At 40.5% G+C, this 64,384-nt stretch overlaps 1 protein-coding gene and 4 non-coding genes across 10 annotated transcripts; 4 read left to right on the top strand and 1 right to left on the bottom strand.

Annotated features, from left to right (window-relative positions):
* Window positions 1-4,203: 4,203 nt before the first annotated feature.
* On the bottom strand, window positions 4,204-36,715 carry nsd1b (nuclear receptor binding SET domain protein 1b). 6 transcript variants are annotated; one of them, XM_044221665.1, is made up of 25 exons: window positions 36,575-36,715; window positions 36,390-36,479; window positions 33,623-34,554; window positions 29,995-30,136; window positions 28,844-29,016; window positions 25,462-28,576; window positions 23,335-23,447; window positions 22,919-23,174; window positions 21,778-21,878; window positions 20,096-20,138; window positions 19,485-19,744; window positions 18,768-18,905; window positions 15,874-15,997; window positions 14,544-14,744; window positions 14,270-14,449; window positions 12,944-13,100; window positions 11,763-11,968; window positions 11,471-11,583; window positions 10,777-10,923; window positions 9,473-9,595; window positions 9,211-9,327; window positions 8,240-8,381; window positions 7,831-7,937; window positions 7,402-7,603; window positions 4,204-6,884 (listed from the first exon to the last, which is right to left on the bottom strand). In XM_044221665.1, the coding sequence occupies exons 3-25, from the start codon at window positions 34,535-34,537 to the stop codon at window positions 6,196-6,198; spliced, it is 7,764 nt and encodes a 2,587-aa protein (XP_044077600.1). In that variant the 5' UTR covers window positions 34,538-34,554; window positions 36,390-36,479; window positions 36,575-36,715; the 3' UTR covers window positions 4,204-6,195. The 6 variants fall into 6 exon arrangements, with proteins under 6 accessions (XP_044077600.1, XP_044077602.1, XP_044077598.1 ...); XM_044221667.1 differs by lacking the exon at window positions 36,390-36,479 and having other exon boundaries at window positions 36,575-36,695; XM_044221663.1 differs by lacking the exons at window positions 36,390-36,479; window positions 36,575-36,715 and adding an exon at window positions 35,577-36,365.
* A 4,591-nt stretch (window positions 36,716-41,306) lies between these two features.
* On the top strand, window positions 41,307-41,379 carry trnav-uac. The gene has a single exon. It is a non-coding gene; the product is annotated as a tRNA-Val (tRNA).
* Window positions 41,380-42,320: 941 nt separating this feature from the next.
* trnav-uac lies at window positions 42,321-42,393 on the top strand. The gene has a single exon. It is a non-coding gene; the product is annotated as a tRNA-Val (tRNA).
* A 1,452-nt stretch (window positions 42,394-43,845) lies between these two features.
* trnav-uac lies at window positions 43,846-43,918 on the top strand. Its single transcript has one exon. It is a non-coding gene; the product is annotated as a tRNA-Val (tRNA).
* Window positions 43,919-44,282: 364 nt separating this feature from the next.
* trnav-uac lies at window positions 44,283-44,355 on the top strand. Its single transcript has one exon. It is a non-coding gene; the product is annotated as a tRNA-Val (tRNA).
* Window positions 44,356-64,384: the final 20,029 nt, after the last annotated feature.

Raw genomic sequence — 64,384 nt, 5'->3', positions numbered from 1 at the left:
AAATAAATAGACACAATAACAGTTTCCTCCATGTTGCTGCTTTGATGTGTTGATGCTCCATGTGTTGATATTTTGATGCACAATATTTTTTATTGAGGGCTGTTTAAGACAGACCAATGTAAAGTACAAATATGTTCTGTAAAATTAAAAGCTTGTTAAAATGTTTCAAAGCCCTTAAATTTTTATAGTGATTGATGCACAGTTGGGTTTTTTTGCCTCTATGTATAATGTCTGAGCTTTTTATGCATTTGAGTGAAAAAAAGGCAAAATAATCACAATATACAGTACTGTGCAAACGTTTTAGGCAGGTGTGAAAAAATGCTGTAAACTAAGAATGCTTATATAACTAATAGTTTTAAAAAAATCAATTTACAAAATGTGAAGTGAGCGCACAAAAGGAAAATCTAAATCAAATCAATATTTGGTGTTACTACCCTTTGCCTTCAACACAGCATCGATTCTTATCGATACACTCGCACAAAGTCAGGGGTTTTGTAGGTAGTCAGGTGTATGATCAACCAGTTATACCAAACAGGTGCTAATGATCATCAGTTTCACATGTAGGTTGAAACACAGTCAGTAACTGAAACAGAAACAGCTGTGTAGGAGGCTTAAATCTGTGTGAGGAACAGCCAAACTCTGCTACCAAGGTGAGGTTGTGGAAGACGGTTTCATGGCACAGGTCATACACCGTGGCAAGACTGAGCACAGCAACAAGACACAAGGTAGTTATACTGCATCAGCAAGGTTTCAAAGCAGACTGGGGTGTCAAGATGTGCTGTTCAAGGTCTTATAAAGAAGCACAAAGAAACAGGAAACGTTGAGGATTGTAGACGCAGTCGTCGGCCAAGGAAACTTAGTGTAGCAGATGAAAAACGCATCAAACTTATTTCCCTTCGAAATCGCAAGATGTCAAGCAGTGCCATCAGCTCAGAACTGGCAGAAACCAGTGGGACCCAAATACACCCATCTACTGTCCGGAGAAGTCTGACCAGAAGTGGTCTTCATGGAAGAGTTGCAGCCAAAAAGCCATACCTCCGATATGGAAACGAGGCCAAGGGACTCAACTATGCACGAAAACATAGGAACTGGGGTGCAGAAAAATGGCAGCAGGCGCTCTGGACTGATGAGTCAAATTTGAAATATTTGGATTTAGCAGAAGGCAATTTGTTTGCCGAAGGGCTGGAGAGCAGTACAATAATGTGTCTGCAGGCAACAGTGAAGCATGGTGGAGGTTCCTTGCAAGTTTGGGGCTGCATTTCTGCAAATGGAGTTGGCGATCTGGTCAGGATTAATGGTGTCCTCAATGCTGAGAAATACAGGCAGATACTTATTCATCATGCAATACCATCAGGGATAACGACCCCAAACATACAGCCAATGTCATTAAGAACAAGGAGTCCTGGAAGTGATGGTATGGTCCCCACAGAGCCCTGATCTCAACATCATCGAGTCTGTCTGGGATCACATGAAGAGACAGAAGGATTTGCAGAAGCCTACATCCACAGAAGATCTGTGGTTAGTTTTTGAAGATGTTTGGAACAACCCACCTGCTGAGTTCCTTCAAAAAGTGTGTGCAAGTGTACCCAGAAGAATTGATGCTGTTTTTTGAAAACAAAGGGTGGTCACACCAAATATTGATTTGATTTAGATTTCTCTTCTGTTCATTCACTGCATTTTGTTAGTTGATGAAAATAAACTATTAACTTCCATTTTTGAAAGCACTCTTAGTTTACAGCATTTTTCCACCCCTGCCTAAAACTTTTGTACAGTAGTGTATGTAAAATCATGAAGTGTATTGTAAATCATCACAAATCTTAGCATTAATGCATCTATAGAACTGAATTTGTGGCATGCTGAAAACCTTGTTTTTGCATTTTGGTATTTCCAGCTTTTTCTTATTCCACTTGCAGATATTTTTGCTGGTTTCAAATGTCTCATCTCCAAAGTGTCATCTCATGCCGTGAAAGAAAACAAAATAAAATCCCTCAAAAAGGGACATTACCATAAGCCTTGAAACCAGCAAAACTGTCACTGGACCGAAACAAATAGACTTCACACTCAAGAGTGAACACAAGAGGAAAAAGTCACCTGTGTTTCACAGTTGAATCCTCCATACTGTGGTTTAGCCCATCACCTGTACTTTATATTGCAAACCATGTTCAAAATAACACCTGTTTTTCGGGCTTCCTTCCAGGTTGTGAGCATTTTCAAAACTGTCCTTGGTGGTGCTTTTCAGGGACACTCTGACATGTTAGAATTGATTATCATTTGCCAAAAGCACTGATGAGCTATGCCACTGGAAAATAAAGAAACAAAGTGATATTACAGGGTATCTGCAGGTCTTAAAGTCTTTAAAATGCCCAGAATTCAGATTACTCAAAACAAGGCCTTAGAAGGTATTAAAAAGTCTTATATTTTTTTTTGCATGTGTTTGCGGGCTGTCAGGAGACGTTAAACACGTATAAACTCAAAGTGGGATTGTTTCGACAGTGGATGATGCACACAGGAGGCTCCTTTTTTTGTTTTTGAGTTTCAGTCAGCATCATCAGACCTGTAACAAGCTCTGTCACTACTGCTAGCTACAGCAGCTAGGAAGCTCATCGTCTCATAATGGGCAAGTGTCAATCTTAGCAAAATCCTTAATTAATCCATTTACGTTCTTTTTTTAAAAAAATGTGTTAATCTTTCAGGGTTACGGTCAATTTAATTGATTAATTATATTACTAGAATGTATTGTTATATACAGCTGGGAAGTACTGACAAATTTCGTGGATGAGATCGAAGCAGCTGTTGCAAGTTGTCAATTTACAGAAATAACTCCTAAATAAACATTTCTTAATTAGTGTGAAAAACATTAAGATTAAGGTCATACCTGCTGCCCCCCGCCACCTTCACTCCCTCTAAACGGGTTTTCCCGCCCTCTCTACTGCGCAACAAGCGGCAAATGGAGCGCAGCCATCAGTTCATCAAGATGGTGGCTCCGCCCACCTTCAACCTGAGCAGAGGCTTAATTTTTCCAGGTGTGTGCAGGGCCTTTAAGAACTTGCCTCATCTACAGAAAGACAGTTTAGGCAAAGTACAGCTACAACACTATTATAGATTTACTATTCTCATATGACAAAGTTTGTTTTGTTTGTTGTCAGTTTAAGATTTGTGATTTCAAGACAAACCTTTGGGCTTTCGTAACTTGTGATGGGCACTTGGCGTTCACTTTGATATGTAGAATAAATAATTTATCCAAAAAGCAACTGATAGGTAACAGAAGAAGATAATCAGGAGTTGCAGCACTGGCCATTAAAACCACAGCCTCTCATGGTGCTTACTGAGTGCTCATCCACATGCATTAGTGTCTACTTTTCTTCACAGTGATTTAAGGCTCCTGCCTTAAACCACCGTGAAGATCATTTTTCTAGATATTTAGCTTTCTCACAAGGCCTAAATTCCCTTTGTATCAGATTTCTCTCAGTGTGGATGGTGTGTTTTCCTCACGTCATTCTGCTGTTTGTACAAAACGTGTATAGAAGATAGCAGACATTGGAGAGGTCAGTAACTCAGAGACAGGCTGTTCCATGCTGCGTTTTGACCCACATAACTGGGGCTACAGTGTTGGCTAATAAAATGCTGTCCTGACTTTTGTAGCATGTTGTAAATGATTAAAGAAACAACATAGTTTCAACAATTTATCCAGCATTTGGCTTTCTGAAAAGCTAAAACTTTCTGGGTTTTTCTGTCCATATTCTGAACTAAAAGGGCATTTACTACTGTGGACATTAAAATGTGAGCACCACGTCATTTTAACCAAGATAAACCAAAAATTATTTTGTCAGCATTCAGCAACAACTTATCCAGTGAGGCTAATTAGCATTTGGCATTCTGACAAAGGCTTGTGGGAGCTGCTGTTTTCTTTCTTTCTTTTTTTCCATTTTTAATACATTTTAAAGCACTTGGGTGGTTAAATAACTGCATTTGTGCTCACTAGATCTTCCTAGAATGTTAACTCATGTGATTTCATTTAATTAAATGAATTTAAAGCCACGTATGAGTAGGATTTGAAAATGTCTAAAATAATTTAAAGATGCTATAATCAAAAAAAGATTATAGACATAGTGGCTTTAATTTTTAGCAACTCACAGATCTACATTTTCTATGTAGCTTCATGTTGGTACTATAAATGAAAAAAGAACGATGCCAGTACAAAGCTTATTTCATAACTTCTTTTTCCTATATATTTATATAGCAGTTGTTGTAACAGGTCAATGGTTGAGATCTAACAGGTCATAATTACACTGGAATGAAACATTGCTTGTTGGGCAACTGTAAAAAGGCATTAGTAGGGACACTTGGCTCTCACAGGCGCCAAACCATTCCTTAAAAATATCTCCAAAGAAATACACTCTAAGGCATTGGCAGATAACACACAGACAATATTAAGCTTGAAGACAGAGCGAAACACATGTGGCAAGAACACATACTGAAGTGCAAGCATCATGGCAGGAGTCCGCCGATTCAAGCGTCTCGCATCGAAGACTTTTGTTTCCCCTCGACGGAGAGTCAAGATGAGGAGGGAACGAGGGGCTAGCACCCCCGACTCTCCCTCGTCATAATTTGTGCGTCACAGAACAGTATATAAATAATGACTACAGAGCACAGCATAAACACTAGAGCAAACTTGGTGCTATCTCTGCATTCAGACCACCAGCGACCACGAGGGCAAGACTTTTGTGTTGCCCAGTGTTAGATGACGTCTGTGAAACCTGCAGTCCAACCTGTCTCCTTATGGAGCTGCTAAATAACCTACGAGATAGCTTTAGTGTCCCATGATGGTATAAACACTTTTCTCTGTGGCTTTCCCACCCTGACATGCGGGATATTCTCATTCAAACACAGAATCCTTGTCAGTCGCTGATCCTTTTTTTTTTTTTTTTTGGCATGAAATGGTCAAATTTAGAGAAAATTTCTTCCTGATACTGGCTGCTTCGGTCCCAAACTATCAGTATCTACTTTAAAAAATTTCATTACATCAGACTGCGATATTTCAACAGTCGTGACCAACAACCACAAAGCGACAGTTTTCTCAAGTCCCTTGTCGTGTGAACTCATGGTAACATGGTAAGGCTACGCCAGGCAGCCAATCATCTGGCACTATCACATTTTCGTAGATGGTCTGATCTTGAAGCACTCAACTGTTGAAGCACCATCTAATGATCTAATGAGGCGTCAAGAAGAACCGGAGAGTAAATGGAAGCAACGACTCCTGTGTCCAGTAAAATCCTAATTATACGTCGTTGAACTGATTTTCAAAAAACGTAACCAAAGTCCACTGACCACAAGGACAAATTCCTTCATTAGGGGCTGGTTGTGTTTCATTTGGAACATTGATCATGTTGTGATCGCTAGAGGGGACAGAGAACTGAAACTGGCTTATTTACGGATAAATTCATGTTTTTTCTGGTAGTTGTGTAACCACAGCCACGCCCAAACTGCAGCGATGAAAACGTGGCCACCGTTTGTCCAAGTCAAAGTCATTTACGGGGGCTGAAGACCCGGCTGAAGTCTTTTCTAGCATGAAACACCCACACATTGGCTCTGTAATGCTGCAGATACAATAACTGTCTCCAACTTACGTGAAGCTTCTGCAGGTCAGCTTGTTGACATATATGACACCTGGAATACTACTGAAAGAAATACCAAAACAAACCAGCAGGTGAAACCGGTCAAAATGTGAGAAAACAAGTATATCGGAGTGAAATATGTTTACAAATCTGAAGATCTACGTAGCAGTTCCAGATGATTTTCTTTGTCTAGATCTGCCATATCAAGGTGCAGTCAGCGCCAGTGTGTGCAAAGTCACTGTGTCGTGAGCCGTTTTCTACAGCAAGTGTGTACCGAAGTCCGGGAAACGGCGTGATAACTAGGACAAAACTAAATAAATAATATCTATGTATATGCGATTCTATACAGTATTTATGATGTTTATTTTTATATTCATGAACTTCACAATTTATTTATGTGTTGATTTAGTTTTGTCCTAAAAAATTCCTCCATACGTCCAGCTGCTCACTGGATACAAACAGTGACAGACTGGGCTAGTTGTGTAAATGTGATTGGTTAATCTTCATTTACTTCCCCACTGTAGTGACTGTGAGGGCTTGTTGCCTGATTGTGCCACTGTAAATAATAATCCACTGTGCGTCACTCCTCCTCTTCCTCCTCCTCCTCGTCCTCGTCCTCCTCGTCCTCCTCCAAGTATTCCAGCCCCACCTCCTCCATCACCGCCTCTCCATCCTCTTCGTGAGGATCTGATTTCTGTCTCCCCACGTCACCCTCTTCCACTGACTCCTCCTCCACTTCCGCCAGCAGCTCCTCCTCCTCCTCCTCTAAGACATCCCTCTCCTCCTCATACGAAGAGATGGGCGAGTAGTGCGGGAGGTCAAACACGTGCGGGCTGCTGGGAGCATCAGAGCTGCTGGGGGGAGGTGAGGTGGCAGGCGCGGCGACAGGAATAGTGATGGGTACCGGGATGGAAAAGGCAGGAAGTGACTCGGATGCACACATGCCAGCGCCGGTGCTGATGTCCTGGACCCTCCTGCTGGTCCGGTTCTGACTGGTGGTAGTGTTAGAAGCAGCAGAGGGGATGACGGCCATGCCCAGCCCAGAGGTCAGGGCTCTGGGTTCGGGTGTGTACTCCCGGATCTCCCCTGGCTCCAGCGGTTCAGGCCCACAGGGGTCGTGTTCACTGCAGCACAGCTTGCCGTCCAGCTTGGAGATGAAGAGCAGGCCGTCGCGGTGCTGGTTGCAGTAGGAACTGGGGCACATCTCGCAGAAGGACGCCGCGTCCTTACCACATATGTCGCACTGGTGCCACGGACATTCCCAACGACCTACGATGGACATACAGACAAGAACATCGAGGAAAGTACAACAGTGTGACTATGACTAAAGATTTTTCATGTATGGAATTTGAAACTGTGAAAGTAAACTTAAATATTAGTTTATCAAAACACTTTAGTAATGTATTTTAGCTACGCAGCTAAATGGACAGTCCTCATTTCTGAAATACCATCAGTCAGATCAAAGCCAGTGGTGGAAAGCAACTAAGTATTTGCAAGTACTGTACTTCAACCCAAATTTGGACTTTATACTTCAATTCCACTACATTTCTCAGGTGTTTACATTTAACAAAATAAGATTTAAAAATAACAGACACAGGTGTTGGGTGGGATGTGTTTTGCCCATCTCTCTCAACATCCCAAGTTGGCGAAACCATAGCATGAACCACTGAAATTACTATTAAACTTCTTTTATCAAGAAAAACTCACAAATGACTGCTTGAGTCCAACACCACAGTTTTTATCAAAAGAAAAACGTGGTTTATTGTGTTCATGCAGAGCCACTGACCTGCAGGCCTTTTGGTGAGGTTGAGGCAGTCAGCGTGGTAAACTTTGGGACAGCCGGGTCTCTTACAGGAAACCATCTGTCCTCCGTCTCCGCAGCTGAAACACTCGTCCTCCCGTTCTTTGGTAACCACCACCTTGTTCTTCCTCTTGCCGTGGCCCCTCCTCTTCAGCTTACGACCTTTATCGTCAGATGGAGGGTTGTTCTGGTTTGGAGAGGAGAGAGGCTTTAATGGCACTTTTATCGTGGTTTTGAGAAGACCTCTTGAGAAAAGCTTTCACCCCAACACTCTCCTTCTCCTTTAACCACCGGCCAAAGAAATCATCGACAGAATTCGGCACTTCAAAATAACTTGTACCTCAATGAATTGTACCTCAGGTGTTTAACAATATATCAAACCAAGTAGTATTTCATTTGTGTCGCTACCCTCACCTTTGGCCTGACGCCTAGGAAGCCGCTGCAGTTTGGTGCTCCACATTTACAGACCGTCTTCCCGTTCCCCAAACACTCCAGGTTGTAGTTGAAGGTGAGTTCTGTGCCTGAACAGACGCATACAAAACCAGTTTTTAATATTTATAAATGTATCAAAAAAATAAATAATGAAATATCTCCACATAAGAATCCCTCGTTTACATGTTTACACAAATTAAACTGGAAATTCTCCTTGTTGACTAAAGTGGATTTAACATGCTTCAGGGTTTTCACATGTATCTCACATAATCATGTTGAGTGTGTCATGTGTGGCTGATGCTGAAAACCCGGATGCTCAAGGATTCCTAAAGCAGATGATGATTCAACAAACCGGTTGTTTATATTTTCAGCTCTGAGAGAAGCACCGTACCTGCAGCGACGTCAACGAGAGCGAACAGTCCCACCCGGGTGTCTCCGCTCACTGTCCACTTCTGCGTCTCACAGTTCGGCTGACAGCAGTGGTTCATGAAGCGAGCCTCGTTCCCCTTAGGCCCAGCATCGATGATTCGATCCTAACACACACACACACACACACACACACACACACACACACACACACGCTTCAATGAGAAATTCTATCAGACAGTTCGACTTGTCTGAAACAAAGCTTCATCTTCTTGGTGTTCAGCGGAGTCTGAAAATCTCCAGACTCTCATCTGTATGATATACACAGTACTACTACTACTACTACTAAATAATTTAATAAAGTATTTTTTGGGCATTTTTGTGCCTGTATTTACAAACAGTAGAGAGACGACCAGACTCGAACTGGGGGCCTTGTGATTCATGGTTGGCATTTTAACCCCGAAGCTACGGGGGCTCCGCCTAAATAAACAATTTTAATGAAACACTCTCCAACCAGTAGATGCGTTTAAATCAGGACCTGAGTGAGGTCCAAATTATATTCAGTGTAATTGGGATAATTATCCTCAGGTCTTTTAGGGTCGGGTCTGACTATTTATGCATGTTGGGTTCAGGTAGGATTTCCACAGGTCCGTTTCTGATCGGGTCCAAAAGACCTCTATTACCCCCTTCACAAGATGAAAACAGGAGAGCACTTCATCATTTTAATGCCCTCAGAACACTGAATTATGATCGTTTTTTGTTTTCCAGATCGAATGAAATAATTCAATGAATGGATAATACACAGACCTGACGACCATCTGCTTCTGCTTTACATCATGTCAAACACACAATTATTTTTGAACATGACTGACTGATCGTGACTATCAACATGAGTTTTTTAGTATTGGTACAAACTGTAGTATGAAACTGGGATACAGTTGCTCTTGAAAGCTTAAACGCACACGCACACGCACACACTCTGGCTCTGAGCTGTACCTTGTCCAGAGTTAGCATGTAGAAGTTACATATGTCGTTCTCCTGGGCGTGTCTGATCCTGGACCTGCACTCCTCCTCGTCAATCACCTCCCCGACGTACTCACTCACAAACTGACCCTGAGAGAAAAACATTCATTATTTAGCCTGATCTAGTCCCACTGATCCTCCTGATGGCAGTGGTTCATGAAGTACAGTAGAAGTACGAGTACCAGTAGCAGTGGTACAGTAGCACCAGTGCTGTTAACGAAAGCAGCGTAGTTACCTTCTTGATGTCGTGGACACAGCGGAGCCCCCAGCCTCGAGACAGCGTCCTGAAGATCTCCACCTGGCTGTACTGACGCTTGGTAAACGCCTGGTTGAGGCACCGGTCACCTGCCGGGCAAACCTGCAAGATTTTTTTTACAATGTAGGAAATATATCAGTCAGATATCACGGCAGGGATACTTTACACCTGGCTGTATCACAACACACTGAGTTCTGTATTACAAGAGCAAAAGAAGCAATTTAGGACCATATTGTAAAGGTAATGTATCACTCATAGTAGTGATGAACCCACACAGAAGTATCACCAGACTCCCCTCAGCTCTACAGAACATTTCAGCATCTTTGAGCTCATTGTTTTTGTTTTACGGCACACAACTTCACTGTTTTGGTTCACTCTCACCGCTTTCATAGCATTGTTTTTGGCCACAGCAGACAGTCAAAGTTAGCAATTTAGCTGGTGAACATAGTGGAGCATTTAGCAGCTAAAGAGCCAGATATTTCACTCAGGAGTTAGTGGAGACCAAAACAGAGTGAATATTGGATTTACATTCATAAGATGGACAGAAACACGACGCCAAATGACTGCTAATGTTGCTCTGTGTCTGCTGATAGTTATGTGTAAAAAAGCAACTGTTTGCGAACAAGTTTCCTATATCAACTTAATATGTGATAATATGTCAGTGTTGTGTTTACAGTTTGCTTCCGCTGCTCCAAAGTGGCCAAAATATCAGTTAATGCAGGTTTAAAGCTGTAATGAAATTTGCTCAATGACTTAATGTCATGTTTTGAAGTCGACTCAAAGCCCCGGGATACGTGCACATTTTTTGCGGAAGTTGAAACATTTTCAACTCTTCACCTCAGTTTGTGCCGTCCCGGATGAATTCAGGTCTAATTGCGTAGAACAGTTTGAAAGTTTTATAAGATTTGGGGTAGCCCCATCAAATATCTCCAGAAAACATCCACTATAGCCACTAGGCCTTAATTGTAGTGAAACACAATATATTTTATATTGTGGTGATTTTAGCAGGGGGTTCTCTTGGCTTGGGTGAGCCTTCGGTTGTTTTATCAAGCTACTCTCCCCAGGGTGAAGATTGAACCTTCATGCTCACAATGTGCTATGTATGTATGTATATGTATATATGTATAGGTAAACTTTCTTTGTTTGGCCAGCTGGGTGGGGGCGTGGGTTTGATAAGAAGGGAACTGACACTGGGTAGGGGCAGATACGGGGACGCGGGGGTATATAACGTATATTGATGTCACTTTTTTAATTTTCTTGCGAAAAGCTTAACAAAACTGTACCTGTGGGTGGCATTCGTACAGCAGCATGCGGTTGATGCACTCTGAGTCCATCCCACACGGGCTCTCATCTGTCGCCTTACAGTTACAGCGTGGAATCTCTGATAGGTCGGCCGTAAAGATCTGAACCTTTCCTATTGGTCGATTCACCTGAATGAGTCAGAAAGGTGGAAGGAAACATGAACGCTCACATATGTACAATGTTTATATTTCTGATCACATTTAAGCAGTGAATATGATGAGGTGTAACAAATACACAACAATAGCTTTGAATCTATCAAAAAAATCAAGTAATATTTCAAGTCTATCAGAGCTTTTTATTATTTAGCATGACTTTCATAATTTTGTTTTAAGTATACTAATGTTCAGTACCAGGATAATAAATAATTAATAAAGTAACATAACCATAAATTCTCACCATAAATAGTGACACGGCTTATTTTAGAGACAGGCCTTTATTCCAAATTTCCCCACTTAATGCAAACTCAAAACTTCCTCCATGTTTACCTGTTGTCTTGGTAAATTTAGTATAAATGTACATTTTCCACAGCACGTGTTATAATCGCCACTCTGCTCCTTTTTCCAGAACCAAAAACACAACAGCCAAAGTATGAGGAATGGATTAAATTAGTGTGTTTGCTCTAACGCAGTGGTTCTCAAATTTGGGGGTAGAGCCACTGCAGGGGGGTTCCCTGACCTTAATATGTTTGTATGGAGGAGGCTTCCTGTCGTTCTTCCTGTCCTCTTGAAGCTGCCGAAGCTCCTTCTCTGCCTGCAGCTCACGAAATCGCACAGCCGCCTCCTCCAAAGCTGAGGAGGGAGATCAATAAGATCGGTAATATCAAGTCATCATAACAGGTTCAAACTGTTCAAAAGACACAACCAACAACATAACGAAACACATGCATACAATAAAAGACAAAATTCAATTAATGGCTTTCACTCTCAGGATGTTTTGAAGAAGCTGTTTTGCTGAACACACTGGATACCTTTCTTGTAGGTGGCATCAACGCCTTTCCCCATCTTTTCTTTGCTGTTGGCGTCCACATCCATATAAGGGAAGACCCTGGCCTGGTAGGTCCACAGGTAGTCGTTGGAGCCAAAGAAGTGAACAGGAAACTCCCCGACATCGTGCCTCATCCGCTGGATGTTCTCTGGGATCGTTTTGGGATGGCTGACCTCTGCTGGCCACCACCTTTAAGGATAAAACACAAACGGAAAACAACTGTACAACAATGGTAGATTAACAATTTAATAAAAAGTGCTTATTGTACAGGAGTGATAATCCATCTGTGTCTGCCAGATTTGTCTCTGTGTTGAAGGTTTGGAAAATCTTGGAAAGTCTTAATTTTTTGGAAGTGACAGAACTGTTTCAGAGATCTAAGTATCTCTTTAAGCCACATAATCCATCTGTAGCATATAGGTAAAGTTTGATTTTGTTGGCACATATGTTGCAGTATTCTTAAAAAGCTACGCAGAGTAAAAGTGATGCAGAGGTTTTGCGTAGTAATGAGGAAGACTTTTGCTATGAGTTAAAGTAGTTTGTTGTTGTAACAAGAAGAGTGTCTTGTTAAAATCGAATAATTTGGTGTGTAGAAATAACGACAAAAATATATCTTTAACATCTCTGTCATCATCATCAGCTCTGTGAAGTTGCACATAGACACTGCAGTGCTTTGCGCTAAATGCTAACGTCACCATGCTAACAAACTCCCAATGCTAACATGCTGATGTTTAGCAAGTATGTTTACCACTTTCACCATCTTAGTTTGGTATGCTAACATCTGACAATTTGCACTGAACCCAAAGTATAGTAGATGCTGATGGAAATATCTTTAGTTTTACAGGTATTATCTTAAACCAAAGTATTTGACAAATTCCCATTTTGACCTGATGATGGTGCTAGATGAAAAATCAGAGGATCACCAAAGTTATTACAATTATCCAGTGGGGAACATGAATGTTTGTACTAAATTCCATGACAATCTATTTAATAGTTGTTGAGATATTTCACACAAAACCATAATAAGATATTATAATGTGAAAAGAATTGTGTTAAAATGAAAAAAATATTGTTACAGCAAGAAACTGAGCAAATATTTTAAGTCATGGTGGCAGCAATACGCTGCTGTAGATTAGAGAGGAACAGTGCGTCCAGCTCGCCACTGACCTGTACCGCCCAACCTTCACCCAGAGGATGTCCTTGAAGCGAGGTTTCTTCCCAGCCTTGCAGTCGTTGCAGTACCAGCTGCCTTTAGGCATTTCCATGTTCAGACACTCCCGGTGGAACGCAGCAGGACAGGACTCACAGCACAGCAGACTGCCCCCTGGAGCACAGGAGGAGGAACAGCATTGTTTTAACTGTTGATTTTTAGTGTGTGCATGTGAAGGTTGGCTAGCTACTGTTTCATGAGCAATACATTAAGGTTACCACAATTTTCTGTAATATCTGTACGGAGCATTTTACCCTCTTTTAGCTCACTGTTTTGGTTTTACGGCGCATTTACTGTTTGCTTAGGTAACTAGTGCCAAGCACCAAACAGCAGACAGACAAAGTTAGCGACAAGCTGGTCAAGAAAGTGAAACATATTACACTTTATATGCTATATAACATCTAGCAGCTAAATATCCAATTCTTTTGCCCACTTGTGGCCAGAAAAATCAATTACTGTAACTTTAAGGAGTAACTTGACACTAAATCCACTTTTTTGAGCTTGTAAAATATATGTACAATCACTTTATTTCACTATCAATTTATCCTTTATCCCATCTTAATTTATTTGTCTTTTTCCACACATGACACAACTGTGTACACGTTAATCACTTGTACTCACTTTATTTACAAGTTTTTAAATAAAAATTCATATGGAGAGTGTGCAGGATTGTTTGGTCCTTTCACAGTCAGACTTTATGGTGCGCAAGAACTTTGTTCATTGTTACCTCAAGAGAAAATCCAGGGGGTTTGAAAGTGTGTGTCTGGGTTTGAAAGCATTTTTTGTGAAGGTTCAAGCTAAAACAGCTGTTAAGTTGCTCTTCGAAGAATCACGATGGAGAGACCAAAAAGAGTTGTGAACAGTTTACCGACAGAGAGATATTTGACATTAAAGGACAGGTGTGACATTTTGGGAAATACGCTTATTTGCTTCCTTACCAAGAGTTAGATGAGGTGGTTGATACCACCCTCATGACTGTATGATATATATGAAGCTACAGCCATCATCGGGCTAACTTAGCTTAGTGTAAAGACTATAAACAGGTCCCATGGTAATAAAAATCTGTCTAAAATCTGTGCCGAAATATTTCTTGGTCTGTCCAGTAAATTCCTGGAGTCTCCGCTGGTTGTCAGGCAACTGGTTCCTGTTACTGCTAAGCTAAGTTAGCCGGCTGCTGGCGGAAGCTTCATATTTACTGTACAGACATGAGACTGCTATCAATCCTCTCATCTTCAATGAATCAGGTCGGGCTGAAATTACTCCACGTGTTCCTAAAGCCGTACCTTCAGTGCAGACGAAGCACCAGCTGACGTTGACGTGTTCGTGGTTCTTGACGCCGCGGCGGGGGGTGAAGTGGTTGGGACAGATGATGCTGTTGTTGGACAGGACAACGCAGCCTGCTGCCATGCAGAGGTCTGTAGCATGATAGGCTACCGGGCAGCGCACACACCGTACCAGACGACCTACAGACAAACACAAGAGAACAAATGCACAGTCAGAGTATGGAAGGTGCACAAAACAACCCAGGTAATTACACCTGAGTGTCCTCTGGTTTACCTTTAGAGATGGATGAGCTGTTGGGATTGGTGATGAAGCAGGTGAGACAGACGTGGATCGAGCAGCGGAAGCCTCGGTTTACAGGTGCGGTCGGGGCGAAGTTGGCGATACACTCCCCGTGGTAAAACTTCCCACACACAGGAATCATACAGCGCCGCACATCCTCACTGCGCTTCTTACATACAAAGCAGGTGTGGATGCCTGAGAGGAAAAAAAAATAAATCATCACCTTTTGTACCTTTAATGGTGCATGTTAATGTCTATCAGATATCAGATATATTTTTATATATAAAAGATCCAGAATAGAAATCCAATATTTTAAACATCTGAACACCCATTAACCCCCAGCCTAACCTACAAACCCCTATATCTCCATAAATAAAATTATAATACAAACAATACAATCAAAATGAAATACATAAAAAATGTTATGTAGTCAATACCTACAGTAGTAGGCTTAAATAAGAATAACAATGTGAATACATTAACAGTGTGTTTCATCAGACAGGTACAGTGAGTATATGTGTTGAGCATGACACAAGAAGTTTATAGTCACTATCTATTGTTAATGCAGTCCAAGAACGGGCTCCATGTTTTCAAGAACAGGTCTTGAATCCTGAGAGTCTGAACACGACTCGTTCATAACTTGCTATGTCGGAAAAGACTTCAATCCAGTGCTAAAATGATGTAGGTGTGCTTCTCAGGTAATTTTCCATTTTAAGAATAATTGAAAATTATATAAATGTATCCTTTGTTTGTTAGAAAAATATAAAACTTTTGTCTATTTTTTAACTTTTCATTTTCTACCCAACCGAAGGCATGAGAAGAAATGAAAACTTTTCCAGTTTGTCAATCCAACAATTCAAAGGTGGAAAATTGTCAAATAAAATGTAAAAAAATCTTCATTTTACATTAACCTTGCAAACAAAAAACACAATTTAAGAAATCTGATTTCATTTTTCAAATTTTCAATTGTTCAATTTTTAAAAAGGAAAACGGGGAAAGAACCAAAGAAATCCCGCACACTGTCGATCCCTTCACCTTGTTTACTAACTGGTTGTGTTTGCCTGTATGAATTTTGCCTGATAAATGTCGGGGGACCAAAACATCGTAAATAAAGTGAGTAAAAGTGATAAGATTTGTACAGTGTACAAGATTTTTTTGGTTGTTTCTTTGTAGTGAGTGTTAAAATAGAAATTTGAATGATAAGAGTTACACAGACCTTTGGCCCCATTAACACTCGGCATTAATATGCTTAATGTATCTATTTAATTAATTTGGTTGCATTACTTTTACACTGCAAACCTGGAAAGCTTAAACACAGACGTACCTGATTTGCACTCCGGACAGACAAACTTCCCTTTAGGGGCCTCGGCCAGAGAGATGCAGGGCAGGTGGAAGGCTCCACAGCACTGACCCTCACAGAGCAGCAGCTCCCCCGTCTTCTCACACACCTGGGACAAAAAACACAACCTACCTTAAAAGGCACAATATAATAAGAGCGATTCAAAGTAGCTCTTGAAAGTGGTCCTGTGTGCTGGGTTTCCATTTCCTGTGCAGTCTGATGGGTAAAACACGTTATTATCGCTGGATTTTTACTTGGGATCCACAAACTATTACAATATGTACTTAGGGTGCCGTAAGCCACTCTGGAACCAAACATCCACCAAATTAATCAGAATTATTGTTATGAATAATGTTATGGATTAATTACATTTTTATTTAATTTAAATAATCTTGTTATATAGTGAATATTGTGATTGGAAGATTTGTGATGAAATATTTATTCGGATGATGTTCCAGGTATTTATTTTATTTTTTTAATTGTGGAATTTGGGACCAGTACAGTGTTTTATTGAAACTGTATACTGGCATGTTTATGGATTAATATTGTTGTACACTGTATTGTGATTGAAATGATGTATGTTTAGAAGCTGCTACCTTTTCATGATGCTCCTCTCCAAAAAGGACCACAACGGAAATAAGCCTTTGGGCTTTATTGTGTTTTTATCCTTTTGATGATTTGTGTATCTGGGGCATCTCTGGCTAGAGGGGCCACTTTTATATTAATGATCAATAGAACTTCAATCAATCCATGACTGGTGTTCAGCCGAGGCTGATGGCCCTGCTGAAGGCTGTTGAAACATGTTTTCCACAATTAAGCTGTTCTCTGACTTTTCATCTCCCAGCTTTCCTCCCTTTACTACAAACCTTACAAGTGGGGTAATTGTGCGAGAACCCAGTTTGACTTATTGATTTATAATTATTATAATTATATTGAGAAAAGAGAAAATAAAACAAGTGTACTAGTATTGTTTAGATATTCAGATGGAGAGGATAGATTTCTGTGTGTTTAGTTAAGTTAGAAATGTTAGATTTATACGTATATATGTATAAGTACAAACTGTATATTCCTTTCGCAGGGCTATTGGAACTTAAACAGTAATTTCCCAAAGTACACTCTACTACACTCTGCAGAAAGTGGTATGATACGTTCAGACATGCAGCTACAATGGCAGGGAGCAGCAGGATGTCAGTCATTTTAAATGGAAACCTGCTAGACAAGGAGACACTAGCAGCAGAGATGGAAAGAGGCGACACAAGGGAAGGTTGTGACAGGTTTAACTTATATTTAACAAATATTCCCCCAGTGTGGCACGTTGTCATAACAAGAAATGTTAAAATGAGAAAAAGATCCAGCTTATCCTCATGCTTATCCTGTGCGGGTGACTGGAGACCAGCTCACAATGGGTGACCGGTGGAGTATACCTGAACAGGTCACCAGTCTGTCACAGGGCTGACACGTACAGACAGTCACATTAAAAACTATATGTAAAACTAGACTTCGGTCTCCGCTCCAGGCGGTGGCGCCGGTGGGAGATGTCACATCATATCTGCGGTCCAGTAGTCAACACTGTACGGATCAGTACCGATCACTGATCTAATCTGACACCAAATTCACACACAATAATTACCCATAATTACCCCTGACATAATACAGCCGCATGTCTACATCAATCGTTATATGATTTCTCTGGGCTACAATTTCTCTTTAGGCAGTGACTGTATCTTTTTCTTGTTATGACAAAATACCAACTTATCATGTTTTACGAGAAAAAGTTCTTGTTTCAACGAGATCAACTGATTCTGTGTAATAACGAGAAAGTTCTGTAATATAACAAGATAAAGTGATATATTGTTATAACAAGAAAGTTCTTGCTAAGACGGAATAATTTGGTATGTAGTGACAATGAGAAAAATCTGTCATTATAACATGAAAAATATCTAGTTACAATGTGAAAACCATCTTGTTTAAATGACAAATAATCTAATTACAGCACACTCTTTGCACAGAAATCCAATACACAGCAACATCACAAAATAACTGACTATGTATTAATTACGTGCTCAGCACTTAACACAGAAGACAGCCTGCAACACTGCAGCTGTACAAACAAACAACATATAGGCTGTTTCAAAGGTTCTCATGAGGACTGAATTAATTAACAAACCCACAGTGTCACCAGCAGTTCAGTCTCCTAAAGATAAACTCCATCACTGCTAAAATACATCCTGAAATGTCCTCCAGAAAATAAGGCTCAGAGGAAAGTGAGAACTTTTCTCTGGAAGCTTCTGAAAGTGGAGATGCAGCTCTAAAGACCTTTCGCCATCAGTGTTACGACCGTGGCTGTATTTTGCTGCAGAGGTGAAGTATGCATGGCGTGCGACAGGTGTGGGTGTGTGACGCTATATAAGGAGCCAAGATGGCGTTACAGCGTGGCAGCAATCATCTCCCTCTTCTCCCAATCGGCCACACTTGTATCCTCACTTGGATCACATGTAGCCTTTGCCATGCTGATGGCTTTTGTTCTTCTGGAGGTATTGGGGGTGGGCTGTCCCATTTTCGTTAACGTTGTTTTCTCCTGCTTATCTTAGTTAGGGAGTTAGGGAGGCTAGTTATTGTAATTTGGTTTCTTTGATTTCCTCAGGTTATATTTGTTAAATTTGTTTTGGTTTGTTTTGTTGGCATTTGTCCACCCTGAAGTTAAATCGAGCTCCATGTATTTTTTCTCATCTCAAATTGTAAATAAATTAAACCGTCATATTCAGCACTTTGTCTCTGTGGCTGCTTGGGACGTGGAGAAGATGGGGCTTGTTCATGTAGTGTCTCGGCCAGCCATAAACAGGGCTTAACAATCAGTAATGGGCCTTGGGGAAGCTCACCTGACATATGTTCTCCTTCATGGAGGCAGGGCCTCCTCTGTCCCCGATGATCTTCCTCGAGGGTAAAAGTGGGTCGTCACACAGCGACAAGTCATCCTTCATGGAGGAGAAGCTGTGATCCAAGCTGGACGGGTCACCCTTAAGAGACAAAGGAAAGATTCGTATAGCAATAAATAAAGAGTCTCAGAATCAGTCCAAGGAACTGCACTGAAAGTAAACCTTGAACTAAAAACACTCCAACATCAGAGTAGAGAGTTTTTTAAGAAACTTCCTACACATTTTTTTACGACACTCACAGCCGCAAAGTAGAAATTATGATGATCTTTATCTTTATTTTGTTTGAACAATTAAAACATCATGTTGCCACAGAATGTGCGCTTCATCTCTGCTTGAACACCATCTCCTGGTGACTCCTAACAGGTTAGAACACCACTGTAGCTCCTAAATATTGGCCGATATAGGATTAATTTCCTAAGTTAAGAAAATTGATAAATGCGTTTACTTCTAGGCCTAAAAGTAGGGCTAAATTTGCGTCAGTTAAAGACTGATTTCCTACTCTGAGATGGCTGATAAATACGGGTTCTGATACCAAATTAACAAAGTAAAAGAACTGCCAGTTGAAAAATAACCACACACACATTTACAGTAAATCATTCACTCGATTACTTAAATGTAACTAACAGTCTGAACTGGAGAAGAACAATAAAGATGGCTGACCTCTGACTCTGCTGTGTCCTTTTTGACTTCTTGAGCCTTATTGTCCTCTGTTTGAGGAGCCTCGACGTCTGCTGATGAAGTCTCCACCTGGGCGGGTTCGGGTGGGGCCGGCGATGGAGAGGAGGGTGCAGGAGTGCTGGGAGGGGGATCCGTCTGAACGGAGGGCGTGGGCGTACAGGTGGAAATCTCTGTGGTTGTCGGTGTGGAGCTGGATGCTCTGAGCTGCTTACTCTTTGATTTTAAAGATGGTGGCCCAGAATCTGGGTGTAAGAAACACGTGTTTGAAGGAGGTTTATGAGATTCATCAAGTCACAACACAGCAAGAAAATGTCCATCTAAAACTAATTAATTCTAATTTAGATTCAGTGTCATTTTAAATCAGATTTTTCTTATGAGAAGCGCAATAATTTTTCTTCAACTGGCCTTGTATTTTATTTTCTAAAGTCGGGACATATGACTTCAGTTTGCTTTATTTAAAAAATATTTCAATTTCCAAAATTCTGGAAACAAGGGAAATCACTTTTCAAGTTTACAAATGTACACAAAGAAAAAATGATTATTATGCATTGAACTATAGTATAATATACACTGTTGTAAGATGATTCACTGACCTGATTGAGGAGCAGGATTTGAATTGTTCTTCAGTGTTTTGACCTGTGACAAGAGAAACAGTATCACAAACTATTCCTGTCAAACTGACAGCATAAAAACATCATTCTGAAACTTCCCAATTTATGATATTGTGGTAAATAAACCCCTGAAAGGTTTCCTTGTTTTGTCATCTTCACTGATCCTGAATAGCATCGTTCCTCAACATTACATCCTCTTCACTGAGGGTCTGTGTAGGCCAGGATTGGGTCGATCTATTACATCTGTCCATCATGCTATTCTCTGTCTTGTACTCGGTTTGCATGTTGTTTGCATGTTGCTGCAGACCGAACGCCATTATTTATTTTTTTGGTAAATCATCAATTAGTTAGATTCATACAGACCTGAAACCCCATTTCCCAAAATCTTACGAAACTTCTTAAGCTTCAGAAGTGTTTCCCAAAAGCATTGAACATAAGGCTGCCACCACTCAGATAGCTATAATTTAATAATTTTCCAGTGTCAAAGTAAATGATTTTTACCTGCAGTCTAATATATCAACCTCTTTTTACTGAAATGCCATTTTGCTGAAGTTCTGTTTTCAGTTTTCATATATTCACTTTTATTTTTGTCCATGGTGCATATGTTGTTTGGAACTCGCTTATAGGCAGAATGACATCCACAAGTAATGACGTGCATATTCATCAAACTTATAAGAACTGTCACTGCTGATTTCAATATGGGTGGCTGTGGCTCAGGAGGTGGAGCGGGTCGTCCACCTCCTTCTGTCCACATGAAGTTGAAGTCTCCTTGGGCATGACGCTGAATCCCGATGGCTGGCCAGCACCCTGCATGGTAACTCGCAGCCATCGGTATCGTGAGTGTGTGCGTGAATGGGTGAATGAGCGGCAAACCTTGTAAAGCACTTTGGATAGAAGCACTATAAAAATGTAGCTTATATAGCTTTGTGATTAATGTATTTTTAACATATAGCACAGCTTACAGACAATTAAATACACCACATTACTGTCAGTAATTAAATACACCACATCCCAGTGCCACCGACAGCCAATGTTAAGAAGCTGTTAATGGTATGTGGGTGCACTCGCCCTTAAATTAATACTGTCTTTGTAAAGCTTAAAATGTTGAGTTATTGTTGATACTGTGGGATTAAACTATATGGTCATTTTGGAGGCTGCAGTTAGTGTTGCTGTTTCATTGGACTGTATTAAAGAGATATTGAGATCTTAATATTATACACAACTCTCAACATAATCCAATAAAACACACAGCCTTGATAAAAACAGAACATTATGAGCTTAACAAAGATTTATTTATTGTAGAGCTTGTGTATTGGACTGCATATCTATTAAACTGGTACCTGAGAGTATGATTACTCACACATCACACTCACACAGATGTACCAGATAATTCAATTTATTTATTTTTATTTATATAGCGGCAATTCATAACAGAAGTTATCTCATTGCACTTTTCCTATAGAGCAGGTCTAGACCGCACTCTTTATAATATTATTTACAGAGACCCAACAAATCCCACCATGAGCAAGCATTTAACGACAGTGGCAAGAAAAAACTTCCTTTAAGAGGCAGAAACCTTGGACAGAACCAGACTCAATGGTTGGCGGCCAAAATAATGATACACCACAGATGAGTAAATGTACACACAACAGAACATGTTGTACCTTCTTCTTGGGGCCAGCTGAGGCCTCTGCCTCCAGACAGTACTCCAGGATCTTCTGAGTGGGTTTCCTCTTCCGCTTCTTCCCCAGCACAGGAGCGTTTCCTATGAATTGAATGTCACATAAAAAAAGACTCAATGCATTCTTTTTGGCTTGTGACCCCTTACAAAAAAACTGTGTCTTCGGGGCAGATGTCTATGACTTGTTAGCAGTTCCACCTAAAAATTAATCACTAAATATCACTTAAATAACAGTTTAAGACCCAAAGAGGTAAAATTATCCAATATTTCACAAAAACAGCAAAGGTTAGAGTCCAAAAAATGAAAACATTGCAGGGGCCCAACCCGTAGGCTGGGAACCACTGGACTATGGTACTGGACTGTATCCTGTATATAAAGTATTTAAAACTATCTCCACATCAAACAGCTACAACTGTAAAATGCTGCTTGCACACTGATGCATCAGTATTAACAATTAATAATGATATGATAATATATCAGTCACAGAGGACATTTTTCTGCAGAACAAAAATGTTTAATACTTTAAGTAAATTTAGCTGATAATAGTTTTACTTAAGTAGGATTTAAAATGCAGGACTTTTACTTGTAATGGAGTTTTTCTACATTATTGTATTGGTACTTTTATTTAAGTAAAGGATCTGAATACTTCTTCCATCACTGTAAGTCTCTGGGCACCCCATAATTGTGTCTACTTTTGGTCTGGGGTGTTTTTCTTGGTTTGTGCCCCTCAGTTCAAATAAAGGGAAATCTTAATGCTCCAGCTCCAGAGATTTTTAACAACTGTGCGCTTCCAACTTTGTGGCAACAGTTCGGAGATGGTCATTTCTTGTTTCAACATGACAGTTTCCCAGTGCATAAAAAATGGTTTTCCCAGTTTGGTGTGGACTTGTGTGAACTTTACTAGCCTGCACAGAGCCACGACCTCATCCCCATCCAACACCTTTGGGATGAACTGGAACGCCGACAACAAGCAAGGCCTTATTGCCCAACATCAGTTGCCAACCTTATTAATGTTCTTGTGGCTGAATGGGAGCAAATCCCAAGACTAGTCCCTAAGACTATTGAGTCTTTGTATATTTTAATGCAGTTAAGTTGAAAAGATAGACACACAAACACTGCCTTACGGGTGTCTTTGACGAGGACTTCTGACAGTGAAGGGTCAGCTTCAGGAGGAGGGGTTAGTGTGTCGATTGAAAGCACCGGTGCATCTTGGGGAGATGTGTTTTCAGTGTTGGGAATTTGTAGTTCAGAGGGCGTTGTTGCAGCAACTTCCTCAGGCGGTGGTGTCTGTATTTCAGGAAGTAAGTTCAAGGGTGGGTGGTCATGTGCGTCTTTGTCCGATCCCGGGGGTTCAGACATGGAGGTAATGGGCTGAGTGGCCTGAGAAAAACAAATGATGTAATTTAATTGTCAATCAGTGATACAAGCTTCATGTGTAGCTGCAAAAAGTGATGCTGAATGCTTAATGCCATAGTATTATGCATATATAACAACATATAATTATAAATTTACAACAGATCTTACTTTGCATGATTTTTACCTTTCCAATCAACTGGAGAGGCTTTTTGGTTTTCTTCCTCGTGGAGAAAATCTGATCATACTCTTCAGTCCATTCAATCAGCCTCTTGCTTGGTTTTCTAATTCGTTTATGTGCTGAAAAAGATATATAAGAAAATACACTAGCTTTTTTAAATTCCTGTTGTTTATATACTTATTATTCTGAACTACACAGCCCTTTGTCAGTGACTTTGTATTATCGCAAGTGAACCCCCTCCCCAAAAAAAGCCCACTTTCTTCTGATTGGCCAACTTCCCAGAAGCCTGCCCGAGCCACTGTAACCAGTTCTCTTTATACACCCAGTGCTGTGAGCCCACACCACCTCACTGTCTTGCTGGTGAGCTGGACGGCATATGACAACTAAAGTAACTTAGCTTGGAAAATATATGGGGTGATATGGGGCACTGAATTGGATGAATTAACTGTTTATCAGACCACAAATGAGACAAGAATTAGGTTGGAAAAATTTTAGAGTTTTTCTGGGGGCCGGGTCTCACTGCTTACTATACAAAAACACAACTTTTATAACTTTATTCACTGATTTTGGTGAAATTGGATCATATTTTTTATTATATTTTCTGGTTTTCCCTCAACTATCTGTGATTTACGGAGTTTCCCGATGGACAGGTAGCTTTAAAGTAACCGCTAACTACTGTTATTTTAGCTGCCTTAAGCTAGTTAGCTCAGTTAGCCATGCATCTAGTGGTCCTTTTAGCTTTTGGGAGCTTGGAGCCTCGAGTGAGTATTGGTGTTCACACCGCTAGCACAGAAGCTTTGGACCGCTGAGGTTTTCAGGCCTGGGCTCCAAGCTACCAGTCTGGGCAGAGTCAGCTAGCTAATAGCGCTAGCTGCATGGCTAACGGAGCTGCAGAGCTAACGGTAGCTACAGTTAGCAGCAGTTAGCAGTTACTTTAGCAACAAGTAAAGCCATCTGTTCATCAAGAAACTAACTAACTTTCCTTCACAACTGAAAAAGCACTTTCTGTGAGACATACTGAACAACCTCCAAAAACTTGAAGAGTAGTCCTGAACAGAGTAGTCTCGCATAGCCAGACCTATGTCCACACCTTTAGCGCTATGAACAGAGCGGTCAAATATCTCAGACAGGCTGAGCGGGTGGATGGGCGCGTCCCTGTACTTGGGCACGCTCAGAGCCTCGCTCTAGCTCTGTTTAAGGGCGTGCCAAACTAGCCGCTAGACATGTATGCAAATGTGTGCCTTGGTTACGTAACCAAGGTATGAAATAAGAGGCAGGAATTCCAACAAGGCATGTCAGGCAGTGACATGGTGTTTTCTGTGGGATTGAAGACCTCCCTTTGGCACAGACTATGGGCTTTGTGACTTTTCAGACCTTTTACATGCACAAAAATGCTATACAACACAATAACGGGCAGGGAAACACCAAAAAAAAAAAACGTATTTTCCATGTCCATGGTATATACGGTAGATAAGTAATAATATTTCAATCAAATACAATTTCAGTTACTTTAACTCAACTACTGTTTAAGTAGTTTGTGTTCATTACCAAAATGTAAATTGTTAACAGACCACTTTTGATCCTTAGGCAAAATCAAAACAACTGCGATCCGCCACCTGGAAGGATAATGTTGCCATTGTTACTCATTGTCAATGAGTTAGTTGTGTGCTACAATTTGAGCCCCATTTTTTTTAGCCTATATTTACATTTTGGCAAATTGGCACCATTAAAAGTATGTCAAATTAGCTATTAGCAGTTCATGTATGCAATGTGCCCATGGATGTACACACAATTATGATGATGATTCTCATGCAAGTTCTGGAGTTATAAGGAGCGTCTTTTTTCTATATGGACATTTATTGTCAAATGGACATCGGAGATAATAATATCCTTGGAAAGTGTAACTGAATCTAAAAATGTGTTTCATGTCTGTGTGTCAAGTGAGTGAGTTATGACTCTGAGAAAGAGTGCCCTTTTTGAAGCAAATTGCAGGCCAAATCAGCGGGCCAAACTACAATAACTAACTTCCAGTGGTTTTTAGAGCACCAGCATGCACCTGGCTCTTTCACCTCAATAAAAGTATCTTTGCCTCACATATCTTCCTCTGTGCGCAGACTCTAAAGTAGTCCTTACCTGTTGGAGCCTTGTCACCTTCTCCAGCATTGCGCATCAAGCTTGTGTTAGTCTCAGTGCAGTCTGCAACAAGGCCATTTGGATGTTCCAGACACAGCGTAGTGTTGCACCCCGTCTGCTCCAAAGGCACCATGTTCTGTAGATTCTCATTAACTCTGCTCCACCTCTCCTCCTCCTCCCCAGCCACTCCTTTATCACCTCCAGCCTGCCACTCCCAGTTGCTGGTCTGTACGCCCAACAGGGACTGGACTCTTGATGAGCAATCCACTCCTGATGAAGAGTCCATTGCTGGCAAGGACTCCAGTCCTGGGAAACCAGGTCCAGACCTGGCAGGACGACAAGGCACTTTGCGGTTGGCTTTCTTTTTCACCCCAGTGGAGCTGCCCCTTCTGTTATAGGGCCTCTTGGACGTCTGACTTGTGCTGTCTTCATTGTGTGTGATTTTGATTTTTTCTGGACTTGAATTTGAATTGTTATTAATTTGTTCAATTTGTTGATCTTGGCCTGTGGCTGTAGCCTCCCCAGGCATCACTAAGGGTTCCTCCTTGACATGTGCACTCGGTGGCCCAATCTCCAGTTCTAAGGGTGTCCCGTCTCGCTCTCTAGTGTCATGCAAGTCCTTCAGCATCATGAGAAAAGTGCTGAACTTGTAGTTTGTGTCTGGTTTGAAAGAGATGGGTTTACCATCGCCCTCATTTGTCAGGGACTGGAAGGATACCTCCTCAACGTTTTTAAAGGCATTCATAAAAGAAAATGGTGAGGAAGGTGAGGATGAGGAGCATATGTCAGAGGAATGGTCTTCTTTCTTTGCCTTTACCCTAGAAGTAAGGGGTATGAAGTCCATTGGTGGAGTTGAGGATATTGAGAGGTCTTCATCTTCACTCTTGACATCAGCTTCAAAGTCAACTGAATCAGAAAGCATTAAAGGGGGAGTGCTACTGCTAGAAAAAGTGTCCTGATCATACTCACCATTTTCATTACAATGCGATTTAAGAGATTTTACTTTAGTGCAAAAGTCCAGTTTGGCCTCAGGATTCCAACGGGAGTTACGCGCAGAGTGGAACACAAGGTCCTCAGGTTTTCTGTATGGATTCAAGAGTTCTTTCTGCTCAGCCTCCTTTCGGGCTTTTTCACGCTTCTTCTGCTCCGCCTCCTGCATGGCTTTCAGGGCTCTGGTCATCAGCCGACTGCTGGCTGGGAGGTGGGCAGGCTGCTCATGTAGTAGGACTTTATTCACTTTATCTGGAACCTGCTTTGGTTTGTGGACAACTTTCTTGGATTTCTTAGAAGACAGGCCTTCGGGCACATGAGCGTTCCTACATACTGAATTCCTGTGCCGGTGAGAAGGCAGAGGAGTTGAATTAAAAACTGTACTAGTGACAGATGTAGTTTTTTGCTCTGAGCCACCTAACTGGTCAGAGGACATGCTTGTTACATTGGAGGCAGGAGTCTTCTTTCCTTCCGATAGATCTGATTGGTTAGAGGATGAGAAAGTCCCATTGTTTGGGCTTACATTTAAAACTGGTATCCTTTCCGCTTCTGGGCTACCTAACTCATCAGACCCGCTTGCCACATTGGAGGCAACGATAGTTTTCCCTTGTGATGATTCTGACGAGAGACGAAGAATACCAGTCCCACCACTTGCTTTTAATTTCTTAACTGAGACCTTAATGGATTCTGAACTGACTGCCTGATCTATGGTGACACTTGCCTTGCCGTCCACCCGATCTGATTGTTTAGAGGACATTTTAGTCACATTACTATCTGGTGTTTTTTCATTCTTTGTACATTCAGGTTGGTCAGTAGGACTAATGGTTATACTGGAGTTTAGGAACTTCTTACCCTTTATGTCCTTGCGTATTAATTTGACAAAGGGCTGTCTACACTTAGAGACCAGACTTGTTTGCTTTTCTAGCCTTGTTAATGGGTCAGTAGTGTCAACATTTAAACTGGATGCCGGAGTCTTGTTACTTTCTTTTTCCTCTGCTTGGTCAGAAATCCTGTCAATTACATACACCTTTTTATTAGCAATCACGTCAGAGTGTTCAGTTCGACTGACACTCTTTACACTCTCTGAAAACCTGGATTCGTCATTGAAACTGACTGTCATGCTGGACTCTAAGGCCTTTTTAACATCTGAGCTACCTAATTTGTCAGACAGCCTGCCAGTAACAGTGTCAGTTGTATTACTGACTGTCTGTCTACCCTTTGAATATCCACATTTCTCAGAGGGCACACCAGTCTCAACAGAGACCAAGGACTTCTGCTTGTCTGACAATCCTGACTCGTCAGCGGGACTGCCAGTTGTACCAAAAGGCCTATTAGCAACCATGGTGTTTTTACACTTCAAATGTCCTGACTGTTCAGGTGGCAGATTTGTTTCAGCAGGTACCAGAGGCTTATGCTTGTCTGACAACCCTGACTGGTCAGTGGGCCCACCACTGGAGGAGGAGGCACTAGGAACCAGTGTCTTTTTACTTACTACAGATGAGTTCTTCTTCTTACAGGGAACCTTACTAAAGAGAGTGCGGTCTGGCAACGGACTGGTTGTTTTAGGTCGTCTGTCTTTGCCTGATTTACTGAACCAAAGACCACTCTGAATCTCTGGCTGCTTCTTCGCCTCTTTGACAACTGCAACAGATGGCTGAGTCTGAACTAGCTTAGGCTGACGTTCAAGTGCTTTAGGACACAAAATCTTAGGGACTGAGTCAAGGTCAGAATATGGGCACTCTCCATTGTCTCTATCTGATTGGTCAGGGCTATTACGCAATGTCTTTTTAGAGTGTTTACTAATCGTGTCCTTCGAAGATTTACTTGGTTTCTTCTTGCCAGAATATTTCCTTAAAGTGCTCGGCTTTGCTGGAGTTGTTATTGGGGATGAAATTACTGGGGATGAAGTGGATCCATTGGTCATGTGCGATGTCTCAGGAAGGGTGGGTAAAGTAGAGGGAGGAAAGGTTGGATGGGCCTTATTCACTCTCTCTGGAGTGGAACTGTGGTGGAAGGCATCATCTATGGACGAAGGAATGGAGGAAGCCATTTTGGGTCTCTCTGGGAGAACAGATTCTGCTTCTGCTACACTGGATTTCCAAGACTCCTGAAAACGCTTTGCAATCTGCAGAAAGATAAAGGCAAACACTGCTCAATCTTTGCACACATAACACATTAGTTTATAGAAGAATTTGTTCATGATCACCAATTATAACTGACGTTATTCCTGAATAAGTCTAAAGTTTAAAGAGAAAAAACTACATTTTGTTTATGGTGTGCAAAGTTTCTTTTACTGTCTAACACGATGATCACCCAGCAATGATGATGATTTAGACCAACTTTTTATTAAGGCATGCAAGTAGCGACTCATCATTCATAAAATAGTAATTACAGTGTATTTGTAGTTCTGCTCCCTTTGCTTCCCCCTCCGGCGCAGTAGGGGGAGCTGTTCAAATTCAAAACCTCCATGGAAAGTATGAGTTGCTTTTTCCTCCACCCAGGTTAGCTCCACGGGCTCCCCAAAGGTCCTGACATGGTAGAGCCGACAGGGCCGGTCATTGGGCTCTAAGACAACAAAAACATCAGCCTCAATCTCATGAGATGCAAATTAAAACTACATCATCCTGCACAGGAAATACACCAGTGCATCAACTAAGCAAAGGGAGCTTTAAAATGTAAGACAACTGAACTTTTATTTCTACGTTACTACAATCAAATGTGCATACTAGTGTCAGAATTTTGATCATGACATGTTGTTACATGGCCAAAATATTAATTATCAACAAGAAATGGCTATTGTGGGCATTTGTTCTTAAATGTATACATGATTTAATAGACAGTGAACGTAGAAGAAAGACTGCAAAAGTGAAACTTAAACCCACAATACCAGCAGTTTGTGGTATTTACCTCAACCTGCTGGGAAAGGCAATAGTGATATGACAACTTTACTGTAGAAATGAACAATTGCAAAGGAAAAACATCAAGTAGACAAAATCTTTTATAGCATGAAAGCAGTCAGTGTACATGTCAGTGGATGCAACTGCTTTCAATATGGATGGATAGTGATGAAGGAAGAGATCCAGTGGTTGAATGTATTTAGTAGTAGTTTTGATAGCAATATGAGGAAATGTGATATTTACACTTTTATTCTAAATTACTCTTTCATTTGATAATGTTTGAAAACTTTTCTAGCATGATGGTTCTCGCCGCTTGGCAATCTGACCTAATGTGGCATTTGGCATGCCAATTATGGCATATTATAGGAAACCATTCACAACATAATAACTATACATTTCTGAATGTATTTTTCAGCATGCATCCAATATTATGTCCTAAATTATTATCTCAAACAATCTTATTATCAGCTTTGTTATGTATTGTTAATCACAGTTCATACAAGACAGCTCTGCTATTACCAGCTGGGAATATCAATTAACTGGCAACCAAAATAATCCATAGCGCATATCACACAATTGAAAGCCAACCCATATACAAAGCATTTGTCTAGGTAATCACAATAAGTCAACAATGTTTCAGGCCCACCTTTCACTCTGTGACAGATTCCCTGTAAGGGGTCAACGATCACCTCACAGGGCCACCAGGGTCTTCGGTTGAACTTTGCCCAAATAACTTCACCCTCTAAAAACTTCACAGGCGGCAAAGACTTTTTCTTGAGGCTGTTCTGCTGTTGACAACATGACAATAGACAAAAAAACTGCAATGAGACGTGAAAATGAGACAGGTTTTGTGTTCTCACCAAATGTTCTGTATCAGAGCTACAGGTGTGTTGGCCGCTCTTGTGATTTCAACATGTTAATGACCATCGTGACCCACTGCATTTTGATGTGCATTTACTCTACTAAGACATTAACATGTTGCATAATCCATAATGTGACGATTCACTGATGATCATACATGTATGCCTGTGTTAAACACCTACTGATCCTATAAAAGACTGTGTATTTAAAATAAATAATAATCATAAATATTACATTTATGAACAAGCAAAGAAGTGACTTTACTAGTGCAAGTCACTATAACCTATAAGAAGCTAATGCCTATTTTGAAGCTCCAAAACAAAATAGGAGATTTGTTTACCTGTAAGGGAATTTTTTTTTACCTTGCTTGACCTGTCTAGATTTCTCTGGGTCTTTGCCCAAACCGTTGTGGCAGGAAATGTGAACCAAATGTGAGGTGTATGCCTGAAAACATCAAAGATGTTCGAGGTAGCAATACTGACTTATTTGGCGAGGACAATCTGAGCACAAAGATCCACTTGATAGCTTTCTGCATTCAGTGCTGAATGAAGACATGTGACATGCGGTTGAAAGCAATTTAGCTATAACCTTTGTGTTTCTAATCTCTTCACTATATGCTGTTCCTAAAGATCAAAAACATTCATGCTCCAATATTGGCTTGCTTTTCATCTATATTTTTCATTTGATTGAACAGTACAGAAAAAAAGACAGGAGAGGATCAAATATTTTTAATCCCATTTGTGGGTGTGCAATTCTTTTACACCAAAAAAAAAAAAATTGCATGAAAAGAGGGTTCGCGACCTCTTATGTTCTGTCCATAGGTTTCAGTTTCTGACCAACAATGTTCTCTACAGGCTTTTTATGAGGTCTAATTTTCAAATGGTTTAAAACCACAACAGAAACCAAAACCTGGTAGCACTACTGGCTTCTATATCCTTTGTGTAAATGTGACTAACAGCTCACAGCAGCAGGTTGACTGGACAGGCAGGGTACATGGGCAGGCCTGAGTTATGGCTGGCATGTAGCAGGACTGGCCAGAGGGCTGATACTGGCTGCTGCTATGATGTAACCCTGGCTGGAGCATTTTTAAAGGAATAGTTCAACATTTTGGAAAATAACTGTGTTCGCTTTGTTGCTGAGAGTTAGATGACAACGGCAATACCACTCTCATATCTGTATGTTAAGTATGAAGCTACAGCCAGGAGACGATTAGCTCAGCTTAGTATTAAAACAGGAAGCAGGGGGTAACAGCTAGCTTGTAGAGGTGTTAAGTACTGAATCACCAATGTCACTGACTGAATCAGTAGCTTTTAGCAGCGGGGCTCCCCTAACTGGTGACTGAGCACATCGTCGTCAAGTCAGTCATGATTCACATCACCTCATTAAAAGCTTTTTAAAAGACAGCGAATGCCACAGAAACAATCATGATGTGATAACCCTGTTGTAAATAGTAGGCTGCTGAAATATTAACCATATAAACAGTGCTTATATGCTAGGTTTATACTGAGCTGAATGTGACAGCTTAAACTGGCAACAAACCGAACATACTACTGAACTGAGGACAGAATCAGCGCTAAACGTCGCGTCCGTATGAACGGTGATGCGTTCACTTACTGTTGAACATACTGAACTTTGAACGGTGATGCGAATGCATAGCTTAGAAAAGTGAATGAACTATATAGTCAGTGACTAAGAATTTACACCTCTACCTCCACAGTCCACAGTCAAAAAACTGCCTACCAGAACTAAAGCTTACTAATTAATATGTTACATCTTGTTTGTTTAATTTGTACAAAAACAGATACGTCAAAACAACAAGTTGTAGTTTTATGGGGAGTTACGTGCTGTAACTATTTCTTGGCCAGGAACAGTGACTTCCTGGTTGCCTGGCAACCTCACAAATCTCTAGGAACTATCTGTAAAACCACAACCTGTCGTTTTTTACATACAGGGCCTGAGCAGAGCCCGATTAGAGCCCGGCTGATTTATTGGTCAGGCTGATTACAGGGTAGCATCCTACCAACCTCTAACAGAGTTTTTTTCCAGGCAGTTGCCTTGGTCTGGAAGGGGTGTAAGATTCTTTAAAATATAGGAAACTAAAAACTGTGAATCTTTAACTAAATAGGTGCTCTTGTGACCATGCCATTAATGCAGATAAATGTGGCCACGTGGAGGCTTTTGTTGGCTCTGAATAACCTCTCCAAGGAATTTATGGACCCTTTTCGTAGTAGGAAAAGCACAGGTGTAAGTAATAAAATTTTGTTTGAGGAATGTGTCCCTTAAAATGGCAGAGAACAGCGGAAACAAAAGCAGAACCCGCGACAATGATTGCAACTTACAGGTTGTTATGTTCCTGTAGTGGACAGACCTATTTGATTTCTACTTGCGAGTCAGGCCCTTATTAGAGCAGGTCTGGGTTTTTCAAAGTCAGACACTGGACAAAATTGATTGATTGACTAAAATCGTTTGGAGTTTGAGTGTTTTGTCTGTATGTCCATAGGGTTTCAACATAAAGTAAATATCTGTATGTGAATAAATAGGATTTTTAGCCTGTATTTGTTTACATTTTGGCAAATTGGCACCATAAAAGTATGCCAAATTAGCTATTAGCAGTTCCTGTTATGTACAGACAACTATCAGTGGATTACTTAGATACTGAAGAAAACTTAAAAATGTGATGATTCTCAGGCAAATTCTGGAGTTCTTTTTTTCTATGATTTCTAAGTAGATTTATGGACATTTAACCATGAAGGACATCAGAGATAATAATATCCTCATGTAGTGTCACACTGAATCTAAAAATATGTGTATCATGTCTGTGTGCTCAGACTGAGTATGACTCAGAGAAGGAGGATTTTTGAACAGGCGCTAAGGTTTTTTTAGTACCTTAATTACCTCCGTAAGCAGCCATTGCTGCAGCTGCAACTGCTGTGTAGATGAGCAGGCCAAATCAGCGGCCAATCCACAACTAACTAACTTCCCGTCCCTTTCACCTTACGTGGTATGTTAGGCTTCACATCTTTCCCGCCAAGCACCACCCGTCAACTCTCGAAAAAAAACCTCTCGTGTTTATGAACGTTTTCCTTTAGTTCTTAATAAAAAGAAGAAAACCATGCTTATCAGTGACAGGGCTACAGCTGTGGAGCCGTGTCTTGTCTGTGCTGACCTATTATTTACAATAACCACTATTCTGTTACGACAGGTAGTGAGGTGTTCAGTATTCTATGTCGTGCACAGGGCTTGTTTGTGAAAAAGTCATGTAAAGGGCCATTTTGAAATTTTACTTTGTTGTGTCTCTCTGCATCAGAAAGAAAGCTGTATGTCTCCCTAATAGAAATGTTGTTGTTGCTAAAAAACCTCAAAAGCCGTTCTTTTGGGACAAGTTTACTTAGGGTAATAAGGGTAAAACTTGCCATTGAATGCCTTGAGGGACTATCCCCAAGCAGGAACAGCTCGGTGTCGCTCTCCCACTCGTCATCCGAGCCGTCCCAGTATCTCCTGCGCTGACCTGAGGACTGGGACCGGGTGACGACCTTGGCCGACGTCAGGGTAGCATCCTTGGAGTCCGAATTCAAGTCTACAGGAGTGGACTGACGAACGTTCCCCGCCCTCTCATTTTTGTCCTGCAGGCCTCCCTTAGTTGGCACGGCCACTCGCTCTTCATCGTTGTCGTCATCCTCAAACAAAGAGGATTCAAAGTGGAGGAAACCATTAGCGAAGGGGCTGTTGCTATCGAGAGAGAAGGCTGGGCTAGGCGGGCCTGAGAAACAACCTTCTGCCTTTTTCTCTGACACGCCGGGATCGCTCCGATTGGCTGACGGTACGTCTCTACTTCTAGCTTGGACCACGGGTTGTTTTTGTCCAGCAGAAGAGTTACCAAAGCTCTCCCCCCTGCTTGTATTCTGTTTGCCAGAATAATCACTGCTAGTGCAATGAGCCCAGGAGTCCCTCTCCATCTCCTTCCCCCTCTCCTTCTTATTCATCCCCCACTCCCAGCTCCTCTCTGGTTCCCTCACCGGCAGGACCAGGTCAGGCTGGCTCACCATGGTGGTGAGATGCTGCAACCTCCTTAGGGGACTGTAGGAGGAGGAAGAAGAAGAGGAGGAGGAAGAAGAAGAAGAGGAGGAGGAGGAGGAGGAGTGGTCCCTTTGTGTGAACCCATAGACGGATGCATGCTTGAGGGAGGAGGCGGCAGCAGACATGGTAAGGCCGATCCTGTGGCCATGGTGTCTGGAGGAGCAGGAGTGGGCGGAGAGGTCACGGCCGGGGGTCAAAGGGCAGCTGGACTGATGAGTCTCCCTGCCAGGGCCTGCGTAAGGCCCACTCATGCTGGCATGGTTCCTCCCTGAAACATGAACAGAAAATTATCAGTGTACATTCTTCACACCAAAAAATCATAAACATCAAAGTTTGGACTTTAAACATAAACTGTGTATTTTTTTCTTACATCAAAGCTCATTATAATACGCCTGTAGGGCTTCCACCAATTACCAGTGGAACTCAGTTGTGATTTTGTTTTATAATATTTTTTATATATAATCCAACCATTATTTTCCTATAAGAAATTACACTTTAGCCATGTTTTTTGCATAGCGTGATTCTTACAATCTTTTTTTACATTCCTGCAGCTCATCTAAAGTTATCCCAGGCAGCTGGTAATGAGATATTTTTAAAAGTTACAAAGGAACAGCTCACACATCAAATCCGTAAAAACAACACAATCTGCCTTCATATGTCAAAATAAAACGTAAACACACTCACTGACGACGAACGGATCGACCTAACGTGACATTTTCGGAGAGAGATTCTGCGCAAACACCGCAACCTCGCTGTAAAGCCTTTTAGGACAATTATCGCGATATGATGAAAATGACATCAAGCACGATAAGGTCAGCAGCCTGTAAACTCACACGAATGCATACAGTATACAGACACAATAAAAACAGTGAGATTATCATAGCGCGTCATGTTAAAAATCAACCCGACGTTATCACGTCGGCGCTGTAACCACCAACTGAATTAAAATGGACCCGTTCGTGCGCGTGCGTGCATATAACGCGCGCGTGTGTGCGTGAATAGTGTGTGCAACTGCATGTGTGTGAGCTGTAGCTCTGAGTGTGTGTGTGTGTGTGTGTGTGTGTGTGTTGTGGCTTGCAGTGGGTCCATGACTGCACGAGACAGAAACACAAACGCCACATAACACGAGACGACGACACAAAACAACTTCACCTACACACACACAGACACACACACACACACACACACTTCCACAGGCTTCCGTCCGACAGATGCAGGCTATATGTGCATCAAACAACAGAATCACGCAGAAAACGCCAAATGACACGGGATCTGTCGCGAGAATCTTACCATTCCGGTGTCGGCCACCGCAAACATGACCCTCAACCCGTTCATTTTGGCGTTTAAATGTGCCAATTTCCAATTTTTTGAAAGCGGATGAGGAGAGTCCCAGCGGCAATACTACTAGGCCTGGATCCTGTGAAACGTACTCACTCACTCACTCCCCCCTCCACCTCCCTCCCTCCCTCCTCCTCCTCCCTCCTCCTCTCTACATGCGCTAAAGCCTGGTCCAGCGGCCCCTGAAATAGAAATTCAGGCGTGTTGTGCTCCTCCAGCGACACTCCCCCTTATTGCTTTGTGATAACTACAACTTTATAAATCGCCGTCTATGGATTTCTGCTCTGTTGAATGGCTATTTCCTGCCTGCAGACTCTGACTGCCCCTTGAAAGTCAGTCTCTCTCTGCTGTGCGCACTGCCAGTCGTCACCACCGCCTCCCTCCCCAACCGGTCCACAGCATGGAGCACAGAAGGGGCCGTAAATCTCCCTTCAAGGAAAGACAAAAAAACCAAAAACCAAATCTGAGCTGACAGCCTCCAGAAAACGCACCGGACGACCACACGACACCTCCAAAAAATCGCCCCGCCCCTCTCCTTAATTACAAGCACCAATTATTAACCTAAACCAGGCTGCCATCACCAATGCCATGTCACATGCCAAACTTGTGCCAACAACTGGCATCTTCTCCACCACCACCCCGACACGCACTTGGGCAGCACACATGCGCCTGGAGGATGAGACGAAAAAAGAAATAAATGAAGTAAATTCAAAAATGTCCACCAACACCACGTCTGAGAGGCAGTGAAATGGTGCAGCAGGCTACCCGGAAAAACAGATGGGTTTCCTTTGCTGAGACGAGTTGCTGTGTAGTCACTGGCTGCACACCCGGTCCCTTCAAAATGGAGTCCTCCAGCTTTAGAGGAGGAAAAAAAAACAGGCCACAAAGTGTTAATATATGCTCGATATAAAGTTCACCCAGCCACGGAGAAACTGAGCCTCAAAGCGCACCTTTCCTGAGCTCTGGAGGTGTTTCTGGAGGCTGTTTGAGTCTTGAATCACCCAATGCCACGACAGGAACATTTTCTTTACATGTTATGCCTCCCAAAGTCACTGTCTTATGAGCGTTTTCTGCCACGACAAGGAGGCACAGTTATCCTCTGGTGTGTGTGTGTGTGTGTGTGTGTGTGTGTCAAACGCACGTCTAACAGCAAAAACCACAACATTTAATGGCACTTTAAGCGTCGACTGTGCTGCTTTGGGTACTCGTTTTTTGTGCATATGAAGGGAAAACACACGGTCAGCTTTTCTTTTTTTTTCAGAAACGAAGGGGTGAAAGCTGAAAAACAACAGCAGCTCTCGGCCGGTGAGAGCTGATGAGCTGGGAAACACATCGAGATTTCTGCTTTGGTGGGTTTGATTTTATGGGTGAGGAAACGTCCAGATCTGTAGATTTAGAGACATGTGAGAGAGGACAAGCAGGGCGGGCAGGGGGGGGGGAGTTTCAGGTGTAAAAAATACCCCCCCACCACACACATACACTCCACTCTTGGCACCGGGAGGCGATATGGGAAAAGGCGTTCATGATCGACACGGCCGCCAAACAGCAAACCCTGCTCTCCTCTGGGAAACACTGGGGGGGATTTAATAACGAAGTGAGATAAAAGCTTGTTGAGCCCACAGAAAAAGACGAGCCTGCGCAGGACTGTTAATGTGCACATTTGTTACGTTTTCTGCAACCACACACGCTTCTCGGTGAATATCAGCTCCTCACTTTCCCCGCTGTTTCCTTTTTCAGCTCAGAAGGAAACACGGGAGGACTTGAGATGCGTTTTGTTTTGCAGCCTCGATCATAGCAGACACGGTGTGGCGAGAAAGAGAGACCTATAAAAGAGACAGACGGGAGAGAGAGAGACAGGCAGAGAGAACAGGGCCTGCTGCGGGGTTTGTGCGGCGCACAATAGCGCCGCGCACCGGCAGCGTTGCGCATCTCCCGGTGAGCCGACACCATTATTACCATTAACGTGGTTTCATTCTCAGCCGTGCGCCGGTTAGTCAGCGTTAAGTTTCCACTTCCCGGACTTTCCGCTGCGCCATCAAACCAGGTTTTGATCTGACAAGGCATGAAAGCTGCTTTATGAGTCTAACTGAGACATCTGTAAGTCCCCACAGAGATAAGAGATGCTCGACGCTGAAAAACTAAGGGCGATATATCAGTGAAGGAATGGTTGGATGAAATATCCAGAATTACCTCCTACATGTGCTGATAGACAGGCAAGATATGTACATTAAAATATGGGGCCCTTTTGTTATGGTAACGTGATGTGCTGAAGAGTTGCACCCTTAATATAATGTGATGTCTGAGGTATTGCTTAGTTCACATAGTATGATGTAGTATATACTTTATATAATTCTCTATCTCTGTTATATTCCCTTTGTGTAGTTTGCTGTGATATTTTGATGCGTGATGCATTTTGTATACTATGTATATATGCTTTTCCTTTTGAAAAAGCAAGAGATATAAGAAATGTGACACCACAGTAAAACAAAAATACACTTAACTTGTTAATAAATGATCAATGCACCTTTAAGTCTCATTAGTAATATCATAGTGACACCACAAGAGATGCAAACATACCGCAAAGTGAGTCTAAAAGAGTCTAAAATGTTATAAAATGCAAATAGGTCAGTGAGTTCATGTTTGAATAGAGGAGGAGGTTTTTAGACCTAGTTTAAACTAATACAGTCTAATACAACATAAATCCCACCTTCAGGAAGGTTATAATGTTTAGTTCTTCTTTAAACTGTTTTAGAGAGGTGTTGATTCAGATGTTTGATCATTGTGGAGGCTGCAGTGGTGGAAAGTAACTAAGTACGTTTACTCAAGTACTGTACTTAAGTGCAATTTTGAGGTACTTGTTACTTTACTTGACTATTTCCATTTTTTGCTACTTTATACTTCTACTCCACTACAATTCAGAGGGAAATATTGTACTGTTGTACTCCACTACATTTATTTGACACTTTAGTTACTTTGCAGATTCATATTAATAATACAAAATATAATCAACAAAAAATTATGATGTAATATTCTAGATTAAGATAAAATTGTATTGATCACCGGGGGGAATTCACAAGATACCCAGCAGATAAAGTATATAAAGTATATAAAATTAGCTCCACATTGACCAGCTTCAACATTAAAGTGCTTATAATCCAATAATATGATAAACATCATGGGCCATTCTGCAAAATGAGTACTTTTACTTTTGGTACATTTTGATGCCAATACTTTTGTACTTTTATTTAAGTAAAATTTTACTTGTAATAGAGTATTTCTACACTGTGGTATTGCTACTTTTACTTAAATAAAATATCTGAGTATATCTTCTACCTCCGACAGTTTCTGGTGCTGTTGAAATGTATTGCCTTATACCCAGAGATGTTTCTAATATTTTGTCCATCCCATTTATATGAATCGGGGTAGACTAAATATTGGAAACACCTCTCAGTATAATGCAATACGGCTCAACAGCACTGTAAACCACAGCCTCCAAAATAACCATAATGTTGAATAAACACCACTCTAAAACCCAAAAAACCCCCAAAACATTATAACCTTCATGAGGTCGGATTTATTGTTGCATTAGAGTGCATTAGTTTCAGCTGGGTGTACCTAATAAATGGGCAACTGAGTGTGTAGTCAGTGGTGGAAGAAATATTCAGATCCTTTATTTAAGTAAAATTAGAAATGCCTGAAAATACTCCATTACAAGTCCTGCATTTGAAAATGTTACTTAAAATACAAAAGTATTATCAGCAAAATAAAACGTATAAAAGTAAAAAGTGAAAGTACACATTATGCAGAAATGCTATATTATTAATCATATATTGGATATTATTACGTTATGTTGTAATTTGTCAGCGTGTGGCCAATTTTAGGTACTTGATACACTGCTGGGTAATAGTAAAGCTCGGCATCATATTTTATAAACTCTTCATATGTTTTGTATGTAAAATCTTAATCTGAAAGGTAATTAGTGTCAGATAAATATAGTACAATATTTCTCTCTGAAAGGTAGTGGAGTAGAAGTATAGAGTCAAAGGAAAATACTAAGGAAAGTACAAATACAGTGCTTAAGTAAATGTACTTAGTTACTTTCCACCCACTTACAACACACTGGTTGTAAGTTCTCAGTGGAGTATGATAATATTATAATTGAGAATAACTAGAATTGTCAGCATACACATAAAATATATAATATCCCCATATTTACTGTCTGTTCAGCTCATTCTTCGCCTGTGATTTCGCGTTTGGATCGTTCTCAGGTTTGTGTCAGAAGGTGGCCAACAGGTGGCAAAGGCCCTACCTGAAATCTGCCCGACCAGCCCAGATGTTAACCCCGAACCCTGAGTTCTTACTGGCTGCGGGCCATGTCAGAGGCCACTAAAGAGTCATTTCCCTTCTAAACTTCCCAGATGGTTTTATATAAATAACTGTTGTAACTGGGACCAAAAAGGTCAAATTATCAAACATTTCACAAAAAAGCTGTTCTTCTTTCCTACCCCCATTAAAAGAGAACTCAATTTAGCACTGCACTCCTATAACATTGTCAGACTCACGATGTTGTTTATAAAAAAGTAAAATAGATGCAGAAGAACCAGAGATATCATCTTTTTTATTCCACGTATTCTTTGTCAAAACCTGGCGCCTACATTACCCTCGAGCTGCTAGCCTGAAGCAGAGATGAGGAGCGGGCTACAGAGGTCTGTTAACCTCACTTCTTTCTAACTCCACAACCCCAGATTTTTTTCATTTTCAAACTTGTAGTCTTCAGCTCCAACCGACGCGACTCAAATGACAACACTTAAGGAACCACTATCGGAAATCGCTGGACTAAACTGCCGAACTGCATAAAAAGTAGTTCAAATTAGCTCCACCTCGACCAGCTACAACATTAAAATCCTACTTACACATTGATGAATCAGTATATATATATATCACTATGTCAATATATAGGGTGGCTGTGGCTTAGTGGTAGTGCGGATCGTCCACCAATCGGAAGGTTGTCAGTAGGGTTAGGGTTATATCAGTCACAGAGGCCATTTTTCTGTTGAGTGAGTAATCTAACTTCAGAGTAAGTAAAAGTTTTGAGGGACGGAAAGACCTACCTCAGCTGGTTCTCGCTGCCATTCTTGAGTTTCACTATGTAAAATATGTCTCACATGAAAAATAACATGAAATGATGAGTGATTTATGTTACTAAGGCTACACACAGCATTAATGACCATTCATGACGCATCTGTGTCGGTTCTTCCCCCTCTACACACTGAAAGGATCAGTGGTTTCTATTCTGGTAATATGATAAAGAAATAGTCGCAAACAGTTATCACAGCTTACCCAAGAATGATCTTTTGATTGGATGGTTTCTAGACCAACTTTTACTTCCTTTTATCTCACACAGCCTTTTGAAAACTGTAGTTCAAAGAACAGACTTTGAACCTGTATAATGTAAATATGATAGACTGTATAGTAAATATACATATGTAGGCTATTATATGGCTTCAGGGCTGGATACTTCGACTGCTCTATGAGGGATACTATTTCATAAACACTGCAGGAGGCTGGAAACATAATTTAATAATGCATGTATCTAATGGTAATGTAGATAATAGGTAATTGAGTCAAATACAGAGACATACTTAGCATCCGATTGGATTGGAATCCTAAATAGGTTTTTGTGGTTCCATAGTGTAGTGGTTATCACGTCTGCTTTACACGCAGAAGGTCCTGGGTTCAATCCCCAGTGGAACCACTGCCATTTGTGTTAGATTCAGTTTGTCACACAGAGTTCATGTACTGAAGCAATGTAGTTCAGCATCTGTGCAGACTAATGTACACATAGGCTACAGTGTGTAGAGGTTTGTATAAATAAACAGTGAGTCTTATGCTAAGATATAAATACAAATTGATAAGTACAAATTTACTGCAGCTTAAAGAAATAATTCAGGAAATACACTTTCTTGCTGAGAGTTAGATGAGAAGATTGATATCAGTCTCATACCTGTATGCTAAATATGAAGCTACAGCTAGCAGACAGTTAGCTTAGCCTAGCATAAAGACTGGAAACAGGGGCCTGGCTCTGTGCAAAAATAAAAAAAAGATTGCCTAGCAACACCTCTGAAACTCACTAATTAATGCTGTATCTTATTGGTTTAATCCATGCAAAAACTGAAGTGTAAAAATGACAAGTTCTCCAGGAAGTAACGGCTCCCGACCAAGAAATAGTGCAGAACATAAACCCTGTAAAACTACAACTTGTTGTTTTTACATTTTGGTTTTGTGTACCGAGATGCAACATGTTAATTAGTGAGCTTTAGAGGAGCTGGTAGGCAGATTTCTTTTACTTTTGAACAAAGCCAGGCTAGCTATTTCCCCCTGTTTTCAGTCTTCATGCTAAGCTAAGCTAACTTGCTGCTGGCTTTAGCTTCATACTTAGTTTACGCACATAAGAGTTTAACTGATCTTCTCATCTAACTCAAGAAAATTTAAAAAAATCAACCTGCATAAGAACATTATATTTGTACAACACTTTGTACGAAAGCCACATGAAAATCATATCAGGACCAATGTTCCTTTAAAGGAAAAGTTCAACATTTTGGCAAATTTGCTTTGTACTTGGTCTGTACGGTAAATCTGAAGGTACAGCCACTAGCCGGCTAACTTAGCTTAGCATAAAGATTGGAAACCTTTTGTGGTTCCATAGTGTAGTGGTTATCACGTCTGCTTTACACGCAGAAGGTCCTGGGTTCAATCCCCAGTGGAACCACTGCCATTTGTGTTGGTTTCTAGTTTGTCATTTCACAGAGTTCGAGTAATCAAAGCAAAGCAGCGAAGTGCAGAGTAATGTACACATAGGCTACAGTGTGTAGAGGTTTGTATAAATAACCATTAAGGGCTAGATATCAATATGCTAAGGTATGAACATTTAAGTATAAAATATAGGTGTAAGTACAAGTAATGCTAATCGTAAGATATTATATACAGAATAAACAGCTGCGGGTATGGTATGTATACACTACGAAACTGCCATTTGTGTTGGTTTCTAGTTTGTCGGCTGCTGGTGGTTAGCGTAAAGACATGAGAGAGGTGTCAATCTTCTCATCTAACTCTCGTGAGAAAGCGAATAAGCGTATTTCCCAAAATGTTGAGCTTTTCCTTTAATGTTTACATGTAAAAGTGTTTACTTCTACTCCACTACATTACAATTTTTACATAAAAAATATATTAAAACTTATAAAAGAAAATGCACTGTTAAAGATTAAACCAACCTTTTTGGCTTGTGACCCCTTACAAAAAAAACAGTGTCTACTTGGGGCTCCTTGTCACGTTTCAGATTAGGTAAAAATATCCAGTATTATACAAAAAAAACAAACATTAGAGAAAAGTCCAAACAATTAATGCAAATTTGTGTACCAGAACTTTATTTTTTCTTCCATTAATCATCTCAAGACCCCTCAGACCCCTATCTTGTGACCCTTTCAGGGGCCTGACTCCTAGGTTGGGAACCACTGCAGCAGTAAAATGCTGCTTACACACTGATGCATTAATTTCTTTTTATTTGTATATAATAATATGCAGATAATACTTGTGTACTTTTACTTTTTGAATGGCTAACTTTGACTTGTAATGGAGTAATTTTTTACACTGCTCTATTGCTGCTTTTACTTCCATAGGATCTTAGAACTTCTTCCACGACTGAAAGTATTTTGCTGATTTACAGTTAGTCGGTTGGGTTTGAAATTTTAGTGACAGTGATATTAGATGCAGGGAAGTGGCATGTTGTAAAACTAATAGTTATGTCCTCCTGCAGAATAAAATACATCTTCATACTAAACCCTTCTGTTATTTGACTAAAGCCCCACATTTTCTTCATCAATCTATAAAAATCCTTTGTAAAGACTTGTGATGGCCACTAGAGGGCAGCACAGCACCTGCTATGAGACCGAGGCTTGAGACAATAATGTGTTTACAACCTGACCAAAGCAAATATCTGACTGTCAGTGTGAGCTGGGGTATATATATATATATGCTTAAATGCACACAATCTTTCATCTGGGTTCATATAGTTTTATAAATGCATGAGAGATTAAAATGACTCAGTGGCTAAAGTGATTGAACAAAGTCCCGGCAGTGATAGCACCACTGGTATGAACTATTTTCAGTTTTGCACATCTTTTTTTCTAAATAAATCACTTTTAATATCAAGTGTGCATTTTGTGGTTCCATAGTGTAGTGGTTATCACGTCTGCTGTACACGCAGAAGGTCCTGGGTTCAATCCCCAGTGGAACCACTGCCATTTGTGTTGGTTTCTAATTTGGCGTCATTTCACAGAGTTCAAGTACTGAAGCAATGCAGTTCAGCATCTGTGCAGAGTAATGTACACGTTGGCTACAGTGTGTAGAGGTTTGTATAAATAAACAGTAAGCCACATGAAAATCATATCAGGACCAATGTTCCTTTAAAGGAAAAGTTCAACATTTTGGCAAATGTGCTTATTTGCTTTGTACTCTGTCTGTACAGTAAATCTGAAGGTACAGCCACTAGCTGGCTAACTTAGCTTAGCATAAAGATTGGAAACAGGAGGAAAAAGCTAGCCTGGCTCTGTCCAAAAGTAACAAAAAAATACAAATTTTAATATTATGCATGCATTTTGTGGTTCCATAGTGTAGTGGTTATCACGTCTGCTTTACACGCAGAAGGTCCTGGGTTCAATCCCCAGTGGAACCACTGCCATTTGTGTTGGTTTCTAGTTTGTCATTTCACAGAGTTCGAGTAATCAAAGCAAAGCAGCGAAGTGCAGAGTAATGTACACATAGGCTACAGTGTGTAGAGGTTTGTATAAATAAACATTAAGGGCTAGATATCAATATGCTAAGGTATGAACATTTAAGTATAAAATATAGGTGTAAGTACAAGTAATGCTAATCGTAAGATATTATATACAGAATAAACAGCTGCGGGTATGGTATGTATACACTACGAAATCGGGACAGTGGTATACAATGTATGGGTCTGTGAGAGTGTATAGTTAATCAATACTTGTATTGTACTTGTCTGGCTATTACAGTCTTTGTACCTTGTGACACATCCCTGTCCTCTGGTGAAACCTTTTCGGAAGACAAAAAGTGACGTTGACCAACCCATAAATGTGCAGACACGTTTATCCAGGATTAAACAAGTGAAGACATTTAGAAATACAGGTCAAAATAAACGTGTAGAAAAACTGAAGTATGTTATTTATTTGAGCATTTAGATGAATAAGTCATTTTTTGTCCTCCCAGTGAATCTAAAGCTAAAAAACACACACAATTTAGAGCCGTTACATGGTGTTTCTTTAGCTTGTTCAGTGCTTGTACGTTAAACTATGACACCGTTTGTACCTTGTATAAGTGGCATGTTCCTGTCCTTCCTGTAAGTTTAAGAAAAATAAACTTGTTCATCCCTCTCAACATTGGGAACATTGATTGAATGTAACTGGAGGTTCCACCACATTCAGCCTTACATTAAAAATAATTCGGCAAAATGAAATGATTAACAGTATTTACTCTCAGACTCTTTGAAGAGGTGAGGACTAGACAAAATGTCCTCACTTTTACTGTATAAATGCATAGTGGTCTTCATATAGCTGGTCCTCACAAGTGTAACAGTGTGCATGCACACTCACACACGCACTTGTGCTACTATATTTGTGAGAACATTGTATTGAATTACATTAATCTAACTTTTTAGCCATGCTAGTGGTATTGCTGTAGGGATGGCAATGTCAGCTACTTGGTTGGTCCATCACTTTGGTCCAGACTGAAATATCTCAACAGCTATTGGCTGGATTGCCATGAAACCTGGTACAGACATTCATGATCCCCAGAGGATGAATTGCACCATCATCAGGTAAAAATTTTAATTTGTCCAATACTTTGGTTTATGGCCATAATACCTGCAAAACTAATGACATTCCCATCAGCCTCAGCTGTACTTTGTGTTTAGCGCTAATTCATAATGTTAGCATGCTAAACTGAGATGATGACCATGGTAAACAGAAACATTTCTGTAATTTTCCGAAATGGACGATCCGACAAGTTACACTAAACTATTTGGAGTGGAGTGAAAAGCTGGCCATCATAGAGAGGGGGGAGACGTGATAATCGTTTAAATATGGGGATAATGGCGCCACACATTTTCAGACAGTTTCTCCTGGAAGGCATTCATAGTGTTGCACTTAGTCGTGTAAAGAATGGAAAAAGAGAGCTTGAGAGTAAAGTTCAAACCCTGGCTCCTTTATCACCGCAGCACTCCAGGACAATCCGACATTCATAAAGTTACAGAAATGTTCGGACACAGCGATGTCGGAAAGTTGTGTGGGGAGGGGAGGGTGTTTCTGAAGCTATTCAACCATCAGACAAGCAGTTCTGAAGAAGCATACTGGCGCCTTTAGTCTTGTTTGCCTTTATTGGACAGTTTGACAGCGTAGGGATTAATGGGGAGAAAGAATGAGGGATGACATAAAGCAAAGGTCCCCTGCTGGAAACAAATCGGGAATGTTGTGGATATGTGAGTCTTAACCACCAGGCTTCCAACTATGACCCTAAAACAGACTGCCTTATGGGTGTTGGGTTTTTGTTTTTTAAAAATATCCTCACTTTACTAAAATGTGGTCACTGCCAAGGTCTAAAACTCTACTCAGACTGGTCCTCAAAAAGCTACTGGATTAGAGATGTGGGAGGAAGCATTCACACCACACACTGATGAAGTTTTAGTCGACTGTCTGTCACACGAGAGAGCATCCCGGAGGCCCACGCTCGCCTCCTCTCCCGGAAATGTGGTGTGTGTATATGTGTGTGTGTGTGTCTTCCTGTTGTTTTAGATTCCACTTCACTCCCCCACTGCTGCCAATCCACGACCTCTGACCCCTGCTGAACCCAGCTGTCAGCTGTCCTGGCCTGAATGGGACAACTCTCTCTCTCTCTATCAACTTTTTTTCTTTGTGTCTCAGTTTTATTCCTCTTCTCGCCGTAACTTCTGTTACACTGAAGTTATTTCTCTTGTTTAGAATAATGATAATGAGAAGTAGTCAAGCTTGCAAGGGCGTAATTTCCACTGGGGATGGGATGAGGGGGGCGTGTCCTCCTCAATTTTCAAAATCGTAAAATAGTTTCAGGCAGTGGTGGAAATCGTAGAAAAGGTTTCAGTCGTAGTCATCTGGACACTGTTTTCAGAATCAAGACGTTTCGGCTCCCATCCGGAAGTCATTCAGTGGTGGAAAGTAACTAAGTACATTTACTCAAGTACTGTACTGAATTTTGAGGTACTTTGCTTGAGTATTTCCATTTTATGCTACTTTCTACTTTGGCTCCACTACATTTATTTGACAGTTTAAGACTAAGATTAAGATTTCACATAAAAAACATATGATGGGCTTATAAAATATAACATTGATAAAGATTAAACCACTGGTTCCCAACCTTCTGGACCTGTGACCTCTTAGAAAAAATCAGTGTCTGGTATAGACATGTGAAACATGACAAAGGGCCCCCTTTAATCATGTTTGACCCCACAGATTTGTCTTGTGACCCTTTGGAGGGGCCAGACCCCTAGATTGGAAACCACTGGACTAAACTACCTAACTGTATATAAAGTAGTTAAAACTAGCTCCACCTCGACCAGCTACAACAATGAAATGCTGCTTACACATTGATGCATCAGTATTAACAATCTATTAATATCCTATATAATATCAGTGACAGGGAACACTTTTCTGCATAAGTACTGTTACATTGTAAATACATGTTGTTGTAATTATTTCTGTACTTTTACAATTAATTTTGAATGCAGGACATTTACTTGTAATGGAGTATTTTTACATTGTGGTATTGCTATTTTTACTTAAGTAATGGTTCTGGTTACTTCTTCCATCTCTCTGAATGTTGTTCTTTTACAGCTGCCAGAATCCAGATGAGAGAAGATCTGAGCTGAATATTAAATATATACTGTATATCTAAGTCGTCTTCAGTTAGAGTGCACTCAGAGCAATAAGCTTAACAAGCAGCAGGCTGGTGAGCTGAGTAACGTGCCCTGGCTTTTGTCTCTCAGGATACATACAGGCTGCCTTATCTTAAGGTTGTTGGGGCTATAACCTGAAAGGAGAACCTGAAGACATTCCCCAGGGCTGAAAAAGGCACTGGCAACTTTGTTTTTTTCCGATAATACTTTTATTATATTACACTTCATATTCTCCTAAAAAGACCAAAGCACAGAGCTCTTTGTAGTAAACATGCAAATACGTTTTAGGATAAGATAAGATGACATGAAAAAGTGTCATGAAATAAGGAGCAGACACTGCCTGGTGTCATGTCAAATTTGGAACCCCCCCAAAATGTGTTTGCTATTGGCAGTGCATCTCTAAAATCCAGTGTTTGTGGGCTGTTTTTGTATTAATTTATATTTTTAACAATAACACAAAGGACAGGATCCCTATTTATTGTTTACAGAAAATATTTTAACATGCATCTGCATTGTATGTATGTATGGCTCTATGTTCTATGTGTGGCTGATATAATTACTACTATTACTATAACTTTTTATGAATCAACACCAGCCAAAATCAACAAATCAATGGAAATCTACCAGTAAAATGCCAGGATATAAATAAGTCTTTCTGCCTGTTATTATTTTACACATACTATAATTTCCTTGTGCAGAACTAAAACAGCAACACACAGCACGGACGAAACGAGGACACGCCACCAGAGGAAACACATTTTTAGGGGTTACAAGCAGCCAGAAATCTCAGCACCTGGACTTAAGTCACTGCTGACCAACAACCCCAGATGCTGACTCATCTTATCACCATGGAGACATATATCAGGCCTTAAAGGTCATCACCCTGCACGTCCATCAAATGATCCACAGCGACGTTTCACAGGCTCTCTAAGAACCACATGGAGCTGCTCTCCTGCTGGACATGTTGACAGACTCGTGGCAATGAGCCTCAACCGATCGCCCCAACACAACACTTCCCCACGTGGACTCAAACTGCAGTGACCAGAGGAGCCGCTCTCTGCTGTCCGACAAAACACTTCGGGGCGGTAGTGGACGCACAATTCAGTGGCAAAATGGCGGGTTTGTGACCGAGACTAAGCACGCACCACATTTGGTTGAAAACAGCTGAACCTCTTCAGATTCTTACACAGCGTTGTTCTCATCCAATTCAACAACATCTCAAGTGATTCATTCCTGTTTCACTTGTTTTCTCTTTGTTGGCTGAGTAATCTACAGAGCCCCCTAAAGGTCATGGTGTGAATTTTTTTGAGGACTACTTTTACATTCGCTTGCAATATGATTTGCGTTACCTCGCAATACTTTTCTTCTTCCATTCCTTCAGAGCCATGTCTATTTCCGCTCAGCTGCTCCCAGCACAACGCGACAGTATATCAGCTCATTGAACTTTACTTCGAACTGAGCGTTAATATGCTGATATAGTACTGCTGCTCAATAGGCATGCATGGTTATGGAATTAGTGAAAGTAAACTGAAACGAATTCTTAGATCAAGAGGTCTCTTCAGAAGAAAGCAGGATGCTGTCGGTTTAATTCGTGAACACTTAGTACTGTATCTGTACTGTACTGGACCCCAGAGGAGTTTCACTGAGGAAAAGGAGATGTCTCCAGAGGTGGAATTACAGATGTGCAGTTGAATCTACCTCATAAAGCTAATGTGCTGTATTTATATGAGTCAAAAAAGCAACAAACAGAGTCTGTGCTTCTGTCACAGAAAGAGCAGACAGCATTGAGACACTTGCAGAGATACATCAGGAATGCAGACCAACAAAGTTGGAAAGCTTTTCGCGTTTTTGCAGAGGGTCCTCTGTTCTTTGCAATAAACAAATTAAAGTACCCTTCAGTGCTGAAACAGGTTTTGGTAGAAGGCCTGTTGCTATACGTGTAGAGCAATGCGTTTGATAATTTTCTATCTGATACTGATGACTTCTTTGCATATATAATTTAAGGTGAGGTGTCCATAAACAATGCTAAATGCATTAACTTGAGAGTCTCCACATTACTTTCCATTACAAATAGACATATGGCTCAGAAGGAATGGAAGAAGAAAAGTATTGCAAGGTAATGCAAAACATAATGCGAGGGAATGCAAAAGTAGTCCTCAAAAAATTCTCGCCATAACCTTTAGGAGGCTCCGTAGTAATCCCCCATCTGGCGTGGATGACCTTTAACTGAAAACACTTGTAGCAAGTTGCACACGCACCAAATTGGGTTTGGTTTGACATGTATCTCGTATCAGCTAATCAAGTTTTTTCTTTTTAAAACCAGAGTTACACTGAACTTCACAACAACAAGAGTGAAGAATAAATACAAACAAATGAGAATAAATAAATCAAACTATACAAAAAAATGTATCTCAATAATGAGAGAGGCTGCATAGATCTAGATCTGAACAGGATTAAAGGTAAAATGATGTGTTTTAAGAAGTGAAATTTTACTTATTTAGCCTTTTGCACATACACAAAGCATAATGACTTACATGAAATGAACTATAAGGTGTAATCACATCAGAAAATATATTTCATTCCAATATATTATGTATTTTTTATGTTATCATGTTTCAAATGATTATAACACAAAGTATGTATGTAAAAGACATTTAAGTCTGTTTCTTAGAATATTATTTCAGTTACAGACTATTTAAAGACCTTTAGACCATTCAACCTTTTTAGAAAAAGTAACAAGCAAATTAAATTTTTAAATATGTGCACTCTGAGTGTTTTGGGATGAAGTCAATCAGTCTTGTAGCAGCAGATCCTCTCCACACAGGGGAGGTAACAGCTTCTCTTTAGGAAGAAACCAAATACACAGACATGGTGGCTTGTCACTTCAATTTCATATGTTTTGTCCTTTTTTGTGCCTTGTTTATATATTCTCAGAAAAATACGAGGATAAAGTGACTCCAAGACAAAAACAGCAAAAGTCAGGAGCAGCTGATGACTCGCTGAGATGTTTTGAAATCTTACACTAAATATCCTCTCTACTCTCATCAAAACTCATTACCTCTCCTCATATACATAATCCTCATTAATCCTCCTTGTACTCATGAACAACGTGTGAAAAAAGAAAAGAAAAAAAACACTCTTTGAAATGAGAGTCTGCTTCACTCCAGCTTTGGTGCCTCCAGACAAAAATATCTCAGGATACCATTAAAATTCAATTCAATTATGCCTTTCTCTCTTTTGGTCTTATTAGACATCACACACACACACACACACACACACACACACACACACTTATGTAAAAACTGAATGAAAGGAGGAGGAAGTCCTGAGGGCTTTGAAAGCATGATTGGGAGAAAGCTCTTGTGCTGGTGAGAAAGGATAAGGTGAATAACAGGCTCTGGTAGCCGGCAGCCAGCACAAAGTGGAGTGGAGAGCTCCATTCTCTCTGCCAGAGAGGGAGACCCCTCATGGGGGGTGGGTGAGGGCCCAGAGGGCCCTCGGCAGCCCGGGACCCTTGCTTAATGAGAAATTCCTGGGGATTTAGAGGGGCGCAGAGGTCTTCATTTTCTCACTGCGCCCACGGCCCCCGGTAGCCGGGTGGTGAGGGTTCTCTTTCAGCCCTGAAACGTCCCCAGAGGAAGGGAGAGTCCCCCCATTCAACAAGAGCAGGGGCCCGCCTGCCTGCTGGATTATGTATATGAGATGTGGGTTGTAGGATCACAACCTGCCACCTTCTGCACACTGCAAAAAATGTCAAGACATTTAAAGCTGCACCTGCCTTCACAAAGGGGGGCTTCAGCAGGGAGGAGCGCCCCATCCCCAATAATTAAGATGCTGCACATTCACACTGATGAGTGTCAGGCAGGAACATCAGTCAGAAAATGTCTCCACATGGGAACGATAGAGAAAAACACAATTCATGTGCCAACATTTAGATTCTCATGGCCAACATCATTAAAATATGTAAACAGTATTTAAAATTAGAATCAACTTTTAAGATTTTTGACTCTGGTTGTTAGTAACTCTCAATATACTTACACACACAGCACTGAGAACTAATGTACAGGAAGATATAAATATAGACACACATCTAAACAAACAACAAAGCTAACAAACATACACAAATGATACTTGGACACAAAATGAAAATACAACAGTATATCTTTAATTTTAAATGTTAAAACACATCAAGCAAAAGACATTTTAACAACATCAACAACAACAAAAGTATAAATGTAAACTTTCCTCACAACTTTCTCCACTTTTGCATGCTGCTTGGATGTTTGTCCGAAGTGTGTGGCTCCACTTTGTGTCAGCTGGCAATTAAAGTGATAATGATGGTAACAGCAACTTAAACAAAACACTTATATTTTCAACTTTATCACCAGACAAAATGTTGAATTCATACAATTCTGAAAACCCCCAGATTATACTCGATGACGACTTTTGTCAACGTTCAAAAATTACTTTTTAAAATGGTTTATCCAACATATCCCTGCATGGCAGATACAGTATGGTTAAGTTTATAGGGAAACACTGTGGTCACGGTTAAAAAAAGCTGCTCTACACATCCAGTCCAAATGGTGAGCTGCAGCATCATCAAATATGAACATAAATCCTGGGAGACTGGGCTGGTATTTCTTTTAAAGCCACATTTCAGTTATCATATCATCCCACCAAGTGGACACAAAACTAGACTCTATTACTCTCTATTACTATTGTCTTCTCTCATCTCTGGTTTTAAGCATCACAGACACATCACAGGTTAATGATTCTGAAGCAGAGAATTCACTGTTCAGAATTACAAAATGAATTTTGAGTACTTGGATGAGATTCAACAACAAGTCAATATCTTACAAGCAAAATAATACCAAGATTATTTTGTTTGTAAGACGTTTACTTAGCTCAAATCATAATTGTACTTCAAGATACAACCTCTTGTTTCAACAAAATATTTAAAATAATCTGCACTTGAAGGCTAGTGACAGGGTACAGTAGGCAGCAAGCTGGGAGCTCGGCTGAAATCCTGACTAAAACATTGAGAAAATACAAAGATATCTGTTGCAACTTTGTGCAACTGAATTTCTGAGATGGGAAAAGCAACATGGGACTTGCTTCAAGCTAATGCTAGCCACAAAGCTACACACGCCTCTGGAGATATCAGGATCCCCTGACCCTGGCAGACATGGAGAAGCTATTGCTGGGCAAGGAAGAGAGAATCATCTCCAAACGTTGGAAACATTGCTTAATGATTTACAAGCCAGACTAATTAAACTGGAATCCATGTGTTGCTCTAACCAGAGAAAATTAAGACGGATGATTGGGAAAACATGTCGAAGGCAGTAAATCACTTCAGCACACTGACAGACCTTTAGCTCTTTTAGTGGAATGTAGAACTTATCAAGTGAACGTTTTCTTTCCAGTCCACTCTCCTCTGGCTGCAGGGGAGTGGAGGCAGATTTTACCCTTGTGGGAGTTAATTCTCCAAATGTCTAATTAGAAGAATGAACGGGGTGTTGAGGGGCCGCTGGGATTCAGCTGCCCTTGTCAGAGCCTCCCAGCACCAGGCCTTTGGACCTGCTGAGATGCTCTTACAGCTGGCCCCTCGGCTGAGCTTCAGAGCTGGAGGGCCGGGGCGTCGGACATTGTGTTGAGAGAGCTCTTGCTGAGGATCGACTCGGCTGCTGACACAAACAAACCCCAGTTGGCTATTTGACGGCTTCACAGGTAGAGAGATGGCGTCCTCTCTCCGGGAGTCGACTCCTCAGGAAGCCAGTATTCATGACGAAGCATTAGGAAAGCGGTGCAGCTCAGAGGAACGCTGCCCCATTTATGTCTGCATTCACATCTTTGGTGTTTCACTGACAATCATGTCCACGGTGACTAACAGTGGGTTTCAGCCTGGACTGACCTGTGCCGAGACAAAACATGGAGCAGATGTCTGCCTGCAGAGCTACTTTGCAGTGATTTTACTTTTAGATTGTCAGTATTATAAGCATCTAGCAGTGGAAAAACCACAAGTGCTCAGACGTAAAATTGCTTGAAAATAGGCTACAAAGCAGTCAGTGAAGCATGAGCTTTTTGTTTTAGTTAGATTTTTGGTTGTGAACGGATAATTCCAGTTTATTACAAGTTAGATATTCAGAATTAAAGAGTAACTACAGCAGTAGTAAACTAATATTTATGACTCATCTCACAAAGAATAAAGCAATAATTTGTCAACAATTAACCACATGTGCAGGTAAAAGTATTTACCTCAAAAAATCAAGCTCACTGTGCTACCCAATAGATGAAACAAGAAGAAGGAGTTAAGTGGAAGCAGTTGTGGACGATTGTACTAATACACATCATCAGTGAAAAAGAAAAAGCTCAGTATAAAAGCAGATTGGTAAAATCGTGGCTGCAAATAACTTTGTAAGATCATGATCCTCTCGAATGTCACAGAGTGGGATCAGGTTTTGGGCAGAAGAGTTGATCTGTAAATTAAATCCGACGGTTTTAGTAACTGCCGTTTTCCATTCATTATTGATCAATTTTTAATGCTTTTTTTTTAAATTCTTACTTAAGAACTGCTGCTCTGAACTGAGAACTCTGGGTCTAAGCTAATTTAGCCTGGCTAGGTAACATAGCTTTCACAGGCCACGGACTTATACTTTACTTTAGTATTTCCATTTTCTGCTACTTTATACTTCTACTTGATAACTTTAGTTACAGATTCAGATTCTGATTAATAATACAAAATATAATCAACAAAAAAACTATGATGTATTATAGGTTAAGATAAGACTTTACTGACCCCTCTCGGGGGTAATATGATGTACACATTAATGCATCAACAATTATAATATAATATAATACTGCATAACGAGTACTTTCTCTTAAACTTTTAAAGCATGACTTTTACTTGTAACAGAGTATTTCCACAAGTGGTATTATTATTTTTACTTAAGTAAAAGATCTGAGTACTTCTTCCACCACTGTTTGAGACCCACACACACACACACACACACACACACACACAGAGCCTGCTTGGCTTTGAGCTGGGCTGTGTTGGTCAGTGCCATTTCAGAGCCAAACAACCCTCCTTTTTAAACCCAAAGCACAGCCGGAGGCTTTGGCAGAAAAAATGATCTCCAGTTGGGCGCTCAGCATGAGCAGTGGACTCTCTGTGGACATGGCCGCAGAATAGCTTGGGATCATTATGCATCTATTCTGGTGAAAGAAAACTAGGCTTTTACTTAACTGTTAAGTACAGAAATGGCTGCACTTCACCTTCATCTTACTACTGTTTGAATTAAACCTTATAAGAGTCGTAGGATTTAGAAAATGTAGTTTTACTTTCCAAAAGAATTATGAAATGTGTTTAAATTGGTATTTCTAGATAGAATCATAATAGTAATGTATTTTTCAGTTCCAATTTCATGACACAAAACACAAAAAATCACTGGGTTAAAAATTGATCCAATTTGGGTCACAATACTGGGCTAACTTCACCCAGTACAACTTGTTTTGACCCAGCATTAGATACAACGAGCTCAAGTTTTACCTTAAAACTGTCACAAATGTACTGTTATTTGTACAAAAGAATGTTCCTATGAAATTCAAAACTGCAAAGGATACATGTATATTATATATATATTATTAACTGTTTGCAACCATACCATATTTTAGTTCAGGTAAATAACCCAACAGTAATAAACAACACTAACACTGGGTCAAAAAAAAAAGTTTTCGTAGGTGGTTTTTACCCATGGGTTTGTACAGGTTAATTGATGTTTGAAGTTTGTCATTTCAACAAAAATTACACCAATTGCAGCTGCAAAACTGTACATTATTGTTTCCTCACAAAAGGGGGGCTTAATCAGGACTACTTTTGTCAGGAGAGAAGATGATGAAAATAAAGTCAGTGCCCAGTTCCACAACTTGGTTGTGCAGTTACAGTTGTTAAGCCCCTGAACGAGGTTCAGGTGAAAAACATATATTATGGTGTTGGTTGGTATGGTTATATGGTGTTTTATGTGAAGCTAAAAAACTAATTTCTGTCAAAACAAAAACACTGAACTCTATGAAGAACAGTTTTAAAAGGTTAATTACAAGAGAAATCAGCCTAACATGACACAAGAATTTGGTTGAGTCTTGAGAGAAATTGTGCATCACTGTCAATCTCTGGATGTCTGAATGTGAAGCTGAACAACAACCACCATGTTTTATTTCTGTTCTGTTGACACAGTGACCAACAAATACAGGCTTTAAATCTGCATCCCCCTGAACACACCGCTTGGAGATCCTTGAGGCCCAAATCCAGAACACACAAGAGAAAATGAGAAAAGTACTGCTTCCTCCCTCCGGCTAAACATCCGAGAGCTGCTTGTCCGCTATTTTAGCCCAAGTGTAAAGAAGTTGTCTTTGCAGGAGAAATGTCCAGCTAATTGGTTTGTTAAGACGAGAGAGGGTGTGAGGGGAGAGACAGGGAGAGAAATTTACCCTTTCTTTCAGTCCAGACAGGTTAAATGTGCAGTTAGGCCTGGACAATGGAGCCGTCCTTTCTCATGCAAAGATGAGGTATATGGAGCGAGCCGTGTTTTGTGGCCGGTGTTCAGACTTCAATTGAGAGGCACCAAAGCGTGACGGTATCCCCTCCCCTCCCATGCCTCCTACTTTCCCTCCTTTTCTCGTTCCCTGCCCTCCTTCCATCCTTCTCATCCACCTTCCCTCCATCCTTCCACCTCTCCTTTCATTGCAGCCCAGTAGCCCCAAGAATTACATTCACATTCAACGATTCTGCACCTCATGATTTAGCAAGGTGGAGAGTAAAGGTGTGGAGGTCGGGGTGGTGGATTGAAGTTTGCGACCTTTATTAACCATGACCTTGCCCTAACCTTTACCATACCGTAGTTGTCATGCATAGATATTGCAGAAATTGTTTAATTGTTGGCTTTGGGCAAGTTTCCATCCAAATGTAAAGCAAATTTTAATAGAATTTCCAGAAAAGTGGCAAAAGAAATTACGAATGAATGTAAGTTTCCATCCACAACTGTTATGTGAATATTAGAAGTTGGGTCATAGAGATAAACAGTTGGTGGCACTAATTGTCCAGTCCGTTGCGGATGTGAAAATATGATGGAAATATGACACTTATGCTTGTTCTGTGTATTAATTTGAGGAAGGTTACAGTCTTTTCATTGGTCCACACAGGTGTGATGTTTTCATGTGCCCCTTTTTGTCTCTTCAGTGGATGTTTAAGCCACATGTTTCTTGTACGTCATTATTTATTCACTAAATCTGTTTTCATTGTGATTTGTCGCAGCCAAGAGTAAAAAACTTTTTTTTGCCATATTTTGACTTAAAAAAAATTCTTTAGGCATTTCCAATCAGGTTTTTTTTATGCGTAAATCCAAAATTAGCATAAAAAAGGATGGAAATGTGCTTTTTTTTGCAGAATCTGCCAATAACAGCATGTAAACATTGCAATGGCAATAGAGTTGTTCATATTTTACCTGGATGTTTGGCAGAAGCTAAATAAAGTTAGTTTTATCTGCAGATTAGTGTTTATTCTGCAACCTGCACTTTAATTCTACACGATTCCCAAGAAGATGAGAATTTTAATTTTAAGACATCTTGGTCATCTTTTTTTCCAAACAAATCCCAGTGACGCAGATCAGAATCAAAAACCTTTCTGGCAACGAATGACAATATACTTTTATGAAGCCCTAATTGATTCCTATTGGTGGCTGTTTCACTTCTTATAACTGGAGCTGCTACAGTCCATCTCAAACCAGAACAACAGAGATAGGACAGTGATAAGACAGGGAGGGGTTGTGGAAAGAAAGAAAAGAGAGAAGGGGAGAGTAGAAAGTTTGGGGGTGGTAGCGGAGGGGATATTGGGTGGTGTAGGGGGTTTGTCATACAAAGACTGAAGCCGTGAAATGGTGCTTGTAAAAGCCCGGCGCTGGTCGGCTCATTGAGTTGTCAATCTGCCCGGCAGGTCCCCTGTATGATGAGACCTGTCAGAGAGCCACAGAGAGAGACCAGGAGGGGTGGGGATGACCTAATGCTAAATCACCTCCCTCCCTTTTCTCCTCTGAGGGGTTTAAGTGACACACCCACCGGCCCACAATACGACCCCCTGTGGCGCCATGGCAGCAGACGGACTGGACCAATCAAGACACTGGACACAGGCTTATTGGTCAGCGGGGAAGACTAAACACTGGAAAACACTCAAGAAATACAGGTGGTAGAGAAAATAATATCAACAACTCATAGAAAAGGAAAATCATACAGGTGCTACACCATACCAGGTTGATTACCAACTAATACCATTTGTCAGTTGTACAAGAGGTCTCGTAGTCAGCATGATGAGGTTTCAAAGTAACGTGAGTCAACTGACAGAGCTTCAAAGAGGCCAAAAGATCTTGTCAAAAACAGCAAAATGACTGATCATGTCAAGGGGAATCTGCATGTCACAACTTTCCCTGAAGTCTGTAATGTAGCAGATGAAAGTATTTGTTGTTATCAGGATTTAGGGTGGCCAGGGAGTTATATTAACTTTCAGTGTTTTTATCCTGTCATGCCTCAATTTTATGCAGCTTATTTGTGTTATATGTTATCTCTAGTTAATTTTATTTTTTTTCAGTCTTTGCATGTCCTGGTTCCAGGTTGGATTGAGTCTGTGTCTTTTGTTCTGTTTCTTTTTTGTTTTGTGAATATTTGGACAAGTGTCTTAAGTTTATGTTGTTTATAACAGAATCAAATCAAACACTCATCAACACAGAAGATTTGCACAAATGAATTGCAGACACAAGATCAAAATAACCAACCTATGACAGACATAAACATGCAGGGGGTTGACATGGAATCTAATATGACTCCACGTAGTATCAGAGTTTGTAATAGTAATTTAGTTACATCATGGCTTTTGTCATGCTTTTTCTTGCACTGTTTACATTATTTTTCCAACATAGCCAACTTTTAGAATAAAAACAGATATTTGAACAACCAGTTCCAACACAATGCAATCAAACCGGCTTTCCTGGATTGTATTAAATATTCTCAGTGATACCTATATCTTCCCGCAACCTATTGCATTTTTTAACCCACAGCTGTTTTCGGTCTGAACGCCCACTATGCAGGTAACTCACGTGTCAAGTGTCCCTCTCCCAGCCACGTCCTGCAGGTTCTTCTGGGAAATCAGCGGTGTTCCCAAGCCAGGCGGAATATAAAGTCCTTCCAGCCTGTTCCATTTAAGGTGCTAAATCACCATAAATGGCTGGTTTCAACATGAAGGAACAGAGGCCTTGGCATGTTCCTATAGGTGAGCTTGGACACCCTATGAGAGGACATGTCCTGATGAACCTCCTAGGGGGCCCCAAAATCCATATATCTCATTCCAAGATCAAAATAAAACTGAATTAAATCAAAGCGATCCATAGTGACAGTGTGAAGGGTAACAGAGAACAACACTAATGACATTAAGGCAATAAGTTATGATAAATCAAGAGCATGAATTATTATTTTAATCAATTTACTTTTTTCCCCCTTCCATGAAACCTCCTGGGGTCCGTAGTAATTTTTCTTATGGGTCGCTGCCCAGAGCTCATGATCAATGGCGAGGGTTGAACTGTAGATTTACTTGAGAAATAAGAGCTTCACCTTCAGGCTCAGCTCTCTGTTCAACCACAACAGTCTGGTTCCATCTGACTCTCACTTATGAACAAGACCCAGATACTTTAGGTCCTTCACTTGGAGCAGTAACTCAATACCATGGCTTCAGACTTGGGGATACTTCACGCTCAGCTGCAAGCCACCACAGTGTGCACTGGAGGTCATGATCCAATGAAGCAAACAGAGCTACATCATCAGCAAAAAGGCAGAGATGCACTCCTGAGATCACCAAACCTCCTTTGAATTTGTCATTAAAAATCACAAAGGGAATCAGTGTGAAGGCAATGAGGGAAATTACCTCGCCCAGAAGAAGGCAGTGTGAACACAAACAAACCAAATTCAAAATGCTACAAAGTCAATGTTTCCAGAAAGAAAATTCACTGATTGCACCTTCAGGAAATGTTTTGCTTGCAGAGTCATTCACCAAATTTGCAGTTTTTCAGAGGCCAGTGAGGGGGAAGGTGGTGACAAAAACAGCTTCACCCATTGGCCTTTAGTTCTGTGTCACCTCCTTCCACCTATCATACCATCTCTTTGTCTGTCTCCCAGAGTTCAGCTCTGGACCAGACACATTGTCTTTTTTGATTACTTGACGTCTCTGTCTGTCACAGAGACGCAGACACAAAGGCATGCACACACATACCAACACACCCCAGTCTCAGTCTGGCATCCTGACAGATTCTCTTTCAATGGTTACATGTCAATCTGATTTGACAACCATGATAAAGACTTTTAGACTCAGTCCCACTCAGAATACAAACAAGAATTCAGTGCCAGATGAATGATGAATGAAACGGCATCATGTTGTGCAAAACTGGTGCTTTCTAATGCCTGCCAGGTATTAGGGTGATTTTAGGTAAGATGAACTTTAACAAGATACAGTTTTTTCTGGTTTTATGTTTATTTTGAGCCCAGCCCACATGGGGTTATAAGACACCGAATGCACTGTTGCTGCGGTGAAACAACCTTTCAGAACATAACTTATTACATAAAACATTACTGAAAAAAGTATAGTGATTGGGGTGTTGGAGTACACATTTAAACCCATCCCCCTCTTCATTAGTGTGAAAATCAATCAGGAATCAGTAGATAAAAGGATGAATTATTTTTTCAGAACACAAAAAGAAAATATTGCAAATCAAAATACTAGCATTAAATATAGGAAAGTAAATCAGGTCATCATAATTCTCACTTACATTAATTAATGCATCCACAGTCTTGGCATTTAGGAAGAAATAAATGCAGCACAAAACAATGCATTAAAGCCTCAGATTGATCCATGAAATATTAGCCACATCAAAGCCCTCATTTTAACTTTAACAATTAGGTTGTTTTTTTGTTCAGCTTCCTGGGAGCGTCTCAGAGCCGTGTGGAAGTCTATGCTGGGAGTTGGATGTGGTGCAGACTTGTCCCCTTGTCTCGCCTACACATAAAAATATGTTTTGCTTATTGTTACTTCACTTGGATGTTTGAGCTTCACTGTGCAGAATGATGTATGTACTTAGTTAAGAGTTAAAGACGTGCACACAGACACACAGATAGACACAGAGAGTACATGTAATTTTAAGAATTTTTAACTATGCAACTTTTTTGTGTAAAAACCATATAAGACAGAAATTATTACTCAAAGAGTATTTTTCTATGTCTAGATCTTTAAAAATTATATTACAAAGAGCCTTTTCTCCTCTCACAGGCTCTACAATACAGTCTGCCATAAAAGAGACTTCCTTTCTAAGACACAAGTCAAGTCTTTTGTAATTATCCAACTAGAAGTCAGCAGAGATGGACATTTTACTGACAAGCATAGCCTTTAATCATCATATAAAATGCAACAAAATATAATTTAGACTTTTACATTTTTGCTTTTACTTGTTAAAGTGTTGACAGCAAAGACAGACAGTAAGAGAAAACCAGGGACCAGGGGGGCGACTTGCAATAAAGTTCCAAGTTTATATATGTACTGCATACATGTAAATATTATATATATATAACAAACAAGACTTTACCCATTTTGTACCTGTAATAGGTGGATATTAATCTTTATGTCTGTTCACTGAACCATCTGCCTTATGTCTGCTTGTGTCTGGTTACATGTAAATACCGTAATTTGTTTAAAATGTAAAATTGAGTCTTTAAATTTGAGATTCAAAGTTGAAGCGAGCTACTGGAAAGAGAGACAGAGGGAGGAAGGATTTGCATGGGGCAGGGCAGTTTATACTGTACAACATTATGACAATAACAAACAGGTGACTACCACAGACAGTTTCCATTATATTATTTTAATGATTTGGGTTAAATCACAATCCCAGATAGATTATTTGCAGTTGGTCAAATTTAAATGTACTAAAACACAGAAGTTCCCTGCTCCTACTGTCAGCTCAAAACAACATTTTAATTATCAAAACAGTTCTATTAGTAGTCTAGTCTTGCAGTAGTGATGCAACATCAACCCTATCACCACACAAGAACACTGATATTGGACGATTCTGCAAAACTGTGGATTACGTTCAATGACAAAAATTCTCGCTTTCTACAATTTCTGAGGCAACTGTGATGTGGTTATGGCTAGAGAAAGCTTGTGGTTACAGCAAATAAATTGACTAAGGCATGGTTAGGGTTAGGCAACAAAAACAACAAAAATACATGGTTAAACATGCTATAATCATTTTTTCATAATAACATTAGACAGATATGTTATGTGAAAGGGATGGCTTGTAGTGACGGACCCACAGAGAATTATCACTCGACTCTGCAGTGCCCCTCAGCTCTAAAGAGAGTTATAAGGTCTTTCAGCTTATTGTTTTGGTTGTCCGTCCCGCAGCTTTACTGTTTTTTGAGAAATAGAAAAAGCTCTGTTAAACCTGCTGTACACTACCAGCTCAGCACCCAACAACAGACACAGTTAGCATCTAGCAAGTGAACATAGTGGAGCATTTAGCAGCTAAAGAGCCAGATATTTCCCTCAGGAGTTGGGGGAGACCAAAAATAGAGCTAAAAACAGAGGGAATATTGGACTTATATCCATCAGGTTGCCAGAAAGATGACTCCAAATAAATGCTAACGTTGTTCCGTATCTGCTGGATATGAAAAATTAGCCACAGTTTGCTAAAATGTTCATCACATCAACCTAAATGGTAATAACAAGTCAGTGTTGTGTTTGCAGCTTTTTTCAGCTGCCTCCAAGAGGCTAAAAATAAGCTAATGCAGGTTTAAGGTTAGGCATCTAAAACACGAAGGAAAAGACTGGGGCAGTCAATAAAAAGGCAAACGTTAATTGCAGGTGTGTAATGGGTCGCAAACTTATACATAAAGGGCACTATCCTCACATACACAAATTAGAAGGATATTATAAGGGTACACTACTTCCTGCATTGGCACTGAACGTCGGAGTTGGAGTATTTTTACAGTGTGGTATTGCTACTTTTACTTAAAAGTCCAGCGTGTAACATTTAGGAGGATTTATTGGCAGAAATGGAATATAATATTTATAAGTATGTTGTCATTAGTGTATAATCACCTGAAAATAAGAATTGTGTTTTCATTACCTTAGAATAAGCCATTTGTTTCTACAGAGGGAGCGGGTCCTCCTCCACGGAGGCCGCCATGTTGCACTGCCATGTTTCTACAGCAGCTCAGAATGGACAAACCAAGCACTGGCACAAGATGGGGCCATTCCTGTTTTTCACGAGATTTGTGGTCACCGTAGTTTCTATTACTTGCTTGAAAGGGGACGGTGAGGTGAGCGGTATTCAAATAGTTGCAAACTTCAATTTCACCGCTAGATGCCACTAAATCCTACACACTGGACCTTCAAGTAAAAGATCTAAATACTTCTTCCACCACTGGCACAATGTCAACATCGTAACATTACACGTATTAACTACAGCATGTATCTTTAAGAAATGTTACACTTTTAAAACCTTTAAATTTGAAAGAGCTAATTGTCTGGCATGTTTTATCTGAACGTTGGTGTTCAGATAAAACCATTACTCAATCATGTGTAATGGTCTAAATCCTGAAATGCACTCCTTGTGTGGCAGTTTGAATTCTGTTTTTTAAGTTAATGATCCATTCCTGATGCCAATCACAATGTAAATAAGATCTTCCTTCTTTTGAATTAAAAGAGGTGATTACACCTCTGTCTTGGCTCAGTCAAACAGTGGGAGGACATTTCAGGAATACTTGTTGAAAAAAAAAGGTCTAGTAAAGTTTTTATGGTGAATCAAAAACCTTGTGGCATGTGTTTACGAGAAGTGCCCTCCCTCTGTTAGACCTCTGTGTAACATACACCCCTCTCTCATCCTCACATCTCTGTCTTTCTCACACACACTTACAGTAAAACCTCCCTCCCCCACACACACACACACACAGACCTACTCACAAAAACACAATTCAACTGTCACATATATTTTAAGCAAACATCTGAAACATCACAGAAAAATGGGATGTTTTTCTGTTAGCTGAAGTAAATTCATGTCAACACTTTGTACCTTAGAAGTCCATGTCTTCTTGATCAGCTAATATTAGTCTTGATTGAATGAATCCATGGGGATTAATGAAGTGTTAATGGTCATGTTTGAAGTGATAATAGAGTTTCACTTGAGAATAATAATGGCAACAGGTACGACATTTATGGGACATATTTTACAGGCTAAATCATGTATTTCATATAATAAGTATTCATGTGACAATTGACCGTTTGCTACACTGCTCCCCTACTGCTGCTACGCCTATCAAGCTTTCCATTCTTGCATTACATGCAGTTTACACTGATAAGTGGCTTATTTACCAGTTGAAATTATTACTAACAGACAATATGACTACTGTAGCTAGCAGAATTTATTTGCTGTAGCCAGCTAGCTAATTAAGCAAACATTAGCTCCATGATCTGGATAAAAACAGTCTCTGGCTGACTTTTTAATGTTTCCAGCAAACTCGTTTTAAAAAGAGAATCTTATATGCATTTGATGGCTATATGATCATGCTAAATGACTTAGACTAAAACTAACAGGTTCCAGGAATAACATCGCGACTCCTCAGTAGTTGATGATCCATGTAGAAAACACATTAAACAGCATTGTTCTTGCATTGCAGTAGA

This window comes from Siniperca chuatsi, linkage group LG14 (genome assembly GCF_020085105.1).
Source record: "Siniperca chuatsi isolate FFG_IHB_CAS linkage group LG14, ASM2008510v1, whole genome shotgun sequence".
Classification (NCBI taxonomy): domain Eukaryota; kingdom Metazoa; phylum Chordata; class Actinopteri; order Centrarchiformes; family Sinipercidae; genus Siniperca; species Siniperca chuatsi.
The sequence above is the reverse complement of the archived record's forward strand: the minus strand, read 5'-3'. Positions and strand labels throughout refer to the sequence as shown.

Excerpts from the sequence above, each read along its gene's own strand:
- nsd1b (XM_044221661.1), bottom strand. The coding sequence starts at position 34,842 with ATGAGCTGCAGGAATGTAAAAAAAGATT. Across the intron at positions 34,555-34,814 it reads CAGGAATGTAAAAAAAGATT|GGAGGAACCATGCCAGCATG; the intron begins GTAAGAATCACG and ends TTCATGTTTCAG. Across the intron at positions 13,101-14,269 it reads GTGCTTCGTCTGCACTGAAG|GGGGCAGTCTGCTGTGCTGT; the intron begins GTACGGCTTTAG and ends CCTGTGCTCCAG.